Source organism: Oncorhynchus masou, unplaced genomic scaffold, assembly GCF_036934945.1.
Source record: "Oncorhynchus masou masou isolate Uvic2021 unplaced genomic scaffold, UVic_Omas_1.1 unplaced_scaffold_575, whole genome shotgun sequence".
Classification (NCBI taxonomy): Eukaryota; Metazoa; Chordata; class Actinopteri; order Salmoniformes; family Salmonidae; genus Oncorhynchus; species Oncorhynchus masou.
Window position 1 is genome coordinate 327,107 of NW_027012168.1, and position 72,089 is coordinate 399,195.

General features: G+C 48.7%; 2 protein-coding genes across 4 annotated transcripts in view; one reads left to right on the forward strand and one right to left on the reverse strand.

The window, feature by feature from the left end:
* Positions 1–242: 242 nt before the first annotated feature.
* LOC135536211 (adipocyte plasma membrane-associated protein-like) lies at positions 243–37,216 on the reverse strand. 3 transcript variants are annotated; one of them, XM_064962585.1, is made up of 9 exons: positions 36,846–37,216; positions 33,844–33,933; positions 31,256–31,326; positions 30,829–30,927; positions 17,606–17,758; positions 6,291–6,406; positions 6,059–6,219; positions 5,613–5,808; positions 243–587 (listed from the first exon to the last, which is right to left on the reverse strand). In XM_064962585.1, the coding sequence occupies exons 1-9, from the start codon at positions 36,926–36,928 to the stop codon at positions 381–383; spliced, it is 1,176 nt and encodes a 391-aa protein (XP_064818657.1). In that variant the 5' UTR covers positions 36,929–37,216; the 3' UTR covers positions 243–380. The 3 variants fall into 3 exon arrangements, with proteins under 3 accessions (XP_064818657.1, XP_064818656.1, XP_064818659.1); XM_064962584.1 differs by having other exon boundaries at positions 244–587; positions 31,256–31,377; positions 36,846–37,215; XM_064962587.1 differs by lacking the exon at positions 243–587 and adding an exon at positions 4,697–4,893 and having other exon boundaries at positions 31,256–31,377; positions 36,846–37,213.
* Positions 37,217–53,466: 16,250 nt separating this feature from the next.
* Positions 53,467–72,089, forward strand: part of LOC135536213 (receptor-type tyrosine-protein phosphatase O-like) — a 139,475-nt gene continuing 120,852 nt past the window's right edge. Inside the window, exon 1 of the mRNA XM_064962588.1 lies at positions 53,467–53,899. Coding sequence (XP_064818660.1) covers positions 53,831–53,899 — 69 coding nt within the window. The 5' untranslated portion in view covers positions 53,467–53,830. The remainder of the gene's footprint in view (positions 53,900–72,089) is intronic.

The window sequence follows — 72,089 nt, forward strand, 5'->3', positions numbered from 1 at the left end:
TATGGAGTGAAAAGGATACCTGGTTGTGATTGGCAGTAGAGCCAGAACCAGAGTGTCTCTGCTCCAGTCTCTGGACACCTCACAGTCTCTGGACACCTCAGTCAGTTAACTTCCCCCTCCCCCAGCCCCCCAGGCCTAGTATGAGAGGCCTGCTACAGTCTCTGGACACCTCAGTCAGTTAACTTCCCCCTCCCCCCAGCCCCCCAGGCCTAGTATGAGAGGCCTGCTACAGTCTCTGGACACGTCACAGTCAGTTAACTCCCCCCCCCAACCTTTCCATTACTAGTCCAACGCTCTAACCACTAGGCTACCCTGCCCCCTCTACGCTCTAACCACTAGGCTACCCTGCTGTATGAGAGGCCTGCAGCAGAAGTTAGTGGTTAGCTCCAGTCCTCCAGGACAGGAAGGAAGGGCAGGTCGCTGCTACCCAGGTAGATTCTCCCCTGGTGGGAGAACACGTCGCTGACGGCCCAGGTCAGGCTGCCTGTAGGGTCATGGAGACTCCCCAGCACCTCCCCTTCCCCGTCCAACTCCAACACTAGGCCGTATCTAGGCAACAGCATGTTGTACCAGCTCAGAGGAACCACCTGGAAGAAAACAGAACACAGGCTCCAGGCTTTAATATGTCATTTTATCATAGAAAGACACTGGACAAAACATTAAGAACACCTTCCTAATATTGAGTTGCTCCTCCCCTTTAGCCCTCAGAACAGCCTCAATTCATTGGGTCGTGGACTCCACAAGGTGTCAAGAGTTCCACAGGGATGCTGGCCCATGTTGACTCCAATGCTTCCCACAGTTGTGTCAAGTTGGCTGGACGTCCTTTGGGTGGTGGACCATTCTTGATACACACAGGAAACTGTTGAGTGTAAAACCCAGCAGCGTTGCAGTTCCTGACACAAACCGGTGCGCCTGGCACCTACTATCATAACCCGTTCAGAGGCACTTAAATCTCTTGCCTCTGCCATTCACCCTCTGAATGGCACACATACACAATCCATGTCTCAAGGCTTAAAAATCCTTCTTCAACCCGTCTCCTCCCCTTCATCTACACTGATTGAAGTGGATTTAACAGGTGACATCATTAACTACTTTGCAGACAGAGTTCAGTGTGTCAAATCGGAGGGCATGCTGTCCGGTCCTCAGGCAGTCTCTATGGGGGTGCCACAGGGTTCAATTCTTGGACCGACTCTCTTCTCTGTATATATCAATGATGTTGCTCTTGCTGTGGGCGATTCCCTGATCCACCTCTACGCAGACGACACCATTCTGTATACTTCTGGCCCTTCTTTGGACACTGTGCTATCTAACCTCCAAACAAGCTTCAATGCCATACAACACTCCTTCCGTGGCCTCCAACTGCTCTTAAACGCTAGTAAAACCAAATGCATGCTTTTCAACCGTTCGCTGCCTGCACCCGCACGCCCGACTAGCATCACCACCCTGGATGGTTCCGACCTAGAATATGTGGACATCTATAAGTACCTAGGTGTCTGGCTAGACTGTAAACTCTCCTTCCAGACTCCTATCAAACATCTCCAATCTAAAATCAAATCTAGAGTCGGCTTTCTATTCCGCAACAAAGCCTCCTTCACTCACGCCGCCAAACTTACACTAGTAAAACTGACTATCCTACCGATCCTCGACTTCGGCGATATCATCTACAAAATAGCTTCCAACAATCTACTCAGCAAACTGGATGCAGTTTATCACAGTGCCATCCGTTTTGTCACTAAAGCACCTTATACAAGTCCATGCTAGGTAAAGCTCCGCCTTATCTCAGTTCACTGGTCACGATGGCAACACCCACCCGTAGCACGCGCTCCAGCAGGTGTATCTCACTGATCATCCCTAAAGCCAATACCTAATTTGGCCGCCTTTCGTTCCAGTTCTCTGCTGCCTGTGACTGGAACGAATTGCAAAAATCGCTGAAGTTGGAGACTTTTATCTCCCTCACCAACTTCAAACATCTGCTATCTGAGCAGCTAACTGATCGCTGCAGCTGTACATAGTATATCGGTAAATAACCCACCCATTTTCACCTACCTCATCCCCACACTGTTTTTATTTATTTACTTTTCTGCTCTTTTGCACACCAATATCTCTACCTGTACATGACCATCTGATCATTTATCACTCCAGTGTTAATCTGCTAAATTGTAATTATCCGCCTACCTCCTCATGCCTTTTGCACACAATGTATATAGACTCTCTTTTTTTCCTACTGTGTTATTGACGTGTTAATTGTTTGCTCCATGTGTAACTCTGTGTTGTCTGTTCACACTGCTATGCTTTATCTTGGCCAGGTCGCAGTTGCAAATGAGAACTTGTTTTCAACTAGCCTACCTGGTTAAATAAAGGTGAAATAAATAAAAAGGGATCATAGCTTTCACCTGGATTCACCTGGTCAGTCTATGTCATGGAAAGAGCAGGTGTTCTTAATGTTTTGTCCACTAAGTGTATATTCCTGGAAACATCCACCAGAACACAAAGTGTACAGACTTTACTATTAGTATTATACCACTGTACTATAATATTACTATAGCATCGTACATTCCAGAACAGTACTGTTTACATACATTATCTCCTCTAGAACACCATGTTGCTGTCTGAATTATCTATTGTATTTATCTCCTCTAGAACACCATGTTGCTGTCTGAATTATCTCTTGTATTTTTCTCCTCTAGAACACAATGTTGCTGTCTGAATTATGTCTTGTATTTATCTCTACTAGAACACCATGTTGCTGTCTGAATTCTCTCTTGTATTTATCTCCTCTAGAACACCATGTTGCTGTCTGAATTCTCTCTTGTATTTATCTCCTCTAGAACACCATGTTGCTGTCTGAATTATCTATTGTATTTATCTCCTCTAGAACACCATGTTGCTGTCTGAATTATCTCTTGTATTTATCTCTACTAGAACACCATGTTGCTGTCTGAATTATCTATTGTATTTTCTCTACTAGAACACCATGTTGCTGTCTGAATTATGTCTTGTATTTATCTCCTCTAGAACACCATGTTGCTGTCTGAATTATGTCTTGTATTTATCTCCTCTAGAACACCATGTTGCTGTCTGAATTATGTCTTGTATTTATCTCCTCGAGAACACCATGTTGCTGTCTGAATTATCTCTTGTATTTTTCTCCTCGAGAACACCATGTTGCTGTCTGAATTATGTCTTGTATTTATCTCCTCTAGAACACCATGTTGCTGTCTGAATTATCTCTTGTATTTTTCTCCTCGAGAACACCATGTTGCTGTCTGAATTATCTCTTGTATTTATCTCCTCTAGAACATAGGAAAAACGCCAAGGGGGTGAATACTTTAACAAGGCACTGTATCATGTTGCTGTCTGAATTATCTCTTGTATTTACCTCCTCTAGAACACTGTGTTGCTGTCTGAATTATGTCTTGTATTTATCTCTACTAGAACACCATGTTGCTGTCTGAATTATCTCTTGTATTTATCTCTACTAGAACACCATGTTGCTGTCTGAATTCTCTCTTGTATTTATCTCCTCTAGAACACCATGTTGCTGTCTGAATTATCTCTTGTATTTATCTCTACTAGAACACCATGTTGCTGTCTGAATTATCTCTTGTATTTATCTCTACTAGAACACCATGTTGCTGTCTGAATTATCTATTGTATTTTCTCTACTAGAACACCATGTTGCTGTCTGAATTATGTCTTGTATTTATCTCCTCTAGAACACCATGTTGCTGTCTGAATTATCTCTTGTATTTTTCTCTACTAGAACACCATGTTGCTGTCTGAATTATCTCTTGTATTTTTCTCTACTAGAACACCATGTTGCTGTCTGAATTATGTCTTGTATTTATCTCCTCTAGAACACCATGTTGCTGTCTGAATTATGTATTGTATTTATCTCCTCTAGAACACCATGTTGCTGTCTGAATTATGTCTTGTATTTATCTCCTCTAGAACACCATGTTGCTGTCTGAATTATGTCTTGTATTTATCTCCTCTAGAACACCATGTTGCTGTCTGAATTATCTCTTGTATTTATTTCCTCTAGAACACCATGTTGCTGTCTGAATTATCTATTGTATTTATCTTGGGATTGGGATTGCGCCAGGCATAGCGTTTTCCTTGATGGCCAAAAAGCTACATTTTAGTCTCATCTAACCAGAGTACCTTCTTCCATATGTTTGGGGAGTCTCCCACATGCCCTTTGGCGAACACCAAACATATTTGCTTATTTTTTCTTGAAGCAATGGCTTTTTTTCTGGCCACTCTTCTGTAAATCCCAGCTCTGTGGAGTGTATGGCTTAAAGTTTTCCTATGGACAGATACTCCCATCTCTGCTGTAGAGCTTTGCAGCTCCTTCAGGGTTATCTTTGGTCTGCCCTCTCTTGGCAGGTTTGTTGTGTTGCCATATTCTTTCCATTTTTTATAATGGATTTAATGGAGCTCTGTGGGATGTTAAAAGTTTCTGATATTTTTTTATAATCCAACCCTGATCTGTATATACGTAGATCATGTGACACTTCGATTGCACACAGGTGGACTTTATTGAACTAATGATGTGACTTCTGAAGGTAATTGGTTGCACCAGATCTTATGTAGGGGCTTCATAGCGAAGGGGCTGAATACATATGCACACACCACTTTTCCTTTTGAATTTCTTTTGAATTTATTGAAGTTATTTAAATTTCACTTCACCGATTTGAACTAATTTGTGTAGGTCCATTACATGCAATCCAAATCCAAATCTATTTAAATTACAGGTTGTATGTAACAACATAGGAAAAACGCCAAGGGGGTGAATACTTTAACAAGGCACTGTATCATGTTGCTGTCTGAATCATCTCTTGATGGAGGCTCTCTGTCCTCTCAGATTACTCTCTCTAGTCTCACTGCAGCCTGGAACAAAGAACACAGAGGCCTGGGAGAGAGGTCTACCACACAGGGGCCTGGGAGAGAGGTCTACCACACAGGGGCCTGGGAGAGAGGTCTACAACACAGAGGCCTGGGAGAGAGGTCTACCACACAGGGACATGGGAGAGAGGTCAACAACACAGGGGCCTGGGAGAGAGGTCTACAACACAGGGGCCTGGGAGAGAGGTCTACCACACAGGGGCCTGGGAGTGAGGTCTACCACACAGGGGCCTGGGAGAGAGGTCTACCACACAGGGGCCTGGGAGAGAGGTCTACCACACAGGGGCCTGGGAGAGAGGTCTACCACACAGGGGCCTGGGAGAGAGGTCTACCACACAGGGGCCTGGGGAGAGGTCTACCACACAGGGGCCTGGGAGAGAGGTCTACCACACAGGGGCCTGGGAGAGAGATCTACCACACAGGGGCCTGGGAGAGAGGTCTACCACACAGGGGCCTGGGAGAGAGGTCTACCACACAGGGGCCTGGGAGAGAGGTCTACCACACAGGGAGGGGCCTGGGAGAGAGGTCTACCACACAGGGAGGGGCCTGGGAGAGAGGTCTACCACACAGGGAGGGGCCTGGGAGAGAGGTCTACAACACAGGGAGGGGCCTGGGAGAGAGGTCTACCACACAGAGGCCTGGGAGAGAGGTCTACAACACAAAGGCCTGGTCTACAACACATTGATGATGATGGTGAAACTAACCTTAGCCAGAAAGCGTTTGACCGCTGGGTACGGACCAATCAGGTCGAGGAATGGAGGCATGAGCTTCCTGAAGCGTGTGGTCGTTAGGCCAACCAGGAAGGTTCCACGGTCGCTAAGGCGGATGTTGTCAGGGTAACCGGGCATATTGTTTATGATGACCTCCTTGGTGCCAGCCTTGGGGCCTTTCAGCCAGTACCTACAGAGGTAGAGAGAGAAAAGGAACCATGAGTCATTCAAACAAAAGGCCTTTCAGCCAGTATCTGGAGGGAGGGAGGGAGGGAGGACAATGATTGTTCTATGACAAAAAGGCCTTTCTGTACTGTGAGGGTTCCTCTGTCCTGCTGATCAGCCACCTCTGATAACACAATGATATTTACATGTTAAAAGGAAAACACAGGAAGGACAGTTACTATGGAAAACATTGTCCTCCGTTTGTGTGTGTGTACCTGAGGATACACCCGATGCTGGTCTCGGCTAGCAGCAGGAAGCTCTCGTCAGGTGACAGGGCGATGCCATTGGGCATGTAGAGACCATCCAGTAGGACACCCACACGTCCTGACAAGGGGTCAAAGGTCAGGAGACGACCCAGAGCGTTGGTCTCTATCACCTAGACGTTAGAAGTCAGGGGTTATAGAGCGTATAAAGAAGGGTGATTTGTAGGAGTACAGAGCAACAGACCTCTAGTTTGACGTGTCGTCGTCCCCAGCGAGAGGAGGAGTCCGTAAAGTAAATGATCCCAGTCTGAGAGGAGATCTCCAAGCCGTTCAGGAACGCAAACGGAACCCCGTCAGCTCCTAGAGCACAAAGATATTACATTAGTTAACTGGATGTACATTAGCCTCACAAGACTTTTACCACATTTTGTTGCTTTATAGCCTTATTATAAAATATATATGTATTTTTTAAATCCACTCAATCAACACACAATGCCCCATAATGACACCACAACAACCCATAATGACATCACAATAACCCATAATGACAAAGCAAAAACATTTTTGATAATTTACTACAAATAAAATATGGAAATATCACATTTAGGATCTCCCATTCTTCTCTGCAGATCCTCTCCAGCGCTGTCAGGTTGGATGGGGAGTGTCGCTGCACAGCTATTTTCAGGTCTCTCCAGAGATATGCTCCATTCTGTACTTTCCCTCGATCCTGACTAGTCTTCATGTCCCTGCCACTGAAAACCATCCCCACAAGCATGACACTGCCACCACCACGCTTCACCGTAGGGATTGTGCCAGGTTTCCTCCAGATGTGACGCTTGGCATTCAGGCCAAAGAGTTCAATCTTGGTTTCATCTTGTTTCTCATGGTCTGAGAGTCCTTTAGGTGCCTTTTTGCAAACTCCATAAGGCCTGATTGGTTTAGTGCTGCAGGAATGGTTGTCCTTCTGGAAGGTTATCCCATCTCCTCAAAGGAGCTCTGGAGCTCTGTCAGAGTGACCAGTGGGTTCTCAGTCACCTCTCTGACCAAGGCCCTTGTCCCGATTGCTCAGTTTGGCCGGGCGGCCAGCTCTAGGAGGAGTCTTGGCGGTTCCAAACTTCTTCCATTTAAGAATGATGGAGGCCACTGTGTTCTTGGAGACATTACTTAAAAATCATACAATGTGATTTTCTGGATTTTTGATTCCGTCTCTCACAGTTGAAGTGTACCTATGATAAAAATTACAGACCTCTACATGCTTTGTAAGTAGGAAAACCTGCAACATCGGCATGGTGTCAAATGCTTGTTCTCCCCAGTGTATGTTTATATGTATATATTTATACCTTAAAGGTCCTAAAATTACATTTCAAATAGCTAAATAATCCCTGTTATGACCATCTTAAAACAAACCTGCTGTCTAGTCAGAGTTAAGGTTAGACTGTCAGACCTGCTGTCCAATCAGAGTTAAGGTTTGGGGTTAGACTGTCAGACCTGCTATCCAGTCAGAGTTAAGGTTAGGGGTTAGACTGTCAGACCTGCTGTCTAGTCAGAGTTTAGGTTAGACTGTCAGACCTGCTGTCCAATCAGAGTTAAGGTTCGGGGTTAGACTGTCAGACCTGCTGTCTAGTCAGAGTTAAGGTTAGGGGTTAGACTGTCAGACCTGCTGTCCAGTCAGAGTTAAGGTTAGACTGTCAGACCTGCTGTCTAGTCAGAGTTAAGGTTAGGGGTTAGACTGTCAGACCTGCTGTCCAGTCAGAGTTAAGGTTAGACTGTCAGACCTGCTATCCAGTCAGAGTTAAGGTTAGACTGTCAGACCTGCTGTCCAGTCAGAGTTAAGGTTAGGGGTTAGACTGTCAGACCTGCTGTCCAGTCAGAGTTAAGGTTAGACTGTCAGACCTGCTGTCCAGTCAGAGTTAAGGTTAGGGTTAGACTGTCAGACCTGCTGTCCAGTCAGAGTTAAGGTTCGGGGTTAGACTGTCAGACCTGCTGTCCAGTCAGAGTTAAGGTTAGACTGTCAGACCTGCTGTCTAGTCAGAGTTAAGGTTAGGGGTTAGACTGTCAGACCTGCTGTCCAGTCAGAGTTAAGGTTAGACTGTCAGACCTGTTGTCCAGTCAGAGTTAAGGTTAGGGGTTAGACTGTCAGACCTGCTGTCTAGTCAGAGTTAAGGTTCAGGGTTAGACTGTCAGACCTGCTGTCCAGTCAGAGTTAAGGTTAGACTGTCAGACCTGTTGTCCAGTCAGAGTTAAGGTTTGGGGTTAGACTGTCAGACCTGCTGTCCAGTCAGAGTTAAGGTTAGGGGTTAGACTGTCAGACCTGCTGTCTCGTCAGTTAAAGTTAGGAGTTAGACTGTCAGACCTGCTGTCCAGTCAGAGTTAAGGTTAGACTGTCAGACCTGCTGTCCAGTCAGAGTTAAGGTTAGGGGTTAGACTGTCAGACCTGCTGTCCAGTCAGAGTTAAGGTTAGACTGTCAGACCTGCTGTCTCGTCAGTTAAAGTTAGGAGTTAGACTGTCAGACCGTGCTGTCCAGTCAGAGTTAAGGTTAGACTGTCAGACCTGCTGTCCAGTCAGAGTTAAGGTTAGGGTTAGACTGTCAGACCTGCTGTCCAGTCAGAGTTAAGGTTAGACTGTCAGACCTGCTGTCTCGTCAGTTAAAGTTAGGAGTTAGACTGTCAGACCTGCTGTCCAGTCAGAGTTAAGGTTAGACTGTCAGACCTGCTGTCCAGTCAGAGTTAAGGTTAGGGGTTAGACTGTCAGACCTGCTGTCCAGTCAGAGTTAAGGTTCGGGGTTAGACTGTCAGACCTGCTGTCTAGTCAGAGTTAAGGTTAGACTGTCAGACCTGCTGTCCAGTCAGAGTTAAGGTTAGGGGTTAGACTGTCAGACCTGCTGTCCAGTCAGAGTTAAGGTTAGACTGTCAGACCTGTTGTCCAATCCGAGTTAAGGTTCGGGGTTAGACTGTCAGACCTGCTGTCTAGTCAGAGTTAAGGTTCAGGGTTAGACTGTCAGACCTGCTGTCCAGTCAGAGTTAAGGTTAGGGGTTAGACTGTCAGACCTGCTGTCCAGTCAGAGTTAAGGTTCAGGGTTAGACTGTCAGACCTGCTGTCCAGTCAGAGTTAAGGTTAGACTGTCAGACCTGCTGTCCAATCCGAGTTAAGGTTCGGGGTTAGACTGTCAGACCTGCTGTCTAGTCAGAGTTAATGTTAGACTGTCAGACATGCTGTCTAGTCAGAGTTAATGTTAGACTGTCAGACCTGCTGTCCAGTCAGAGTTAAGGTTAGACTGTCAGACCTGCTGTCTAGTCAGAGTTAAGGTTCAGGGTTAGACTGTCAGACCTGCTGTCCAGTCAGAGTTAAGGTTAGGGGTTAGACTGTCAGACCTGCTGTCCAGTCAGAGTTAAGGTTCAGGGTTAGACTGTCAGACCTGCTGTCCAGTCAGAGTTAAGGTTAGACTGTCAGACCTGTTGTCCAATCCGAGTTAAGGTTCGGGGTTAGACTGTCAGACCTGCTGTCTAGTCAGAGTTAATGTTAGACTGTCAGACATGCTGTCTAGTCAGAGTTAATGTTAGACTGTCAGACCTGCTGTCCAGTCAGAGTTAAGGTTAGACTGTCAGACCTGCTGTCCAGTCAGAGTTAAGGTTAGGGGTTAGACTGTCAGACCTGCTGTCTAGTCAGAGTTTAGGTTAGACTGTCAGACCTGCTGTCCAATCAGAGTTAAGGTTCGGGGTTAGACTGTCAGACCTGCTGTCTAGTCAGAGTTAAGGTTAGGGGTTAGACTGTCAGACCTGCTGTCCAGTCAGAGTTAAGGTTAGACTGTCAGACCTGCTGTCTAGTCAGAGTTAAGGTTAGGGGTTAGACTGTCAGACCTGCTGTCCAGTCAGAGTTAAGGTTAGACTGTCAGACCTGCTATCCAGTCAGAGTTAAGGTTAGACTGTCAGACCTGCTGTCCAGTCAGAGTTAAGGTTAGGGGTTAGACTGTCAGACCTGCTGTCCAGTCAGAGTTAAGGTTAGACTGTCAGACCTGCTGTCCAGTCAGAGTTAAGGTTAGGGGTTAGACTGTCAGACCTGCTGTCCAGTCAGAGTTAAGGTTCGGGGTTAGACTGTCAGACCTGCTGTCCAGTCAGAGTTAAGGTTAGACTGTCAGACCTGCTGTCTAGTCAGAGTTAAGGTTAGGGGTTAGACTGTCAGACCTGCTGTCCAGTCAGAGTTAAGGTTAGACTGTCAGACCTGTTGTCCAGTCAGAGTTAAGGTTAGGGGTTAGACTGTCAGACCTGCTGTCTAGTCAGAGTTAAGGTTCAGGGTTAGACTGTCAGACCTGCTGTCCAGTCAGAGTTAAGGTTAGACTGTCAGACCTGTTGTCCAGTCAGAGTTAAGGTTCAGGGTTAGACTGTCAGACCTGCTGTCCAGTCAGAGTTAAGGTTAGACTGTCAGACCTGCTGTCTAGTCAGAGTTAAGGTTCAGGGTTAGACTGTCAGACCTGCTGTCCAGTCAGAGTTAAGGTTAGACTGTCAGACCTGTTGTCCAGTCAGAGTTAAGGTTAGGGGTTAGACTGTCAGACCTGCTGTCTCGTCAGTTAAAGTTAGGAGTTAGACTGTCAGACCTGCTGTCCAGTCAGAGTTAAGGTTAGGGGTTAGACTGTCAGACCTGCTGTCCAGTCAGAGTTAAGGTTAGACTGTCAGACCTGCTGTCTCGTCAGTTAAAGTTAGGAGTTAGACTGTCAGACCGTGCTGTCCAGTCAGAGTTAAGGTTAGACTGTCAGACCTGCTGTCCAGTCAGAGTTAAGGTTAGGGGTTAGACTGTCAGACCTGCTGTCCAGTCAGAGTTAAGGTTAGACTGTCAGACCTGCTGTCTCGTCAGTTAAAGTTAGGAGTTAGACTGTCAGACCTGCTGTCCAGTCAGAGTTAAGGTTAGACTGTCAGACCTGCTGTCCAGTCAGAGTTAAGGTTAGGGGTTAGACTGTCAGACCTGCTGTCCAGTCAGAGTTAAGGTTCGGGGTTAGACTGTCAGACCTGCTGTCTAGTCAGAGTTAAGGTTAGACTGTCAGACCTGCTGTCCAGTCAGAGTTAAGGTTAGGGGTTAGACTGTCAGACCTGCTGTCCAGTCAGAGTTAAGGTTAGACTGTCAGACCTGTTGTACAATCCGAGTTAAGGTTCGGGGTTAGACTGTCAGACCTGCTGTCTAGTCAGAGTTAAGGTTCAGGGTTAGACTGTCAGACCTGCTGTCCAGTCAGAGTTAAGGTTAGGGGTTAGACTGTCAGACCTGCTGTCCAGTCAGAGTTAAGGTTCAGGGTTAGACTGTCAGACCTGCTGTCCAGTCAGAGTTAAGGTTAGACTGTCAGACCTGCTGTCCAATCCGAGTTAAGGTTCGGGGTTAGACTGTCAGACCTGCTGTCTAGTCAGAGTTAATGTTAGACTGTCAGACATGCTGTCTAGTCAGAGTTAATGTTAGACTGTCAGACCTGCTGTCCAGTCAGAGTTAAGGTTAGACTGTCAGACCTGCTGTCTAGTCAGAGTTAAGGTTCAGGGTTAGACTGTCAGACCTGCTGTCCAGTCAGAGTTAAGGTTAGGGGTTAGACTGTCAGACCTGCTGTCCAGTCAGAGTTAAGGTTCAGGGTTAGACTGTCAGACCTGCTGTCCAGTCAGAGTTAAGGTTAGACTGTCAGACCTGTTGTCCAATCCGAGTTAAGGTTCGGGGTTAGACTGTCAGACCTGCTGTCTAGTCAGAGTTAATGTTAGACTGTCAGACATGCTGTCTAGTCAGAGTTAATGTTAGACTGTCAGACCTGCTGTCCAGTCAGAGTTAAGGTTAGACTGTCAGACCTGCTGTCCAGTCAGAGTTAAGGTTAGGGGTTAGACTGTCAGACCTGCTATCCAGTCAGAGTTAAGGTTAGACTGTCAGACATGCTGTCTAGTCAGAGTTAATGTTAGACTGTCAGACCTGCTGTCCAGTCAGAGTTAAGGTTAGACTGTCAGACCTGCTGTCCAGTCAGAGTTAAGGTTTGGGGTTAGACTGTCAGACCTGCTATCCAGTCAGAGTTAAGGTTAGACTGTCAGACCTGTTGTCCAGTCAGAGTTAAGGTTTGGGGTTAGACTGTCAGACCTGCTGTCCAGTCAGAGTTAAGGTTAGGGGTTAGACTGTCAGACCTGCTGTCTCGTCAGTTAAAGTTAGGAGTTAGACTGTCAGACCTGCTGTCCAGTCAGAGTTAAGGTTAGACTGTCAGACCTGCTGTCCCGTCAGAGTTAAGGTTAGGGGTTAGACTGTCAGACCTGCTGTCCAGTCAGAGTTAAGGTTAGACTGTCAGACCTGTTGTCCAATCCGAGTTAAGGTTCGGGGTTAGACTGTCAGACCTGCTGTCTAGTCAGAGTTAAGGTTAGACTGTCAGACCTGCTGTCCAGTCAGAGTTAAGGTTAGGGGTTAGACTGTCAGACCTGCTGTCCAGTCAGAGTTAAGGTTAGACTGTCAGACCTGTTGTCCAATCCGAGTTAAGGTTCGGGGTTAGACTGTCAGACCTGCTGTCTAGTCAGAGTTAAGGTTCAGGGTTAGACTGTCAGACCTGCTGTCCAGTCAGAGTTAAGGTTAGGGGTTAGACTGTCAGACCTGCTGTCCAGTCAGAGTTAAGGTTCAGGGTTAGACTGTCAGACCTGCTGTCCAGTCAGAGTTAAGGTTAGACTGTCAGACCTGTTGTCCAATCCGAGTTAAGGTTAGACTGTCAGACCTGCTGTCTAGTCAGAGTTAAGGTTCAGGGTTAGACTGTCAGACCTGCTGTCCAGTCAGAGTTAAGGTTAGGGGGTTAGACTGTCAGACCTGCTGTCTAGTCAGAGTTAAGGTTAGACTGTCAGACCTGCTGTCCAGTCAGAGTTAAGGTTAGGGGTTAGACTGTCAGACCTGCTGTCCAGTCAGAGTTAAGGTTCGGGGTTAGACTGTCAGACCTGCTGTCTAGTCAGAGTTAAGGTTCAGGGTTAGACTGTCAGACCTGCTGTCCAGTCAGAGTAAAGGTTAGGGGTTAGACTGTCAGACCTGCTGTCCAGTCAGAGTTAAGGTTCAGGGTTAGACTGTCAGACCTGCTGTCCAGTCAGAGTTAAGGTTAGACTGTCAGACCTGCTGTCCAATCCGAGTTAAGGTTCGGGGTTAGACTGTCAGACCTGCTGTCTAGTCAGAGTTAATGTTAGACTGTCAGACATGCTGTCTAGTCAGAGTTAATGTTAGACTGTCAGACCTGCTGTCTAGTCAGAGTTAAGGTTCAGGGTTAGACTGTCAGACCTGCTGTCCAGTCAGAGTTAAGGTTAGGGGTTAGACTGTCAGACCTGCTGTCCAGTCAGAGTTAAGGTTCAGGGTTAGACTGTCAGACCTGCTGTCCAGTCAGAGTTAATGTTAGACTGTCAGACATGCTGTCTAGTCAGAGTTAATGTTAGACTGTCAGACCTGCTGTCTAGTCAGAGTTAAGGTTCAGGGTTAGACTGTCAGACCTGTTGTCCAGTCAGAGTTAAGGTTTGGGGTTAGACTGTCAGACCTGCTGTCCAGTCAGAGTTAAGGTTAGGGGTTAGACTGTCAGACCTGCTGTCTCGTCAGTTAAAGTTAGGAGTTAGACTGTCAGACCTGCTGTCCAGTCAGAGTTAAGGTTAGACTGTCAGACCTGTTGTCCAATCCGAGTTAAGGTTAGACTGTCAGACCTGCTGTCTAGTCAGAGTTAAGGTTCAGGGTTAGACTGTCAGACCTGCTGTCCAGTCAGAGTTAAGGTTAGGGGTTAGACTGTCAGACCTGCTGTCTAGTCAGAGTTAAGGTTAGACTGTCAGACCTGCTGTCCAGTCAGAGTTAAGGTTAGACTGTCAGACCTGTTGTCCAATCCGAGTTAAGGTTAGGGGTTAGACTGTCAGACCTGCTGTCCAGTCAGAGTTAAGGTTAGGGGTTAGACTGTCAGACCTGCTGTCCAGTCAGAGTTAAGGTTAGACTGTCAGACCTGTTGTCCAATCCGAGTTAAGGTTCGGGGTTAGACTGTCAGACCTGCTGTCTAGTCAGAGTTAAGGTTAGACTGTCAGACCTGCTGTCCAGTCAGAGTTAAGGTTAGGGGTTAGACTGTCAGACCTGCTGTCCAGTCAGAGTTAAGGTTAGACTGTCAGACCTGTTGTCCAATCCGAGTTAAGGTTCGGGGTTAGACTGTCAGACCTGCTGTCTAGTCAGAGTTAAGGTTCAGGGTTAGACTGTCAGACCTGCTGTCCAGTCAGAGTTAAGGTTAGGGGTTAGACTGTCAGACCTGCTGTCCAGTCAGAGTTAAGGTTAGACTGTCAGACCTGCTGTCCAATCCGAGTTAAGGTTTGGGGTTAGACTGTCAGACCTGCTGTCTAGTCAGAGTTAATGTTAGACTGTCAGACATGCTGTCTAGTCAGAGTTAATGTTAGACTGTCAGACCTGCTGTCCAGTCAGAGTTAAGGTTAGACTGTCAGACCTGCTGTCTAGTCAGAGTTAAGGTTCAGGGTTAGACTGTCAGACCTGCTGTCCAGTCAGAGTTAAGGTTAGGGGTTAGACTGTCAGACCTGCTGTCCAGTCAGAGTTAAGGTTCAGGGTTAGACTGTCAGACCTGCTGTCCAGTCAGAGTTAAGGTTAGACTGTCAGACCTGTTGTCCAATCCGAGTTAAGGTTAGACTGTCAGACCTGCTGTCCAGTCAGAGTTAAGGTTTGGGGTTAGACTGTCAGACCTGCTATCCAGTCAGAGTTAAGGTTAGACTGTCAGACATGCTGTCTAGTCAGAGTTAATGTTAGACTGTCAGACCTGCTGTCCAGTCAGAGTTAAGGTTAGACTGTCAGACCTGCTGTCCAGTCAGAGTTAAGGTTTGGGGTTAGACTGTCAGACCTGCTATCCAGTCAGAGTTAAGGTTAGACTGTCAGACCTGCTGTCCAGTCAGAGTTAAGGTTTGGGGTTAGACTGTCAGACCTGCTATCCAGTCAGAGTTAAGGTTAGACTGTCAGACCTGTTGTCCAGTCAGAGTTAAGGTTTGGGGTTAGACTGTCAGACCTGCTGTCCAGTCAGAGTTAAGGTTAGGGGTTAGACTGTCAGACCTGCTGTCTCGTCAGTTAAAGTTAGGAGTTAGACTGTCAGACCTGCTGTCCAGTCAGAGTTAAGGTTAGACTGTCAGACCTGCTGTCCAGTCAGAGTTAAGGTTAGGGGTTAGACTGTCAGACCTGCTGTCCAGTCAGAGTTAAGGTTAGACTGTCAGACCTGTTGTCCAATCCGAGTTAAGGTTCGGGGTTAGACTGTCAGACCTGCTGTCTAGTCAGAGTTAAGGTTAGACTGTCAGACCTGCTGTCCAGTCAGAGTTAAGGTTAGGGGTTAGACTGTCAGACCTGCTGTCCAGTCAGAGTTAAGGTTAGACTGTCAGACCTGTTGTCCAATCCGAGTTAAGGTTCGGGGTTAGACTGTCAGACCTGCTGTCTAGTCAGAGTTAAGGTTCAGGGTTAGACTGTCAGACCTGCTGTCCAGTCAGAGTTAAGGTTAGGGGTTAGACTGTCAGACCTGCTGTCTAGTCAGAGTTAAGGTTAGACTGTCAGACCTGCTGTCCAGTCAGAGTTAAGGTTAGGGGTTAGACTGTCAGACCTGCTGTCCAGTCAGAGTTAAGGTTCGGGGTTAGACTGTCAGACCTGCTGTCTAGTCAGAGTTAAGGTTCAGGGTTAGACTGTCAGACCTGCTGTCCAGTCAGAGTTAAGGTTAGGGGTTAGACTGTCAGACCTGCTGTCCAGTCAGAGTTAAGGTTCAGGGTTAGACTGTCAGACCTGCTGTCCAGTCAGAGTTAAGGTTAGACTGTCAGACCTGCTGTCCAGTCAGAGTTAAGGTTTGGGGTTAGACTGTCAGACCTGCTATCCAGTCAGAGTTAAGGTTAGACTGTCAGACATGCTGTCTAGTCAGAGTTAATGTTAGACTGTCAGACCTGCTGTCCAGTCAGAGTTAAGGTTAGACTGTCAGACCTGCTGTCCAGTCAGAGTTAAGGTTTGGGGTTAGACTGTCAGACCTGCTATCCAGTCAGAGTTAAGGTTAGACTGTCAGACCTGCTGTCCAGTCAGAGTTAAGGTTCAGGGTTAGACTGTCAGACCTGCTGTCCAGTCAGAGTTAAGGTTAGACTGTCAGACCTGTTGTCCAGTCAGAGTTAAGGTTAGGGGTTAGACTGTCAGACCTGCTGTCTCGTCAGTTAAAGTTAGGAGTTAGACTGTCAGACCTGCTGTCCAGTCAGAGTTAAGGTTAGACTGTCAGACCTGCTGTCCAGTCAGAGTTAAGGTTAGGGGTTAGACTGTCAGACCTGCTGTCCAGTCAGAGTTAAGGTTAGACTGTCAGACCTGTTGTCCAATCCGAGTTAAGGTTAGACTGTCAGACCTGCTGTCCAGTCAGAGTTAAGGTTAGGGGTTAGACTGTCAGACCTGCTGTCCAGTCAGAGTTAAGGTTAGACTGTCAGACCTGCTGTCCAGTCAGAGTTAAGGTTAGACTGTCAGACCTGTTGTCCAATCCGAGTTAAGGTTCGGGGTTAGACTGTCAGACCTGCTGTCTAGTCAGAGTTAATGTTAGACTGTCAGACATGCTTTCTAGTCAGAGTTAATGTTAGACTGTCAGACCTGCTGTCCAGTCAGAGTTAAGGTTAGACTGTCAGACCTGCTGTCCAGTCAGAGTTAAGGTTTGGGGTTAGACTGTCAGACCTGCTATCCAGTCAGAGTTAAGGTTAGACTGTCAGACCTGCTGTCCAGTCAGAGTTAAGGTTAGGGGTTAGACTGTCAGACCTGCTGTCCAGTCAGAGTTAAGGTTAGACTGTCAGACCTGTTGTCCAGTCAGAGTTAAGGTTAGGGTTAGACTGTCAGACCTGCTGTCCAGTCAGAGTTAAGGTTAGGGGTTAGACTGTCAGACCTGCTGTCCAGTCAGAGTTAAGGTTCAGGGTTAGACTGTCAGACCTGCTGTCCAGTCAGAGTTAATGTTAGACTGTCAGACATGCTGTCTAGTCAGAGTTAATGTTAGATAAGGTTCGGGTTTAGACTGTCAGACCTGCTGTCTAGTCAGAGTTAAGGTTAGACTGTCCGACCTGCTGTCCAGTAAGAGTTAAGGTTAGACTGTCAGACCTGCTGTCCAGTAAGAGTTAAGGTTAGACTGTCAGACCTGCTGTCCAGTCAGAGTTAAGGTTAGACTGTCAGACCTGTTGTCCAATCAGAGTTAAGGTTAGGGGTTAGACTGTCAGACCTGCTGTCCAGTCAGAGTTAAGGTTAGCGGTTAGACTGTCAGGCCTGCTGTCCAGTCAGAGTTTAGGTTAGACTGTCAGACCTGCTGTCCAGTAAGAGTTAAGGTTAGGGTTTAGACTGTCAGACCTGCTGTCCAGTCAGAGTTAAGGTTAGGGGTTAGACTGTCAGACTTGCTTTCCAGTCAGAGTTAAGGTTAGGGGTTAGACTGTCAGACTTGCTGTCCAGTCAGAGTTAAGGTTAGACTGTCAGACCTGCTGTCCAGTCAGAGTTAAGGTTTGGGGTTAGACTGTGAATGATCAGACCTTGTTTGCTGTCCAGTCGCAGGGTCTTGTGTCCAGTCTGTGGATAGGGGACGTTACCTGTCTTGCTGTCCAGTAGCAGGGTCTTGTGTCCAGTCTGGGGGTCAACAGAAAACAGCCCAAAGTAGGAGTCAGCTACGATCAGCTGACCACCACTGTCCAACCGCACACCATGAGGACGACCACAGACTGGCTCATAGTCTGTCCTGCTACCTAGAGGACCAACAGAGATAACATCACAGTCTGTCCTGCTACCGAGAGGACCAACAGAGATAACATCACAGTCTGTCCTGCTACCGAGAGGACCAACAGAGATAACATCACAGTCTGTCCTGCTACCTAGAGGACCAACAGAGATAACATCACAGTCTGTCCTGCTACCTAGAGGACCAACAGAGATAACATCACAGTCTGTCCTGCTACCTAGAGGACCAACAGAGATAACATCACAGTCTGCCCTGCTACCTAGAGGACCAACAGAGATAACATCACAGTCTGTCCTGCTACCTAGAGGACCAACAGAGATAACATCACAGTCTGCCCTGCTACCTAGAGGACCAACAGAGATAACATCACAGTCTGCCCTGCTACCTAGAGGACCAACAGAGATAACATCACAGTCTGCCCTGCTACCTAGAGGACCAACAGAGATAACATCACAGTCTGCCCTGCTACCTAGAGGACCAACAGAGATAACATCACAGTCTGTCCTGCTACCTAGAGGACCAACAGAGATAACAACACAGTCTGTCCTGCTACCTAGAGGACCAACAGAGATAACAACACAGTCTGTCCTGCTACCTAGAGGACCAACAGAGATAACATCACAGTCTGTCCTGCTACCTAGAGGACCAACAGAGATAACATCACAGTCTGTCCTGCTACCTAGAGGACCAACAGAGATAACATCACAGTCTGTCCTGCTACCTAGAGGACCAACAGAGATAACATCACAGTCTGTCCTGCTACCTAGAGGACCAACAGAGATAACATCACAGTCTGTCCTGCTACCTAGAGGACCAACAGAGATAACATCACAGTCTGTCCTGCTACCTAGAGGACCAACAGAGATAACATCACAGTCTGTCCTGCTACCTAGAGGACCAACAGAGATAACATCACAGTCTGCCCTGCTACCTAGAGGACCAACAGAGATAACATCACAGTCTGCCCTGCTACCTAGAGGACCAACAGAGATAACATCACAGTCTGTCCTGCTACCTAGAGGACCAACAGAGATAACATCACAGTCTGTCCTGCTACCAAGAGGACCAACAGAGATAACATCACAGTCTGTCCTACTACCGAGAGGACCAACAGAGATAACATCACAGTCTGTCCTGCTACCTAGAGGACCAACAGAGATAACATCACAGTCTGCCCTGCTACCTAGAGGACCAACAGAGATAACATCACAGTCTGTCCTGCTACCTAGAGGACCAACAGAGATAACATCACAGTCTGTCCTGCTACCTAGAGGACCAACAGAGATAACATCACAGTCTGTCCTGCTACCTAGAGGACCAACAGAGATAACATCACAGTCTGTCCTGCTACCTAGAGGACCAACAGAGATAACATCACAGTCTGTCCTGCTACCTAGAGGACCAACAGAGATAACATCACAGTCTGTCCTGCCACCGAGAGGACCAACAGAGATAACATCACAGTCTGTCCTGCTACCTAGAGGACCAACAGAGATAACATCACAGTCTGTCCTGCTACCTAGAGGACCAACAGAGATAACATCACAGTCTGTCCTGCTACCTAGAGGACCAACAGAGATAACATCACAGTCTGTCCTGCTACCTAGAGGACCAACAGAGATAACATCACAGTCTGTCCTGCTACCTAGAGGACCAACAGAGATAACATCACAGTCTGTCCTGCTACCTAGAGGACCAACAGAGATAACATCACAGTCTGTCCTGCTACCTAGAGGACCAACAGAGATAACATCACAGTCTGTCCTGCTACCGAGAGGACCAACAGAGATGACATCACAGTCTGTCCTGCTACCGAGAGGACCAACAGAGGTAACATCAGAGTCTGTCCTGCTACCTAGAGGACCAACAGAGATAACATCACAGTCTGTCCTGCTACCGAGAGGACCAACAGAGATAACATCACAGTCTGTCCTGCTACCTAGAGGACCAACAGAGATAACATCACAGTCTGTCCTGCCCTCTTTCGGTCTCTCCAGTCTGGAACAACATCAGAGGATTTCTAGAGATTTACTAGACGGTCTCTAACACAACCTGACACACACACAACCTGACACACACAACCTGACACACACACACACAACCTGGAACACACACAACCTGGCACACACACACACACAACCTGGCACACACACACACAACCTGGCACACACACACACAACCTGGCACACACACACAACCTGGCACACACACACACAACCTGGCACACACACAAACATCTTTTTGGCCAGAGCTCAGAGGAAGACAATCGGCTGCCGGCCACATCAACAGAGATCTGAACAGAACACGTTCACACATCTAAACACTTCCCAACAGAAGAGTCAGTGTTCCACACCACGGGTCCAGTAGAACATCTGAAATATTCAGGTCCTCCCCTTTTCTAAATGTTTTCTCACCTGTTCCATACCTACTGAACTGAACACAGCCCTGTAGATCCCAGACAGATTCAATCATACATCAATAAGCCTGCTATAATTACTGACCACACTCCTACTGCTGTCAGCTAGCCAGATAGACACGAAGAATTGTTAGCAAGCCAGATAGCCTGGAAGAACTGTGAGCTAGCCAGATAGACATGAAGAACTGTGAGCTAGCCATATAGCCACGAAGAACTGTTAGCTAGTCAGGTATCCATGAAGAACTGTGAGCTAGCCAGAAAGCCATGAAGAACTGTTAGCTAGGGGAAGTGCAGCGTGAGGTAATACAGTAGGGGGAGTGCTGCTCAGCGTGAGGTAATACAGTAGGGGGAGTGCTGCTCAGCGTGAGGTAATACAGTAGGGGGAGTGCTGCTCAGCGTGAGGTAATACAGTAGGGGGAGTGCTGCTCAGCGTGAGGTAATACAGTAGGGGGAGTGCTGCTCAGCGTGAGGTAATACAGTAGGGGGAGTGCTGCTCAGCGTGAGGTAATACAGTAGAGGGAGTGCTGCTCAGCGTGAGGTAATACAGTAGAGGGAGGTAATACAGTAGGGGGAGTGCTGCTCAGCGTGAGGTAATACAGTAGAGGGAGGTAATACAGTAGGGGGAGTGCTGCTCAGCGTGAGGTAATACAGTAGGGGGAGTGCTGCTCAGCGTGAGGTAATACAGTAGGGGAGTGCTGCTCAGCGTGAGGTAATACAGTAGAGGAGTGCTGCTCAGCGTGAGGTAATACAGTAGTGGGAGTGCTGCTCAGCGTGAGGTAATACAGTAGGGGGAGTGCTGCTCAGCGTGAGGTAATACAGTAGGGGGAGTGCTGCTCAGCGTGAGGTAATACAGTAGAGGGAGGAGCTGCTCAGCGTGAGGTAATACAGTAGGGGGAGTGCTGCTCAGCGTGAGGTAATACAGTAGGGGGAGTGCTGCTCAGCGTGAGGTAATACAGTAGGGGGACTGGTGCTCAGCGTGAGGTAATACAGTAGGGGGAGGTGCAGCGAGAGGTAATACAGTAGGGGAGTGCTGCTCAGCGTGAGGTAATACAGTAGGGGGAGGTGCAGCGAGAGGTAATACAGTAGGGGGAGTGCTGCTCAGCGTGAGGTAATACAGTAGGGGGACTGGTGCTCAGCGTGAGGTAATACAGTAGGGGAGTGCTGCTCAGCGTGAGGTAATACAGTAGGGGGAGTGCTGCTCAGCGTGAGGTAATACAGTAGGGGGAGTGCTGCTCAGCGTGAGGTAATACAGTAGGGGGAGTGCTGCTCAGCGTGAGGTAATACAGTAGGGGGAGTGCTGCTCAGCGTGAGGTAATACAGTAGGGGGACTGGTGCTCAGCGTGAGGTAATACAGTAGGGGAAGTGCAGCGTGAGGTAATACAGTAGGGGAGTGCTGCGTGAGGTAATACAGTAGAGGGACTGGTGCTCAGCGTGAGGTAATACAGTAGGGGGAGGTGCAGCGTGAGGTAATACAGTAGGGGGAGTGCTGCTCAGCGTGAGGTAATACAGTAGGGGGAGTGCTGCTCAGCGTGAGGTAATACAGTAGGGGGAGTGCTGCTCAGCGTGAGGTAATACAGTAGGGGGAGTGCTGCTCAGCGTGAGGTAATACAGTAGGGGGAGTGCTGCTCAGCGTGAGGTAATACAGTAGGGGGAGTGCTGCTCAGCGTGAGGTAATACAGTAGGGGGAGTGCTGCTCAGCGTGAGGTAATACAGTAGGGGGAGTGCTGCTCAGCGTGAGGTAATACAGTAGAGGGAGTGCTGCTCAGCGTGAGGTAATACAGTAGGGGGAGTGCTGCTCAGCGTGAGGTAATACAGTAGGGGGAGTGCTGCTCAGCGTGAGGTAATACAGTAGGGGGACTGGTGCTCAGCGTGAGGTAATACAGTAGGGGGAGTGCTGCGTGAGGTAATACAGTAGAGGGACTGGTGCTCAGCGTGAGGTAATACAGTAGGGGAGGTGCAGCGTGAGGTAATACAGTAGGGGGAGTGCTGCTCAGCGTGAGGTAATACAGTAGGGGGAGTGCTGCTCAGCGTGAGGTAATACAGTAGGGGGAGTGCTGCTCAGCGTGAGGTAATACAGTAGGGGGAGTGCTGCTCATCGTGAGGTAATACAGTAGGGGGAGTGCTGCTCAGCGTGAGGTAATACAGTAGGGGGAGTGCTGCTCAGCGTGAGGTAATACAGTAGGGGGAGTGCTGCTCAGCGTGAGGTAATACAGTAGGGGGAGTGCTGCTCAGCGTGAGGTAATACAGTAGAGGGAGTGCTGCTCAGCGTGAGGTAATACAGTAGGGGGAGTGCTGCTCAGCGTGAGGTAATACAGTAGGGGGAGTGCTGCTCAGCGTGAGGTAATACAGTAGGGGGAGTGCTGCTCAGCGTGAGGTAATACAGTAGGGGGAGTGCTGCTCAGCGTGAGGTAATACAGTAGGGGGAGTGCTGCTCAGCGTGAGGTAATACAGTAGGGGGAGTGCTGCTCAGCGTGAGGTAATACAGTAGGGGGAGTGCTGCTCAGCGTGAGGTAATACAGTAGGGGGACTGGTGCTCAGCGTGAGGTAATACAGTAGGGGGAGGTGCAGCGAGAGGTAATACAGTAGGGGGAGTGCTGCTCAGCGTGAGGTAATACAGTAGGGGGAGGTGCAGCGAGAGGTAATACAGTAGGGGGAGTGCTGCTCAGCGTGAGGTAATACAGTAGGGGGACTGGTGCTCAGCGTGAGGTAATACAGTAGGGGGACTGGTGCTCAGCGTGAGGTAATACAGTAGGGGGACTGGTGCTCAGCGTGAGGTAATACAGTAGGGGGACTGGTGCTCAGCGTGAGGTAATACAGTAGGGGGACTGGTGCTCAGCGTGAGGTAATACAGTAGGGGGGACTGGTGCTCAGCGTGAGGTAATACAGTAGGGGGACTGGTGCTCAGCGTGAGGTAATACAGTAGGGGGACTGGTGCTCAGCGTGAGGTAATACAGTAGGGGGACTGGTGCTCAGCGTGAGGTAATACAGTAGGGGGACTGGTGCTCAGCGTGAGGTAATACAGTAGGGGGACTGGTGCTCAGCGTGAGGTAATACAGTAGGGGGACTGGTGCTCAGCGTGAGGTAATACAGTAGGGGGACTGGTGCTCAGCGTGAGGTAATACAGTAGGGGGACTGGTGCTCAGCGTGAGGTAATACAGTAGGGGGAGTGCTGCTCAGCGTGAGGTAATACAGTAGGGGGGAGTGCTGCTCAGCGTGAGGTAATACAGTAGGGGGAGTGCTGCTCAGCATGAGGTAATACAGTAGGGGGAGTGCTGCTCAGCGTGAGGTAATACAGTAGGGGAGTGCTGCTCAGCGTGAGGTAATACAGTAGGGGAGTGCTGCTCAGCGTGAGGTAATACAGTAGGGGGAGTGCTGCTCAGCGTGAGGTAATACAGTAGGGGAGTGCTGCTCAGCGTGAGGTAATACAGTAGGGGAGTGCTGCTCAGCGTGAGGTAATACAGTAGGGGGAGTGCTGCTCAGCGTGAGGTAATACAGTAGGGGGAGTGCTGCTCAGCGTGAGGTAATACAGTAGGGGGAGTGCTGCTCAGCGTGAGGTAATACAGTAGGGGGAGTGCTGCTCAGCGTGAGGTAATACAGTAGGGGGAGTGCTGCTCAGCGTGAGGTAATACAGTAGAGGGAGTGCTGCTCAGCGTGAGGTAATACAGTAGGGGGAGTGCTGCTCAGCGTGAGGTAATACAGTAGGGGGAGTGCTGCTCAGCGTGAGGTAATACAGTAGGGGGACTGGTGCTCAGCGTGAGGTAATACAGTAGGGGGAGGTGCAGCGAGAGGTAATACAGTAGGGGGAGTGCTGCTCAGCGTGAGGTAATACAGTAGGGGGAGGTGCAGCGAGAGGTAATACAGTAGGGGGAGTGCTGCTCAGCGTGAGGTAATACAGTAGGGGGACTGGTGCTCAGCGTGAGGTAATACAGTAGGGGGAGTGCTGCTCAGCGTGAGGTAATACAGTAGGGGAGTGCTGCTCAGCGTGAGGTAATACAGTAGGGGGAGTGCTGCTCAGCGTGAGGTAATACAGTAGGGGGAGTGCTGCTCAGCGTGAGGTAATACAGTAGGGGGAGTGCTGCTCAGCGTGAGGTAATACAGTAGGGGGAGTGCTGCTCAGCGTGAGGTAATACAGTAGGGGGACTGGTGCTCAGCGTGAGGTAATACAGTAGGGGAAGTGCAGCGTGAGGTAATACAGTAGGGGGAGTGCTGCGTGAGGTAATACAGTAGAGGGACTGGTGCTCAGCGTGAGGTAATACAGTAGGGGGAGGTGCAGCGTGAGGTAATACAGTAGGGGGAGTGCTGCTCAGCGTGAGGTAATACAGTAGGGGGAGTGCTGCTCAGCGTGAGGTAATACAGTAGGGGAGTGCTGCTCAGCGTGAGGTAATACAGTAGGGGGAGTGCTGCTCAGCGTGAGGTAATACAGTAGGGGGAGTGCTGCTCAGCGTGAGGTAATACAGTAGGGGGAGTGCTGCTCAGCGTGAGGTAATACAGTAGGGGGAGTGCTGCTCAGCGTGAGGTAATACAGTAGGGGGAGTGCTGCTCAGCGTGAGGTAATACAGTAGAGGGAGTGCTGCTCAGCGTGAGGTAATACAGTAGGGGAGTGCTGCTCAGCGTGAGGTAATACAGTAGGGGGACTGGTGCTCAGCGTGAGGTAATACAGTAGGGGGAGTGCTGCGTGAGGTAATACAGTAGAGGGACTGGTGCTCAGCGTGAGGTAATACAGTAGGGGAGGTGCAGCGTGAGGTAATACAGTAGGGGGAGTGCTGCTCAGCGTGAGGTAATACAGTAGGGGAGTGCTGCTCAGCGTGAGGTAATACAGTAGGGGGAGTGCTGCTCAGCGTGAGGTAATACAGTAGGGGGAGTGCTGCTCAGCGTGAGGTAATACAGTAGGGGGAGTGCTGCTCAGCGTGAGGTAATACAGTAGGGGGAGTGCTGCTCAGCGTGAGGTAATACAGTAGGGGGAGTGCTGCTCAGCGTGAGGTAATACAGTAGGGGAGTGCTGCTCAGCGTGAGGTAATACAGTAGAGGAGTGCTGCTCAGCGTGAGGTAATACAGTAGGGGGAGTGCTGCTCAGCGTGAGGTAATACAGTAGGGGGAGTGCTGCTCAGCGTGAGGTAATACAGTAGGGGAGTGCTGCTCAGCGTGAGGTAATACAGTAGGGGGAGTGCTGCTCAGCGTGAGGTAATACAGTAGGGGGAGTGCTGCTCAGCGTGAGGTAATACAGTAGGGGGAGTGCTGCTCAGCGTGAGGTAATACAGTAGGGGGAGTGCTGCTCAGCGTGAGGTAATACAGTAGGGGGAGTGCTGCTCAGCGTGAGGTAATACAGTAGGGGGAGGTGCAGCGAGAGGTAATACAGTAGGGGGAGTGCTGCTCAGCGTGAGGTAATACAGTAGGGGGACTGGTGCTCAGCGTGAGGTAATACAGTAGGGGGACTGGTGCTCAGCGTGAGGTAATACAGTAGGGGGACTGGTGCTCAGCGTGAGGTAATACAGTAGGGGGACTGGTGCTCAGCGTGAGGTAATACAGTAGGGGGACTGGTGCTCAGCGTGAGGTAATACAGTAGGGGGACTGGTGCTCAGCGTGAGGTAATACAGTAGGGGGACTGGTGCTCAGCGTGAGGTAATACAGTAGGGGGACTGGTGCTCAGCGTGAGGTAATACAGTAGGGGGACTGGTGCTCAGCGTGAGGTAATACAGTAGGGGGACTGGTGCTCAGCGTGAGGTAATACAGTAGGGGGACTGGTGCTCAGCGTGAGGTAATACAGTAGGGGGACTGGTGCTCAGCGTGAGGTAATACAGTAGGGGGACTGGTGCTCAGCGTGAGGTAATACAGTAGGGGGAGTGCTGCTCAGCGTGAGGTAATACAGTAGGGGGAGTGCTGCTCAGCGTGAGGTAATACAGTAGGGGGAGTGCTGCTCAGCGTGAGGTAATACAGTAGGGGGAGTGCTGCTCAGCGTGAGGTAATACAGTAGGGGGAGTGCTGCTCAGCGTGAGGTAATACAGTAGGGGGAGTGCTGCTCAGCGTGAGGTAATACAGTAGGGGGAGTGCTGCTCAGCGTGAGGTAATACAGTAGGGGGAGTGCTGCTCAGCGTGAGGTAATACAGTAGGGGGACTGGTGCTCAGCGTGAGTTAATACAGTAGGGGGAGTGCTGCTCAGCGTGAGGTAATACAGTAGGGGGAGTGCTGCTCAGCGTGAGGTAATACAGTAGGGGAGTGCTGCTCAGCGTGAGGTAATACAGTAGGGGGAGTGCTGCTCAGCGTGAGGTAATACAGTAGGGGGAGTGCTGCTCAGCGTGAGGTAATACAGTAGGGGAGTGCTGCTCAGCGTGAGGTAATACAGTAGGGGGAGTGCTGCTCAGCGTGAGGTAATACAGTAGAGGGAGTGCTGCTCAGCGTGAGGTAATACAGTAGGGGGAGTGCTGCTCAGCGTGAGGTAATACAGTAGGGGGAGTGCTGCTCAGCGTGAGGTAATACAGTAGGGGAGTGCTGCTCAGCGTGAGGTAATACAGTAGGGGGAGTGCTGCTCAGCGTGAGGTAATACAGTAGGGGGAGTGCTGCTCAGCGTGAGGTAATACAGTAGGGGGAGTGCTGCTCAGCGTGAGGTAATACAGTAGGGGGAGTGCTGCTCAGCGTGAGGTAATACAGTAGGGGGAGTGCTGCTCAGCGTGAGGTAATACAGTAGGGGGACTGGTGCTCAGCGTGAGGTAATACAGTAGGGGGAGGTGCAGCGAGAGGTAATACAGTAGGGGGAGTGCTGCTCAGCGTGAGGTAATACAGTAGGGGGACTGGTGCTCAGCGTGAGGTAATACAGTAGGGGGACTGGTGCTCAGCGTGAGGTAATACAGTAGGGGGACTGGTGCTCAGCGTGAGGTAATACAGTAGGGGGACTGGTGCTCAGCGTGAGGTAATACAGTAGGGGGACTGGTGCTCAGCGTGAGGTAATACAGTAGGGGGACTGGTGCTCAGCGTGAGGTAATACAGTAGGGGGACTGGTGCTCAGCGTGAGGTAATACAGTAGGGGGACTGGTGCTCAGCGTGAGGTAATACAGTAGGGGGACTGGTGCTCAGCGTGAGGTAATACAGTAGGGGGACTGGTGCTCAGCGTGAGGTAATACAGTAGGGGGACTGGTGCTCAGCGTGAGGTAATACAGTAGGGGGACTGGTGCTCAGCGTGAGGTAATACAGTAGGGGGACTGGTGCTCAGCGTGAGGTAATACAGTAGGGGGACTGGTGCTCAGCGTGAGGTAATACAGTAGGGGGAGTGCTGCTCAGCGTGAGGTAATACAGTAGGGGGAGTGCTGCTCAGCGTGAGGTAATACAGTAGGGGGAGTGCTGCTCAGCGTGAGGTAATACAGTAGGGGGAGTGCTGCTCAGCGTGAGGTAATACAGTAGGGGGAGTGCTGCTCAGCGTGAGGTAATACAGTAGGGGGAGTGCTGCTCAGCGTGAGGTAATACAGTAGGGGGAGTGCTGCTCAGCGTGAGGTAATACAGTAGGGGGAGTGCTGCTCAGCGTGAGGTAATACAGTAGGGGGACTGGTGCTCAGCGTGAGTTAATACAGTAGGGGGAGTGCTGCTCAGCGTGAGGTAATACAGTAGGGGGAGTGCTGCTCAGCGTGAGGTAATACAGTAGGGGGAGTGCTGCTCAGCGTGAGGTAATACAGTAGGGGGAGTGCTGCTCAGCGTGAGGTAATACAGTAGGGGAGTGCTGCTCAGCGTGAGGTAATACAGTAGGGGAGTGCTGCTCAGCGTGAGGTAATACAGTAGGGGAGTGCTGCTCAGCGTGAGGTAATACAGTAGAGGGAGTGCTGCTCAGCGTGAGGTAATACAGTAGGGGGAGTGCTGCTCAGCGTGAGGTAATACAGTAGGGGAGTGCTGCTCAGCGTGAGGTAATACAGTAGGGGAGTGCTGCTCAGCGTGAGGTAATACAGTAGGGGAGTGCTGCTCAGCGTGAGGTAATACAGTAGGGGAGTGCTGCTCAGCGTGAGGTAATACAGTAGGGGGAGTGCTGCTCAGCGTGAGGTAATACAGTAGGGGGAGTGCTGCTCAGCGTGAGGTAATACAGTAGGGGAGTGCTGCTCAGCGTGAGCTAATACAGTAGGGGGAGGTGCAGCGTGAGGTAATACAGTAGGGGGAGGTGCAGCGTGAGGTAATACAGTAGGGGAGTGCTGCTCAGCGTGAGGTAATACAGTAGGGGGAGGTGCAGCGTGAGGTAATACAGTAGGGGGAGTGCTGCTCAGCGTGAGGTAATACAGTAGGGGGACTGGTGCTCAGCGTGAGGTAATACAGTAGGGGGACTGGTGCTCAGCGTGAGGTAATACAGTAGGGGGACTGGTGCTCAGCGTGAGGTAATACAGTAGGGGGACTGGTGCTCAGCGTGAGGTAATACAGTAGGGGGACTGGTGCTCAGCGTGAGGTAATACAGTAGGGGGACTGGTGCTCAGCGTGAGGTAATACAGTAGGGGGACTGGTGCTCAGCGTGAGGTAATACAGTAGGGGGACTGGTGCTCAGCGTGAGGTAATACAGTAGGGGGACTGGTGCTCAGCGTGAGGTAATACATTAGGGGGACTGGTGCTCAGCGTGAGGTAATACAGTAGGGGGACTGGTGCTCAGCGTGAGGTAATACAGTAGGGGGACTGGTGCTCAGCGTGAGGTAATACAGTAGGGGGGAGTGCTGCTCAGCGTGAGGTAATACAGTAGGGGGAGTGCTGCTCAGCGTGAGGTAATACAGTAGGGGGAGTGCTGCTCAGCGTGAGGTAATACAGTAGGGGAGTGCTGCTCAGCGTGAGGTAATACAGTAGGGGAGTGCTGCTCAGCGTGAGGTAATACAGTAGGGGGAGTGCTGCTCAGCGTGAGGTAATACAGTAGAGGGAGTGCTGCTCAGCGTGAGGTAATACAGTAGGGGAGTGCTGCTCAGCGTGAGGTAATACAGTAGGGGGAGTGCTGCTCAGCGTGAGGTAATACAGTAGGGGGAGTGCTGCTCAGCGTGAGGTAATACAGTAGGGGGAGTGCTGCTCAGCGTGAGGTAATACAGTAGGGGGAGTGCTGCTCAGTGTGAGGTAATACAGCAGGGGAGTGCTGCTCAGCGTGAGGTAATACAGTAGGGGGAGTGCTGCTCAGCGTGAGGTAATACAGTAGGGGGAGTGCTGCTCAGCGTGAGGTAATACAGTAGGGGGACTGGTGCTCAGCGTGAGGTAATACAGTAGGGGAGGTGCAGCGAGAGGTAATACAGTAGGGGAGTGCTGCTCAGCGTGAGGTAATACAGTAGGGGGAGGTGCAGCGAGAGGTAATACAGTAGGGGAGTGCTGCTCAGCGTGAGGTAATACAGTAGGGGGACTGGTGCTCAGCGTGAGGTAATACAGTAGGGGGACTGGTGCTCAGCGTGAGGTAATACAGTAGGGGGACTGGTGCTCAGCGTGAGGTAATACAGTAGGGGGACTGGTGCTCAGCGTGAGGTAATACAGTAGGGGGACTGGTGCTCAGCGTGAGGTAATACAGTAGGGGGACTGGTGCTCAGCGTGAGGTAATACAGTAGGGGGACTGGTGCTCAGCGTGAGGTAATACAGTAGGGGGAGTGCTGCTCAGCGTGAGGTAATACAGTAGGGGGAGTGCTGCTCAGCGTGAGGTAATACAGTAGGGGGAGTGCTGCTCAGCGTGAGGTAATACAGTAGGGGGAGTGCTGCTCAGCGTGAGGTAATACAGTAGGGGAGTGCTGCTCAGCGTGAGGTAATACAGTAGGGGGAGTGCTGCTCAGCGTGAGGTAATACAGTAGGGGGAGTGCTGCTCAGCGTGAGGTAATACAGTAGGGGAGTGCTGCTCAGCGTGAGGTAATACAGTAGGGGGACTGGTGCTCAGCGTGAGTTAATACAGTAGGGGGAGTGCTGCTCAGCGTGAGATAATACAGTAGGGGGAGTGCTGCTCAGCGTGAGGTAATACAGTAGGGGGAGTGCTGCTCAGCGTGAGGTAATACAGTAGGGGGAGTGCTGCTCAGTTAGTTAGTTATTGACCACACTCCTGTAAGTCCTGTCCCATGTGGTGGATGAGTTAGGGTTAGTTAGCGTTAGGGTTGGTTAGTTAGCGTTAGGGTTGGGTAGTTAGTTAGCGTTAGGGTTGGTTAGTTAGCGTTAGGGTTGGGTAGTTAGTTAGCGTTAGGGTTGGTTAGTTAGTTAGTTACTGACCACACTCCTGTAAGTCCTGTCCCATGTGGTGGATGAGTTAGGGTTAGTTAGCGTTAGTGTTGGTTAGTTAGCGTTAGGGTTGGTTAGTTAGCATTAGGGTTGGTTAGTTAGCGTTAGGGTTGGTTAGTTAGTTATCGTTAGGGTTTGTTAGTTAGTTAGTTACTGACCACACTCCTGTAAGTCCTGTCCCATGTGGTGGATGAGTTAGGGTTAGTTAGCGTTAGGGTTGGTTAGTTAGCGTTAGGGTTGGTTAGTTAGCATTAGGGTTGGTTAGTTAGCGTTAGGGTTGGGTAGTTAGTTAGCGTTAGGGTTGGTTAGTTAGTTAGTTAGTTAGTTAGCGTTAGGGTTGGTTAGTTAGTTAGTTACTGACCACACTCCTGCAAGTCCTGTCCCACGTGGGTGATGAGTTAGGGTTAGTTAGTTAGTTAGTTAGTTAGTTAGTTAGTTAGTTAGTTAGTTAGTTAGTTAGTTAGTTAGTTACTGACCACACTCCTGTAAGTCCTGTCCCATGTGGGTGATGAGGGTTAGAGTCTCCTGATGGATCCTCCACAGCTTCCCATCCACCGTCCCTGTGTACACGTTACCTAGGAGACACCAGGGGTTAGAGGTCAGGGGTCAGACAGGCCACAGTGTTCTGAAAAGGTATTTCCAGTCAAATGTCATATAAACACTGAGGAGGTGGATGAAAGACCAACAGACAGGATTCAATTAAAACATGCTGGATGAAAGACCAACAGACAGGATTCAATTAAAACATGCTGGATGAAAGACCAACAGACAGGATTCAATTAAAACATGCTGAATGAAAGACCAACAGACAGGATTCAATTAAAACATGCTGGATGAAAGACCAACAGACAGGATTCAATTAAAACATGCTGAATGAAAAACAACTCAGACAAGAGTTCTTACCCTCCTGGTCCGCAGTGAAGGATTCTGGTCCATGCAGTTGTCCAGTGAACAGCCTACGTCCGTTCTGTAGTCTGGTGTTGACAGCCAGTGGGCCCTCCAGGAGCGGAGGGGGTCCCTTGAATCTGACAGACAATAATTCTTTAACCCTTTACCCCCTAAACTGACAGACAATAACCTTTAACCCCTAAACTGACAGACAATAACCTTTAACCCCTAAACTGACAGACAATAACCTTTAACCCCTAAACTGACAGACAATAACCTTTAACCCCTAAACTGACAGACAATAATCTTTAACCCCTAAACTGACAGACAATAACCTTTAACCCTTAACCCCTAAACTGTTTCCCTCTGTAAACACCAACCTGTCTCAAAACACAACCCTTCAACTCCAATAACCCTTAACCCCCTACACAATAAAATAACAATAACGAGGCTATATACAGGTGGTACCTGTACCGAGTCAATGTGTGGGGATACAGGTTAGTAATGTGGTACCTATACCGAGTCAATGTGTGGGGGTACAGGTTAGTAATGAGGCTATATACAGGGGGTACCTGTACTGAGTCAATGTGTGGGGATACAGGTTAGCAATGTGGCTATATACAGGTGGTACCTGTACTGAGTCAATGTGTGGGGGTACAGGTTAGTAATGAGGCTATATACAGGTGGTACCTGTACTGAGTCAATGTGTGGGGGTACAGGTTAGTGGAGGTAATATGTACATGTGACTATGCATAGATAATAAACAGCAAGTAGCAACAGCGTAAACATAAAGGGCATCAATGTAAATAGTCCAGTTTGATTAACTGTTTAGAAGCTGTTCAGCAGTCTGATGGCTTGGGGGTAGAAGCTGTTCGGCAGTCTGATGGCTTGGGGGTAGAAGCTGTTCGGCAGTCTGATGGCTTGGGGGTAGAAGCTGTTTGGCAGTCTGATGGCTTGGGGGTAGAAGCTGTTCAGCAGTCTGATGGCTTGGGGGTAGAAGCTGTTCAGCAGTCTGATGGCTTGGAGGTAGAAGCTGTTCAGCAGTCTGATGGCTTGGGGGTAGAAGCTGTTCAGCAGTCTGATGGCTTGGGGGTAGAAGCTGTTCAGCAGTCTGATGGCTTGGGGGTAGAAGCTGTTCAGCAGTCTGATGGCTTGGAGGTAGAAGCTGTTCAGCAGTCTGATGGCTTGGGGGTAGAAGCTGTTCAGCAGTCTGATGGCTTGGAGGTAGAAGCTGTTCAGCAGCCTGATGGCTTGGGGGTAGAAGCTGTTCAGCAGTCTGATGGCTTGGAGGTAGAAGCTGTTCAGCAGCCTGATGGCTTGGGGGTAGAAGCTGTTCAGCAATCTGATGGCTTGGGGGTAGAAGCTGTTCAGCAATCTGATGGCTTGGGGATAGAAGCTGTTAAGGAGCCTGATTGGATCCAGACTTGCTATTCTGGTACTGCTTGCCGTGCGGTAGCAAAGGGAACAGTCTGTGGGTCTAGGGTGGCTGGGGCCTTTGACCATTTTTAGGGCCTTCCTCTGGCTCCGCATGGTCTAGAGGTCCTGGAAAGCAGGAAGCTTGGCCCCAGTGATGTACTAGGTCGTACGCACTACCCTCTGAAGTGCCTTGTGGTCGGAAGTCGAGCAGTTGCATTACCAGGCGGTGTTGCAACCAGTCACCCTAGTCACAGACTGTTCTCTCTGCTACCGCACGGCAAGCAGTACCAGAATAGCAAGTCTGGCGGTGATGCAACTCTCGCAGCTGTAGAGCTTTTGAGGATCTCAGGACCCATGCAAAATCTTTTCAGTCTCCTGAGGGGGAATAGCCTTTGTTGTGCCCGCTTCACGACTGTCTTGGTGTGTTTGGACCATGTTAATTTGTTGTTGATGTGGACATCAAGGAACTTGAAGCTCTCAACCTAATCCACTACAGCCCCGTTGATGAGAATGGGGGTGTGCTCAGTCCTCCTTTTTCTGTAGTCCACAATCATCTCCTTAGTCTTGATCACGTTGAGAGAGAGGTTATTGTCCTGGCACCACACGGCCAGGTCTCTGATCTCCTCCCTATAGGCTGTCTCATCGTTGTCGGTGATCAGGCCTACCACTGTTGTGTCATCTGCAAACTTAATGATGGTGTAGGAGTCATGCCTGGCAGTGAGTGAACAGGGAGTACAGGAGGGGACTGAGCACGCACCCCTGAGGGGCCCCCGTGTTGAGGATCAGCGTGGCGGATGTGTTGTTACCTACCCTTATCACCTAGGGGCGGCCCGTCAGGAAGTCCAGGATCCAGTTGCAGAGGGAGGTGTTTAGTCCCAGGTTACTTAGCTTAGTGATGAGCTTTGAGGGCACTATGGTGTTGAACGCTGAGCTGTAGTCAGTGAATAGCATTCTCACGTAGGTGTTCCTTTTGTCCAGGTGGGAAAGGGCAGGGTGGAGTGCAATAGAGATTGCATCATCTGTGGATTTGTCGGGCAGTATGCAAATGAGGGTGGCTCTAGTGTTTCTGGGATGATGGTGTTGATGTGAGCCATGACCAGCCTTTCAAAGCACTTCATGGCTACGGACGTGAGTATTAGTTTGCAAGCCGACGAGCATCAGAGCCGGTGTGGTGCGTCTGTACTTACATGTAAGGCTGAGGGTTTATGGGTGAGGGGAGGAGGTAGACCCCTACAGCCACCGATAGCAGGACCACTAATATCCCTCTCTTCCCTAGCCTGAAGACAAGAGACAACACAACAGATATCAGGACCACTAATATCCCTCTCTTCCCTAGCCTGAAGACAAGAGATACAACACAACAGATGTCAGGACCACTAATATCCCTCTCTTCCCTAGCCTGAAGACAAGAGACAACACAACAGATATCACATGTACACTGACTGGACAAAACATTAAGAACACCGTCCTAACATTGAGTTGCAACACCCCCCCAACCACCACCCTGCTCCCCCACCACCCCCCACTCCACCACCCTGCTCCCCCAATGGTACAGTATGTTATCCCTTATCTGACTGGCTACAGGCCAATGGTACAGTATGTTATCCCTTATCTGACTGGCTACAGGACAATGGTACAGTATGTTATCCCTTATCTGTCTGGCTACAGGACAATGGTACAGTATGTTATCCCTTATCTGTCTGGCTACAGGACAATGGTACAGTATGTTATCCCTTATCTGACTGGCTAAAGGGCAATGGTACAGTATGTTATCCCTTATCTGACTGGCTACAGGCCAATGGTACAGTATGTTATCCCTTATCTGACTGGCTACAGGACAATGGTACAGTATGTTATCCCTTATCTGTCTGGCTACAGGCCAATGGTACAGTATGTTATCCCTTATCTGACTGGCTACAGGACAATGGTACAGTATGTTATCCCTTATCTGACTGGCTACAGGACAATGGTACAGTATGTTATCCCTTATCTGTCTGGCTACAGGGCAATGGTACAGTATGTTTTCCCTTGTCTGTCTGGCTACAGGACAATGGTACAGTATGTTATCCCTTATCTGACTGGCTACATGACAATGGTACATTATGTTATCCCTTATATGACTGGCTCCAGGACAATGGTACAGTATGTTATCCCTTATCTGACTGGCTACATGACAATGGTACATTATGTTATCCCTTATCTGACTGGCTACAGGACAATGGTACAGTATGTTATCCCTTATCTGACTGGCTACAGGACAATGGTGCATTATGTTATCCCTTATCTGTCTGGCTACAGGACAATGGTACAGTATGTTATCCCTTATCTGTCTGGCTACAGGCCAATGGTACAGTATGTTATCTTCATCCCTTATCTGACTGGCTACAGGACAATGGTACAGTATGTTATCCCTTATCTGACTGGCTACAGGCCAATGGTACAGTATGTTATCCCTTATCTGTCTGGCTACAGGACAATGGTACAGTATGTTATCCCTTATCTGTCTGGCTACAGGCCAATGGTACAGTATGTTATCTTCATCCCTTATCTGACTGGCTACAGGACAATGGTACAGTATGTTATCCCTTATCTGTCTGGCTACAGGACAATGGTACAGTATGTTATCCCTTATCTGTCTGGCTACAGGACAATGGTACATTATGTTATCCCTTATCTGTCTGGCTACAGGACAATGGTACAGTATGTTATCCCCTATCTGACTGGCTACAGGACAATGGTACAGTATGTTATCTGTCTGGCTACAGGACAATGGTACATTATGTTATCCCTTATCTGACTGGCTACAGGACAATGGTACAGTATGTTATCCCTTATCTGTCTGGCTACAGGACAATGGTACATTATGTTATCCCTTATCTGACTGGCTACAGGCCAATGGTACATTATGTTATCCCTTATCTGTCTGGCTACAGGACAATGGTACAGTATGTTATCCCTTATCTGTCTGGCTACAGGACAATGGTACAGTATGTTATCCCTTATCTGTCTGGCTACAGGACAATGGTACAGTATGTTATCCCTTATCTGTCTGGCTACAGGACAATGGTACAGTATGTTATCTTCATCCCTTATCTGTCTGGCTACAGGACAATGGTACAGTATGTTATCCCTTATCTGTCTGGCTACAGGACAATGGTACAGTATGTTATCCCTTATCTGACTGGCTACAGGGCAATGGTACAGTATGTTATCCCTTATCTGACTGGCTACAGGACAATGGTACAGTATGTTATCTGTCTGGCTACAGGACAATGGTACAGTATGTTATCCCTTATCTGACTGGCTACAGGACAATGGTACAGTATGTTATCCCTTATCTGACTGGCTACAGGACAATGGTACACTATGTTATCCCTTATCTGTCTGGCTACAGGACAATGGTACACTATGTTATCCCTTATCTGTCTGGCTACAGGACAATGGTACACTATGTTATCCCTTATCTGTCTGGCTACAGGACAATGGTACATTATGTTATCCCTTATCTGTCTGGCTACAGGACAATGGTACATTATGTTATCCCTTATCTGTCTGGCTACAGGACAATGGTACAGTATGTTATCCCTTATCTGACTGGCTACAGGACAATGGTACAGTATGTTATCTGTCTGGCTACAGGACAATGGTACAGTATGTTATCCCTTATCTGACTGGCTATGGAATTACAGATGACTGATGGTAAACTATTCCACACGTTGTTTAATCTCATCTGAGCTGCAGTTATTGGGTAATATTCTAATAGGATACATTCACAGATTCATTTCAATAGTTTCATAACATGTATTTTCCCCACGTGAGTTGCACTTGTGCGACAATCATAATCATAATCAATTACAACTTGGACAAAAACTGTCAACAACTCAACAACTCTTCTACCAGAACATGACTGCGGTCTTTCAACCAGCAGTAGCCTGTCTACCAAAACATGACCGTGGTCATTCATCCAACAGTAGCCTATCTACCAAAACATGACCGTGGTCATTCATCCAACAGTAGCCTGTCTACCAAAACATGACCGTGGTCTTTCAACCAGCAGTAGCCTGTCTACCAAAAAGACAGTTACTCTATGAACTTGTTTTTGAGGGACAAGTAGACTCATGCTTAAAATCGTTCACGTAACTACATTATTGTTTTATCACAAAGCATAACAACTCCGGTAAAAACGTACATAGTGAATCCCTCTGCAGCTCGCGCCCGTCCGGTTAGATCACAGTCCGGTTGGATCCTGTCTCCGGTGAGCCTCGCCGCCATGAAGCAAAGTTGTTGTCTGTTCTGGTGAGCGCCGCGGGAGAGAGAGAGTGTGTGTGTGTGTGCTGAGAGAGAGTGAGTGTGTGTGGGGGCTGAGAGAGAGTGAGTGTGTGTGGGGGCTGAGAGAGAGTGTGTGTGTGTGTGTGCTGAGAGAGAGTGAGTGTGTGTGTGTGTGTGCTGAGAGAGACTGAGAGTGTGTGTGTGTGTGTGCTGAGAGAGAGTGAGTGTGTGTGGGGGCTGAGAGAGACTGAGAGTGAGTGTGTGTGTGTGCTGAGAGAGACTGAGAGTGTGTGTGTGTGTGTGCTGAGAGAGAGTGAGTGTGTGTGTGTGTGTGCTGAGAGAGACTGAGAGTGAGTGAGTGTGTGTGTGCTGGAAGGGGAGGTGTGAGACGGACTGGGGGAGGTTTATTTACAATATCTTCTTCTGCCTCAACTATCATGATATTGTATAGCCACAAGGGGGAGCCACCTGACAGGCCCTGACACTGAACAGTCTGTTTCCAAGTCAACTTTTATTTGTCACATGCTTCGTAAACAACAGGTTGATGTGAAACCCCCACACCAGCACGACCAGGACACACAGGTTGATGTGAAACCCCCACACCAGCACGACCAGGACACACAGGTTGATGTTATACCCCCACACCAGCACGACCAGGACACACAGGTTGATGTTATACCCCCACACCAGCACGACCAGGACACACAGGTTGATGTTATACCCCCACACCAGCATGACCAGGACACACAGGTTGATGTTATACCCCCACACCAGCACGACCAGGACAAACAGGTTGATGTTATACCCCCACACCAGCACAACCAGGACACACAGGTTGATGTTATACCCCCACACCAGCACGACCAGGACAAACAGGTTGATGTTATACCCCCACACCAGCATGACCAGGACAAACAGGTTAATGTTATACCAGCACGACCAGGACACACAGGTTAATATTATACCCCCACACCAGCACGACCAGGACACACAGGTTGATGTTATACCCCCACACAAGCACGACCAGGACAAACAGGTTGATGTTATACCAGCACGACCAGGACACACAGGTTGATGTTATACCGCCACACCAGCACGACCAGGACACACAGGTTGATGTTATACCCCCACACCAGCACGACCAGGACACACAGGTTGATGTTATCCCCCACACCAGCACGACCAGGACACACAGGCTGATGTTATACCCCACACCAGCACGACCAGGACACACAGGTTAATATTATACCCCCACACCAGCACGACCAGGACACACAGGTTGATGTTATACCCCCACACCAGCACGACCAGGACAAGCAGGTTGATGTTATACCAGCACGACCAGGACACACAGGTTGATGTTATACCCCCACACCAGCATGACCAGGACACACAGGTTGATGTTATACCCCCACACCAGCACGACCAGGACAAACAGGTTGATGTTATACCCCCACACCAGCATGACCAGGACACACAGGTTGATGTTATACCCCCACACCAGCACGACCAGGACAAACAGGTTGATGTTATAGCCCCACACCAGCACAACCAGGACACACAGGTTGATGTTATACCCCCACACCAGCACGACCAGGACAAACAGGTTGATGTTATACCCCCACACCAGCATGACCAGGACAAACAGGTTAATGTTATACCAGCACGACCAGGACACACAGGTTTATTTTATACCCCCACACCAGCACGACCAGGACACACAGGTTGATGTTATAACCCCACACAAGCACGACCAGGACAAACAGGTTGATGTTATACCAGCACGACCAGGACACACAGGTTGATGTTATACCGCCACACCAGCACGACCAGGACACACAGGTTGATGTTATACCCCCACACCAGCACGACCAGGACAGACAGGTTGATGTTATACCCCCACACCAGCACGACCAGGACACACAGGCTGATGTTATACCCCCACACCAGCACGACCAGGACACACAGGTTGATGTTATACCCCCACACCAGCACGACCAGGACAAGCAGGTTGATGTTATACCAGCACGACCAGGACACACAGGTTGATGTTATACCCCCACACCAGCATGACCAGGACACACAGGTTGATGTTATACCCCCACATCAGCACGACCAGGACAAACAGGTTGATGTTATACCCCCACACCAGCACGACCAGGACACACAGGTTGATGTTATACCCCCACACCAGCACGACCAGGACACACAGGTTGATGTTATACCCCCACATCACCACAACCAGGACACACAGGTTGATGTTATACCCCCACACCAGCACGACCAGGACACACAGGTTGATGTTATACCCCCACACAAGCACGACCAGGACAAGCAGGTTGATGTTATACCAGCACGACCAGGACACACAGGTTGATATTATACCCCCACACCAGCACGACCAGGACACACAGGTTGATGTTATACCCCCACACAAGCATGACCAGGACAAACAGGTTGATGTTATACCAGCACGACCAGGACACACAGGTTGATGTTATACCGCCACACCAGCACGACCAGGACACACAGGTTGATGTTATACCCCCACACCAGCACGACCAGGACACACAGGTTGATGTTATACCCCACACCAGCACGACCAGGACACACAGGTTGATATTATACCCCCACACCAGCACGACCAGGACACACAGGTTGATGTGAAACCCCCACACCAGCACGACCAGGACACACAGGTTGATGTTATACCCCCACACCAGCACGACCAGGACACACAGGTTGATGTTATACCCCCACACCAGCACGACCAGGACACACAGGCTGATGTTATACCCCCACACCAGCACGACCAGGACAAACAGGTTGATGTTATACTCCCACACCAGCACCACCAGGACACACAGGTTGATATTATACCCCCACACCAGCACGACCAGGACAAACAGGTTGATGTTATACCAGCACGACCAGGCCACACAGGTTGATATTATACCCCCACACCAGCACGACGAGGACACACAGGTTGATGTTATACCCCCACACCAGCACGACCAGGACACACAGGTTGATGTTATACCCCCACACCAGCACGACCAGGACACACAGGTTGATGTTATACCCCCACACCAGCACGACCAGGACACACAGGTTAATATTATACCCCCACACCAGCACGACCAGGACACACAGGTTGATGTTATACCCCCACACAAGCACGACCAGGACAAGCAGGTTGATGTTATACCAGCACGACCAGGACACACAGGTTGATATTATACCCCCACACCAGCACGACCAGGACACACAGGTTGATGTTATACCCCCACACCAGCACGACCAGGACAAACAGGTTGATGTTATACCAGCACGACCAGGACACACAGGTTGATGTTATACCCCACACCAGCACGACCAGGACACACGGGTTGATGTTATACCCCCACACCAGCACCACCAGGACACACGGGTTGATGTTATACCCCACACCAGCACGACCAGGACACACAGGTTGATGTTATACCCCACACCAGCACGACCAGGACACACAGGTTGATGTTATACCCCCACACCAGCACGACCAGGACACACAGGTTGATGTTATACCCCACACCAGCACAACCAGGACACACAGGTTGATGTTATACCCCCACACCAGCACAACCAGGACACACAGGTTGATATTATACCAGCACGACCAGGACACACAGGTTGATGTTATACCCCCACACCAGCACGACCAGGACACACAGGTTGGTATTATACCCCACACCAGCACAACCAGGACACAGGTTGATGTTATACCCCCACACCAGCATGACCAGGACACACAGGTTGATGTTATACGCCCACACCAGCACGACCAGGACACACAGGTTGGTATTATACCCCACACCAGCACAACCAGGACACAGGTTGATGTTATACCCCCAAACCAGCATGACCAGGACACACAGGTTGATGTTATACCCCCACACCAGCACGACCAGGACACACAGGTTGGTATTATACCCCACACCAGCACAACCAGGACACAGGTTGATGTTATACCCCCACACCAGCACGACCAGGACACACAGGTTGATGTTATACCCCCACACCAGCACGACCAGGACACATAGGTTGATGTTATACCCCCACACCAGCACGACCAGGACACACAGGTTGTTATTATACCCCACACCAGCACAACCAGGACACAGGTTGATGTTATACCCCCACAACAGCACGACCAGGACACACAGGTTGATGTTATACCCCCCATTCCAGCACGACCAGGACACACAGGTTGATGTTATACCGCCACACCAGCACGACCAGGACACACAGGTTGATATTATACCAGCACGACCAGGACATACAGGTTGATATTATACACCCACACCAGCACGACCAGGACACACAGGTTGATGTTATACCCCCACACCAGCACGACCAGGACACACAGGTTGATGTTATACCCCCACACCAGCACGACGAGGACACACAGGTTGATATTATACCCCCACACCAGCACGACCAGGACACACAGGTTGATGTTATACCCCCACACCAGCACGACCAGGACACACAGGTTGATATTATACCAGCACGATTTAGGACATACAGGTTGATGTTATACCCCCACACCAGCACGACCAGGACACACAGGTTGATATTATACCAGCACGATTTAGGACATACAGGTTGATGTTATACCCCCACACCAGCACCACCAGGACACACGGGTTGATGTTATACCCCACACCAGCACGACCAGGACACACAGGTTGATGTTATACCCCACACCAGCACGACCAGGACACACAGGTTGATGTTATACCCCCACACCAGCACGACCAGGACACACAGGTTGATGTTATACCCCCACACCAGCACAACCAGGACACACAGGTTGATGTTATACCCCCACACCAGCACAACCAGGACACACAGGTTGATATTATACCAGCACGACCAGGACACACAGGTTGATGTTATACCCCCACACCAGCACGACCAGGACAAACAGGTTGATGTTATAGCCCCACACCAGCACAACCAGGACACACAGGTTGATGTTATACCCCCACACCAGCACGACCAGGACAAACAGGTTGATGTTATACCCCCACACCAGCATGACCAGGACAAACAGGTTAATGTTATACCAGCACGACCAGGACACACAGGTTAATATTATACCCCCACACCAGCACGACCAGGACACACAGGTTGATGTTATAACCCCACACAAGCACGACCAGGACAAACAGGTTGATGTTATACCAGCACGACCAGGACACACAGGTTGATGTTATACCGCCACACCAGCACGACCAGGACACACAGGTTGATGTTATACCCCCACACCAGCACGACCAGGACAGACAGGTTGATGTTATACCCCCACACCAGCACGACCAGGACACACAGGCTGATGTTATACCCCCACACCAGCACGACCAGGACACACAGGTTGATGTTATACCCCCACACCAGCACGACCAGGACAAGCAGGTTGATGTTATACCAGCACGACCAGGACACACAGGTTGATGTTATACCCCCACACCAGCATGACCAGGACACACAGGTTGATGTTATACCCCCACATCAGCACGACCAGGACAAACAGGTTGATGTTATACCCCCACACCAGCACGACCAGGACACACAGGTTGATGTTATACCCCCACACCAGCACGACCAGGACACACAGGTTGATGTTATACCCCCACATCACCACAACCAGGACACACAGGTTGATGTTATACCCCCACACCAGCACGACCAGGACACACAGGTTGATGTTATACCCCCACACAAGCACGACCAGGACAAGCAGGTTGATGTTATACCAGCACGACCAGGACACACAGGTTGATATTATACCCCCACACCAGCACGACCAGGACACACAGGTTGATGTTATACCCCCACACAAGCATGACCAGGACAAACAGGTTGATGTTATACCAGCACGACCAGGACACACAGGTTGATGTTATACCGCCACACCAGCACGACCAGGACACACAGGTTGATGTTATACCCCCACACCAGCACGACCAGGACACACAGGTTGATGTTATACCCCCACACCAGCACGACCAGGACACACAGGTTGATATTATACCCCCACACCAGCACGACCAGGACACACAGGTTGATGTGAAACCCCCACACCAGCACGACCAGGACACACAGGTTGATGTTATACCCCCACACCAGCACGACCAGGACACACAGGTTGATGTTATACCCCCACACCAGCACGACCAGGACACACAGGCTGATGTTATACCCCCACACCAGCACGACCAGGACAAACAGGTTGATGTTATACTCCCACACCAGCACCACCAGGACACACAGGTTGATATTATACCCCCACACCAGCACGACCAGGACAAACAGGTTGATGTTATACCAGCACGACCAGGCCACACAGGTTGATATTATACCCCCACACCAGCACGACGAGGACACACAGGTTGATGTTATACCCCCACACCAGCACGACCAGGACACACAGGTTGATGTTATACCCCCACACCAGCACGACCAGGACACACAGGTTGATGTTATACCCCCACACCAGCACGACCAGGACACACAGGTTAATATTATACCCCCACACCAGCACGACCAGGACACACAGGTTGATGTTATACCCCCACACAAGCACGACCAGGACAAGCAGGTTGATGTTATACCAGCACGACCAGGACACACAGGTTGATATTATACCCCCACACCAGCACGACCAGGACACACAGGTTGATGTTATACCCCCACACCAGCACGACCAGGACAAACAGGTTGATGTTATACCAGCACGACCAGGACACACAGGTTGATGTTATACCCCACACCAGCACGACCAGGACACACGGGTTGATGTTATACCCCCACACCAGCACCACCAGGACACACGGGTTGATGTTATACCCCACACCAGCACGACCAGGACACACAGGTTGATGTTATACCCCACACCAGCACGACCAGGACACACAGGTTGATGTTATACCCCCACACCAGCACGACCAGGACACACAGGTTGATGTTATACCCCCACACCAGCACAACCAGGACACACAGGTTGATGTTATACCCCCACACCAGCACAACCAGGACACACAGGTTGATATTATACCAGCACGACCAGGACACACAGGTTGATGTTATACCCCCACACCAGCACGACCAGGACACACAGGTTGGTATTATACCCCACACCAGCACAACCAGGACACAGGTTGATGTTATACCCCCACACCAGCATGACCAGGACACACAGGTTGATGTTATACGCCCACACCAGCACGACCAGGACACACAGGTTGGTATTATACCCCACACCAGCACAACCAGGACACAGGTTGATGTTATACCCCCAAACCAGCATGACCAGGACACACAGGTTGATGTTATACCCCCACACCAGCACGACCAGGACACACAGGTTGGTATTATACCCCACACCAGCACAACCAGGACACAGGTTGATGTTATACCCCCACACCAGCACGACCAGGACACACAGGTTGATGTTATACCCCCACACCAGCACGACCAGGACACATAGGTTGATGTTATACCCCCACACCAGCACGACCAGGACACACAGGTTGGTATTATACCCCACACCAGCACAACCAGGACACAGGTTGATGTTATACCCCCACAACAGCACGACCAGGACACACAGGTTGATGTTATACCCCCATACCAGCACGACCAGGACACACAGGTTGATGTTATACCGCCACACCAGCACGACCAGGACACACAGGTTGATATTATACCAGCACGACCAGGACATACAGGTTGATATTATACACCCACACCAGCACGACCAGGACACACAGGTTGATGTTATACCCCCACACCAGCACGACCAGGACACACAGGTTGATGTTATACCCCCACACCAGCACGACGAGGACACACAGGTTGATATTATACCCCCACACCAGCACGACCAGGACACACAGGTTGATGTTATACCCCCACACCAGCACGACCAGGACACACAGGTTGATATTATACCAGCACGATTTAGGACATACAGGTTGATGTTATACCCCCACACCAGCACGACCAGGACACACAGGTTGATATTATACCAGCACGATTTAGGACATACAGGTTGATGTTATACCCCCACACCAGCACCACCAGGACACACGGGTTGATGTTATACCCCACACCAGCACGACCAGGACACACAGGTTGATGTTATACCCCACACCAGCACGACCAGGACACACAGGTTGATGTTATACCCCCACACCAGCACGACCAGGACACACAGGTTGATGTTATACCCCCACACCAGCACAACCAGGACACACAGGTTGATGTTATACCCCCACACCAGCACAACCAGGACACACAGGTTGATATTATACCAGCACGACCAGGACACACAGGTTGATGTTATACCCCCACACCAGCACGACCAGGACACACAGGTTGGTATTATACCCCACACCAGCACAACCAGGACACAGGTTGATGTTATACCCCCACACCAGCATGACCAGGACACACAGGTTGATGTTATACGCCCACACCAGCACGACCAGGACACACAGGTTGGTATTATACCCCACACCAGCACAACCAGGACACAGGTTGATGTTATACCCCAAACCAGCATGACCAGGACACACAGGTTGATGTTATACCCCCACACCAGCACGACCAGGACACACAGGTTGGTATTATACCCCACACCAGCACAACCAGGACACAGGTTGATGTTATACCCCCACACCAGCACGACCAGGACACACAGGTTGATGTTATACCCCCACACCAGCACGACCAGGACACATAGGTTGATGTTATACCCCCACACCAGCACGACCAGGACACACAGGTTGGTATTATACCCCACACCAGCACAACCAGGACACAGGTTGATGTTATACCCCCACAACAGCACGACCAGGACACACAGGTTGATGTTATACCCCCATTCCAGCACGACCAGGACACACAGGTTGATGTTATACCGCCACACCAGCACGACCAGGACACACAGGTTGATATTATACCAGCACGACCAGGACATACAGGTTGATATTATACACCCACACCAGCACGACCAGGACACACAGGTTGATGTTATACCCCCACACCAGCACGACCAGGACACACAGGTTGATGTTATACCCCCACACCAGCACGACGAGGACACACAGGTTGATATTATACCCCCACACCAGCACGACCAGGACACACAGGTTGATGTTATACCCCCACACCAGCACGACCAGGACACACAGGTTGATATTATACCAGCACGATTTAGGACATACAGGTTGATGTTATACCCCCACACCAGCACGACCAGGACACACAGGTTGATATTATACCAGCACGATTTAGGACATACAGGTTGATGTTATACCCCCACACCAGCACGACCAGGACACACAGGTTGATGCTATACCCCCACACCAGCACGACGAGGACACACGGGTTTATGTTATACCCCCACACCAGCACGACCAGGACACACAGGTTGATGTTATACCCCCACACCAGCACGACCAGGACACACAGGTTGATATTATACCAGCACGATTTAGGACATACAGGTTGATGCTATACCCCCACACCAGCACGACGAGGACACACGGGTTGATGTTATACCCCCACACCAGCACGACCAGGACACACAGGTTGATGTTATACCCCCACACCAGCACGACCAGGACACACAGGTTGATATTATACCAGCACGATTTAGGACATACAGGTTGATGTTATACCCCCACACCAGCACGACCAGGACACACAGGTTGATATTATACCAGCACGATTTAGGACATACAGGTTGATGTTATACCCCCACACCAGCACGACCAGGACACACAGGTTGATATTATACCCCCATTCCAGCACGACCAGGACACACATGTTGATGTTATACCCCCACACCAGCACGACCAGGACACACAAGTTGATGTTATACCCCCACACCAGCACGACCAGGACAAACAGGTTGATGTTATACCAGCACGACCAGGACACACAGGTTGATGTTATACCAGCACGACCAGGACACACAGGTTGATATTATACCCCCATTCCAGCACGACCAGGACACAGAGGTTGATGTTATACCCCCACACCAGCACGACCAGGACACACAGGTTGATATTATACCAGCACGACCAGGACACACAGGTTGATGTTATACCCCCACACCAGCACGACCAGGACACACAGGTTGATGTTATACCCCCACACCAGCACGACCAGGACACATAGGTTGATGTTATACCCCCACACCAGCACGACCAGGACACACAGGTTGATGTTATACCCCCACACCAGCACGACCAGGACACACAGGTTGATGCTATACCCCCACACCAGCACGACCAGGACACACAGGTTGATGTCATACCCCCACACCAGCACGACCAGGACACACAGGTTGATATTATACCAGCACGACCAGGACACACAGGTTGATGTTATACCCCCACACCAGCACGACCAGGACACATAGGTTGAAGTTATACCCCCACACCAGCACGACCAGGACACACAGGTTGATGTTATACCCCCACACCAGCACGACCAGGACACACAGGTTGATGTTATACCCCCACACCAGCACGACCAGGACACACAGGTTGATGTCATACCCCCACACCAGAACGACCAGGACACACAGGTTGAAATATAAGAACAAACTCTGAACCAATTATTTTCATTTGGGGACAGGTCAAAAAGCCATAAACATTTATGGCACTTTAGCGAGCTAGCTCTCTGTTGCTAGCTCAGTTGTCCTGGGATATAAACATTGTTATTTTACTTGAAATGCACAAGGTCCTCGACACCGACAATTCATACACAGATAAAACGGTGGACCAGATTGGTTTCTAATGATCTCACCTCCTTCCTTCAGGCTTCTTCTTCTTATTTTGGACTTAATATGGCGGCAACCAACTTTACAGCATTACCACAACCGGCCAGAGTGTGGACCTAAGTTCATCTTTCAATCACCCACGTGGGTATATACTCCTATATACCAATGAGGAGATGGCACGTGGGTATATACTCCTATAAACCTATGAGGAGATGGCACGTGGGTATATACTCCTATAAACCAATGAGGTGATGGGACGTGGGTATATACTCCTATAAACCAATGAGGAGATTGCACGTGGGTATATACTCCTATAAACCAATGAGGAGATTGCACGTGGGTATATACTCCTATAAACCTATGAGGAGATGGCACGTGGGTATATACTCCTATAAACCAATGAGGAGATTGCACGTGGGTATATACTCCTATAAACCAATGAGGAGATGGCACGTGGGTATATACTCCTATAAACCTATGAGGAGATGGCACGTGGGTATATGCTCCTATAAACCTATGAGGAGATGGCACGTGGGTATATGCTCCTATAAACCTATGAGGAGATGGCACGTGGGTATATACTCCTATAAACCAATGAGGAGATGGGACGTGGGTATATACTCCTATAAACCAATGAGGAGATGGGACGTGGGTATATGGTCCTATAAACCTATGAGGAGATGGCACGTGGGTATATGCTCCTATAAACCTATGAGGAGATGGCACGTGGGTATATGCTCCTATAAACCTATGAGGAGATGGCACGTGGGTATATGCTCCTATAAACCTATGAGGAGATGGCACGTGGGTATATGCTCCTATAAACCAATGAGGAGATGGCACGTGGGTATATGCTCCTATAAACCAATGACTGGTCAGGAGCTGGAGAACTGGCTGAGAGCGGTTGACCGGTCAGGAGCTGGAGAACTGGCTGAGAGCGATTGACCTGTCAGGAGCTGGAGAACTGGCTGAGAGCGAAGCTGGAGAACTGGCTGAGAGCGATTGACCTGTCAGGAGCTGGAGAACTGGCTGAGAGCGAAGCTGGAGAACTGGCTGAGAGTGGTTGACCTGTCAGGAGCTGGAGAACTGGCTGAGAGCGATTGACCTGTCAGGAGCTGGAGAACTGGCTGAGAGCGGAGCTGGAGAACTGGCTGAGAGCGGAGCTGGAGAACTGGCTGAGAGCGGAGCTGGAGAACTGGCTGAGAGCGAAGCTGGAGAACTGGCTGAGAGCGGAGCTGGAGAACTGGCTGAGAGCGAAGCTGGAGAACTGGCTGAGAGCGGAGCTGGAGAACTGGCTGAGAGCGAAGCTGGAGAACTGTCTGAGAGTGGTTGACCGGTCAGGAGCTGGGGATCTGACTGAGAGCGGTTGATCGGTCAGGACTGCCCGCCAAGTCAAAGGCGTGGATGTATCCACAAGGCATCCTCACGAGGATACTCTGACCTCTGCTCATCTACGAAGTCCGCTTCTCCACTGTGGAGAATTTGGAGGGGAAGGTCAGCAGCCATCTCTGAAGGTGGCTGGGGTTGGTCATTAGCCTGAGCAGGATCGTCCTCTATGGAAACAGCAAAGAGCTGAGGCTGCCCCTGAAGTCCCTGGAAGAGGAGATCATGGTGCCTCGGGTGGAATTTATTACTGGGAGAGGAGTGACCCAAAGGTGGCCCAAGGGGGAATAGTGGTCATTACAGGTAGTGGAGCAACCCAAAGGTGGCCCAAGGGGGGATAGTGGTCATTACAGGGGGTGGAGCAACCCAAAGGTGGCCCAAGGGGGGATAGTGGTCATTACAGGTGGTGGAGCAACCCAAAGGTGGCCCAAGGGGGGATAGTGGTCATTACAGGTAGTGGAGCAACCCAAAGGTGGCCCAAGGGGGGATAGTGGTCATTACAGGGGGTGGAGCAACCAAAATGAGCAGTGGGAATGAGACCACAAGGTGCCTGGACAAGGTGAGAGCACGCAAAGGACAGGAAAGTCTTGTGGACTGACCTCTGGCAGGCTGAACCACACTGCATAAGTTCCTGGTCCAGGGAGTGTATCATGTCCTACCCAGCTCACCAAACCTATTCTGCTGCGGGCAAAGTGGAAACTCCTGCATGCCCACTATGCTCCAAGACAGGGACACTGGAGCACATTCTAAACTGCTGTCCTTAAGCTCTGGGAGGGGGCCTTTATCGTTGGCGCCATGACCAGGTTCTCAAGATCATTCAGAAGTAATCTGACAACCATGAGACCAGACATCACCCTGGTCTCAGAGTCCACAAAGACCATCATTATTCTGGAGCTGACAGTCCCTTCAGAAGATCGTCTTGAGGAGGCGTACGGGAGGAAGAGGGTCAAGTACGAGGGACTGGTCATCGACTGCCGGAAGCAGGGTTGGAAGGCTAGGTGTATGCCAATCGAGGTAGGCTGCAGGGGTTTTGCTGAGCGATCCCTCTACAGAGCCTACAGTACACTCGGCATCAATGGAGCGAAGAGGAGAGCCATCAGCAGCACCATCGAGGCAGCTGAAAAAGCCTCTAGATACCCCTGGATCAAGTTCAGAGATCCATGGGAAGCAGCATAATGCCTCCTGGACACAAGTCGGTGTCTGATCAACCCCTGGTGGATCACCTGGGCGTCTGATGTTGTAAGATCCACAACAACCTATGACTCCGGGTCACATTACTCACCATGTGTCCAGGAGCATCAAGAGATGTATTCATTCAGCCAGTCCGGTACGCAGACGACCTGTTCACAGAGCTTCCTACTCAGGTCATCTATTTTGGTAAGGTGTTGAGGCCAGCAATTAAGGAGAATGAGAGGCTCAACTATGTTGCAGAACTACTGCATTTCAAGCACCACTCCCTTCTTCCCAGTTTCCCTGATGTTGCTATGGCAATCAAACTGTTTTTACCATCCCTGTAACTGTTGCTTCTGCATAGTTCATTAGGAGTTTTAGTTTAGAAAACAATCTCTATCTGAAGCATTAGGCTCTCGGTCTGATTCGCGCTTTTGAACACCTGAGTTAAGCCCTTCTCGTTGCGCTAGCGCGGTTGTTGCCTTGACAACAGTATTTGTTCACGGATGTCCCCTTATACGTTCAATCGGTTACAGCTGTTCTTTTTCTGTCACATTTCTGAAGCCCAACAAACAAACATTTATCTTCCAAATAGATATGGAAATGAAAACAGTTTATGAATGACTTTTTGGAGGGTTACTCTCAAAATGATTGTGTCCTTTTTAAACACTATGATAGACATCAAGATGGGGTTTTAACGGGAAGTTCCAGCGACAGGGTGGATTTTATGACAGGAAATCCCTCTTTTTTTTAACCTTTTATTTAACTAGCCAAGTCAGTTATCAATGACGGCCTAGGAACAGTGGGTTAACTGCCTGTTCAGGGGCAGAACGACAGAATTTTAACTTGTCAGCTCGGGGGTTTGAACTTGCAACCTTTCAGTTCCTAGTCCAACACTCTAACCACTAGGCTACCCTGCCGTCCCTTTAGAATCTAATCTAGAACATAACGGCAAACTACTGAAATGAACAAACCACTATGATAGACAGAGAAACTCTGTAGAAGATTCCTTCAAGTGAGATTATGGAGGATTCTATCTTCAAAAACCCATTTCCATTCATTCCCAGGGATGTTCTGTGAAATAAAGAAATCAATATGATTTATTTTTCCTCAACATCCCTTTCTCAAAAGACGAGCACAGACTACTGTATTGTAGGCGATTCATGTTATATAATATAGGCTTATCATTGCCGAGAAGGGGGGCATTCAATTAAATAAACACAAAATTTATAAATTTAAACTGTTAATGTTGGAGGATTCAATTAGGGCCAATAGTCCAATAGCCTACAACCAAACCCTGTTGTAACCCTGTTATAGTGCTAAACATATTGATCTGAGCGCGGATAGTGATGATGGTGATAGTAGACTAGCTGGTGCTGTTCCTCCCTCTCTCCATTCATCCTTCTATCTGATGGTGATAGTAGCTAGCTGGTGCTGTTCCTCCCTCCCTCCATTCATCCTTCTATCTGATGGTGATAGTAGACTAGCTGGTACTGTTCCTCCCTCTCTCCATTCATCCTTCTATCTGATGGTGATAGTAGCTAGCTGGTGCTGTTCCTCCCTCCCTCTCCATTCATCATTCTATCTGATGGTGATAGTAGCTAGCTGGTGCTGTTCCTCCCTCCCTCTCTCCATTCATCATTCTATCTGATGGTGATAGTAGCTAGCTGGTACTGTTCCTCCCTCCCTCTCTCCATTCATCATTCTATCTGATGGTGATAGTAGCTAGCTGGTGCTGTTCCTCCCTCCCTCTCCATTCATCATTCTATCTGATGGTGATAGTAGCTAGCTGGTGCTGTTCCTCCCTCTCTCCATTCATCATTCTATCTGATGGAGATAGTAGCTAGCTGGTGCTGTTCCTCCCTCCCTCTCCATTCATCCTTCTATCTGATGGTGATAGTAGCTAGCTGGTGCTGTTCCTCCCTCCCTCTCCATTCATCATTCTATCTGATGGTGATAGTAGCTAGCTGGTGCTGTTCCTCCCTCCCTCTCTCCATTCATCATTCTATCTGATGGTGATAGTAGCTAGCTGGTGCTGTTCCTCCCTCCCTCTCCATTCATCATTCTATCTGATGGTGATAGTAGACTAGCTGGTGCTGTTCCTCCCTCTACATTCATCCTTCTATCTGATGTTGATAGTAGACTTGCTGGTGCTGTTCCTCCCTCCCTCTCCATTCATCATTCTATCTGATGGTGATAGTAGACTAGCTGGTGCTGTTCCTCCCTCCCACTCTCCATCTGATGGTGATAATAGCTAGCTGGTGCTGTTCCTCCCTCCCTCTCTCCATTCATCATTCTATCTGATGGTGATAGTAGCTAGCTGGTGCTGTTCCTCCCTCTCCATTCATCCTTCTATCTGATGGTGATAGTAGACTAGCTGGTACTGTTCCTCCCTCCCTCTCTCCATTCATCATTCTATCTGATGGAGATAGTAGCTAACTGGTGCTGTTCCTCCCTCTCTCCATTCATCCTTCTATCTGATGGTGATAGTAGACTAGCTGGTACTGTTCCTCCCTCCCTCTCTCCATTCATCATTCTATCTGATGGAGATAGTAGCTAGCTGGTGCTGTTCCTCCCTCTCTCCATTCATCCTTCTATCTGATGGTGATAGTAGCTAGCTGGTGCTGTTCCTCCCTCTCCATTCATCATTCTATCTGATGGTGATAGTAGACTAGCTGGTACTGTTCCTCCCTCCCTCTCTCCATTCATCATTCTATCTGATGGAGATAGTAGCTAGCTGGTGCTGTTCCTCCCTCTCTCCATTCATCCTTCTATCTGATGGTGATAGTAGCTAGCTGGTGCTGTTCCTCCCTCCCTCTCCATTCATCCTTCTATCTGATGGTGATAGTAGCTAGCTGGTGCTGTTCCTCCCTCTCTCCATTCATCCTTCTATCTGATGGTGATAGTAGCTAGCTGGTGCTGTTCCTCCCTCCCTCTCTCCATTCATCATTCTATCTGATGGTGATAGTAGCTAGCTGGTGCTGTTCCTTCCTCCCTCTCTCCATTCATCCTTCTATCTGATGTTGGTAGTAGACTAGCTGGTGCTGTTCCAGCCTCCCTCTGTACAGATTTGGGCGGGGCGTTGGAGAAAGAGAGAGAGAAAGAGAGAGAGAGGGGAGAATGCAGCCTCTGTCTCTGCTCTCCTTCCGTTTGTAAGATCAGGCTGCCTCTGCTCGTTTCTTCCCTTAAATGATGGCCACTGCCGCGTTACTCCCTCCATCCATTTCGCCGACCCATCGCGGATGTTAGGACGGCTGTTGAAAAATCGACACCCTACGTTTCAGATATGGCCCATATCGGGGCGTTCTGACACAGGAACGGCACCAAGTGGATGATCTAAACGCACGTTTAGGAGGACCGAGAGGGGAGAGAGCGGAGACTATTGTGCACCCAGGGTCTGCGGAGAGAGAGAGGATAGCTCGATGGTCTGTTGGTGCAGAAAATTCGCCATTGTCTGGATGTGCAAATCTCCGGCGAGCCCCTGAGAACAGACGCCCGATCGACTCCTTTCCATGAACAACAGTAGAGATACCATGATCTCATCGGTGCCTCGCGTTTTATATCTGCTGTGCTCTATCCAGGTAAGAACCCGTTTCTATTCAATAATTACTGATCAATAGAGAGAGAGATGGTCCGCATGTCTGACGGCACATGAAGCATGACTGTCTGGGCTGTAGCGGAACAGCCTCTGCTCTAATGTCCCGAGGATAACCTTTCAACGTATATTTACGGATAAAACGCCACTGTTCTAATACTTGTATTCCTATTATCGTGCTAAATGTGGTCCACGTCTGGAGATAACACGTTATGGCATGCTGGGTCTGGGTTCTGTAATGTTTCTCCAGGTTAAATTGGGTCATTCGACTGTGAGGCAGTGTGTGTGTGTGTGGGGGGGGGGCTCGCTCTGTGATTCCACTTTATGTCAGCATCACTGGACTGACATCATCCTCGAGCAGAGGTAGAACGGAAGGATACAGCTCCTGGTATCATATATATCACAACTATAGGCTTACGATACAGTGTATCCAGCCCTGGAACAGGTTCCATTCCGATCCCACCTGTCTGACTAGAATGAGATTCCCGTTCCGTCCAGACTGTATAGGGCCTCGACTCGGGCACTACATCATTTCCAAACAGACAACAGGATGGGTACATGATGCTGCAGGCCCGAGGCTACGGCATAACAGCAGTGGTTCTCACACAGAACACATTGATACAATGTAACATCCTGGGGTCTTTTAAACCATGTAGACTTGATACAATGAAACATCCTGGGGTCTTTTTAAACCATGTAGACTTGATACAATGTAACATCCTGGGGTCTTTTAAACCATGTAGACTTGATACAATGTAACATCCTGGGGTCTTTTTAAACCATGTAGACTTGATACAATGTAACATCCTGGAGGCTTTTAAACCATGTAGACTTGATACAATGTAACATCATGGGGTCTTTTTAAACCATGTAGACTTGATACAATGTAACATCCTGGGGTCTTTTTAAACCATGTAGATCTGATACAATGTAACATCCTGGGGTCTTTTTAAACCATGTAGACTTGATACAATGTAACATCCTGGGGTCTTTTAAACCATGTAGACTTGATACAATGTAACATCCTGGGGTCTTTTAAACCATGTAGACTTGATACAATGTAACATCCTGGGGTCTTTTAAACCATGTAGACTTGATACAATGTAACATCCTGGGGTCTTTTTAAACCATGTAGACTTGATACAATGTAACATCCTGGGGTCTTTTTAAACCATGTAGACTTGATACAATGTAACATCCTGGGGTCTTTTTAAACCATGTAGACTTGATACAATGTAACATCCTGGGGTCTTTTTAAACCATGTAGACTTAGCAGATGTTATTGGTCACATACACATGGTTAGCAGATGTTATTGGTCACATGGTTAGCAGATGTTATTGGTCACATACACATGGTTAGCAGATGTTATTGGTCACATACTCATGGTTAGCAGATGTTATTGGTCACATACATATGGTTAGCAGATGTTATTGGTCACATACTCATGGTTAGCAGATGTTATTGGTCACATACATATGGTTAGCAGATGTTATTGGTCACATACACATGGTTAGCAGATGTTACTGGTCACATGGTTAGCAGATGTTATTGGTCACATACACATGGTTAGTAGATGTTATTGGTCACATACACATGGTTAGCAGATGTTATTGGTCACATACACATGGTTAGCAGATGTTATTGGTCACATACACATGGTTAGCAGGTGTTATTGGTCACATACACATGGTTAGCAGGTGTTATTGGTCACATACACATGGTTAGCAGGTGTTATTGGTCACATACACATGGTTAGCAGATGTTATTGGTCACATACACATGGTTAGCAGATGTTATTGTGAGTGTAGAGAAATCCTTGTGCTTCTAGTTCCGACAGTGCAGTAACATCTAACAAGTCATCTAACAATTCCCCAACAACTACCTAATAAACACACATCTAAAGAGATGGAATAGGAATATGTACATATAACTATATGGATGAGAGACGGCCGAGTGACATGGGCAAGATGCAGTATATGGTATAAAATGCAGTATATACATGTGAGATGAGTAATGTAGGGTATGAAAAAATTATTTAAAGTGACTAATGTTCCATTTATTAAAGTGGCCAATGATTTAATATCAGTGTGTTGGCAGCAGCTGTTTAACAGTGGTTAGTGGTTGCTGTTTAACAGTCTGATGGCCTTGAGATAGAAGCTGTTTTTCAGTCTCTCGGTCCCAGCTTTGATGCACCTGTACTGACCTCGCCTTCTGGATGATAGCGGGGTGAACAGGCAGTGGTTTGGGTGGTTGTTGTCCTTGATGATCTTTTTGGCCTTCCTGTGACATCGGGTGGTGTAGGTGTCCTGGAGGGCAGGTAGTTTGTCCCCGGTGATGTTGTGATGTTAGTATTTGATACGTTAACAAACTTCTCCATCCTGTTCCTGTTGTGATGTTGGTGTTTGATAGGTTAAAGGAAGAATCCACCCAAGGCCATTCATTCCTTTAATTTACAGTGTTAAATAACACTAATGTGTGAGAACAATATTTTTTGTGAACAAGTGTTACATTTTGGCGTTATAAATCGTCCTCCTCTCCTCTCCTCTCCAGTAGATAAATAATTGCTGTAAAACAGAAATAATCTGTTGTCCCAGGGATTGACCTAGTAGTCAGCGGGAACGTGAAAGACACCCCACACTAACCAAGACCCTCCTCCCCTTCTACCCTCCCCCCCGCCTCCTCTCATCTCCTCTCCCCTCCTCTCCTCTCCCCTCCTCCTCTCCCCTCCTCTCCCCTCCCCTCCTCTCCCCTCCTCTCCCCTCCTCCTCCTCCTCCCTCTCTTCTCACATGGTCTCTTCTTCTGCTCTGCATATGACATGGTTGGTTTGGCTCCTGAGAAAAATAATTTGGTGTGTGTTGTGTGTGTGTGTGTTGTGTGTGTGTGTGTGAAAGGGAAAGAACAAAATGTGTTTTTCTCCACATCCCTAATTCACCCTGATTAAACGTTGGCTCTGAGGCTGCCGCGCCACACGCACACACACACACACACACACACACACACACACACACACACACACACACACACACACACACACACACACACACACACACACACACACACACGAGCTCGCCGTCATGCCACGCCACACAGGGCATACCATCAACCAGTAATGAGGTGTTGTATTGGTCCAGCCATCAGTAATGAGGTGTTGTATTGGTCCAGCCATCAGTAATGAGGTGTTGTATTGGTCCAGCCATCAGTAATGAGGTGTTGTATTGGTCCAGTAATGAGGTGTTGTATTGGTCCAGTCATCAGTAATGAGGTGTTGTATTGGTCCAGCCATCAGTAATGAGGTGTTGTATTGGTCCAGTAATGAGGTGTTGTATTGGTCCAGTCATCAGTAATGAGGTGTTGTATTGGTCCAGCCATCAGTAATGAGGTGTTGTATTGGTCCAGCCATCAGTAATGAGGTGTTGTATTGGTCCAGTCATCAGTAATGAGGTGTTGTATTGGTCCAGTAATGAGGTGTTGTATTGGTCCAGTCACCAGTAATGAGGTGTTGTATTGGTCCAGTCATCAGTAATGAGGTGTTGTATTGGTCCAGTCACCAGTAATGAGGTGTTGTATTGGTCCAGTAATGAGGTGTTGTATTGGTCCAGTAATGAGGTGTTGTATTGGTCCAGCCATCAGTAATGAGGTGTTGTATTGGTCCAGCCATCAGTAATGAGGTGTTGTATTGGTCCAGTCATCAGTAATGAGGTGTTGTATTGGTCCAGTCATCAGTAATGAGGTGTTGTATTGGTCCAGCCATCAGTAATGAGGTGTTGTATTGGTCCAGCCATCAGTAATGAGGTGTTGTATTGGTCCAGTCATCAGTAATGAGGTGTTGTATTGGTCCAGTCATCAGTAATGAGGTGTTGTATTGGTCCAGTCATCAGTAATGAGGTGTTGTATTGGTCCAGTCATCAGTAATGAGGTGTTGTATTGGTCCAGCCATCAGTAATGAGGTGTTGTATTGGTCCAGCCATCAGTAATGAGGTGTTGTATTGGTCCAGTCATCAGTAATGAGGTGTTGTATTGGTCCAGTCATCAGTAATGAGGTGTTGTATTGGTCCAGTCATCAGTAATGAGGTGTTGTATTGGTCCAGTCATCAGTAATGAGGTGTTGTATTGGTAGCCATCAGTAATGAGGTGTTGTATTGGTCCAGTAATGAGGTGTTGTATTGGTCCAGTAATGAGGTGTTGTATTGGTCCAGTCATCAGTAATGAGGTGTTGTATTGGTCCAGCCATCAGTAATGAGGTGTTGTATTGGTCCAGTAATGAGGTGTTGTATTGGTCCAGTAATGAGGTGTTGTATTGGTCCAGTCATCAGTAATGAGGTGTTGTATTGGTCCAGTCATCAGTAATGAGGTGTTGTATTGGTCCAGTAATGAGGTGTTGTATTGGTCCAGTCATCAGTAATGAGGTGTTGTATTGGTCCAGCCATCAGTAATAATGTGTTGTATTGGTCCAGTCATCAGTAATGAGGTGTTGTATTGGTCCAGTAATAAGGTGTTGTATTGGTCCAGTCATCAGTAATGAGGCGTTGTATTGGTCCAGTCACCAGTAATGAGGTGTTGTATTGGTCCAGTCATCAGTAATGAGGTGTTGTATTGGTCCAGCCATCAGTAATGAGGTGTTGTATTGGTCCAGTAATGAGGTGTTGTATTGGTCCAGTCATCAGTAACGAGGTGTTGTATTGGTCCAGTCATGAGGTGTTGTATTGGTCCAGTCCAGTAATGAGGTGTTGTATTGGTCCAGCCATCAGTAATGAGGTGTTGTATTGGTCCAGCCATCAGTAATGAGGTGTTGTATTGGTCCAGTCATCAGTAATGAGGTGTTGTATTGGTCCAGTCATCAGTAATGAGGTGTTGTATTGGTCCAGTCAGTAATGAGGTGTTGTATTGGTCCAGTAATGAGGTGTTGTATTGGTCCAGTCAGTAATGAGGTGTTGTATTGGTCCAGTCATCAGTAATGAGGTGTTGTATTGGTCCAGTCATCAGTAATGAGGTGTTGTATTGGTCCAGTCATCAGTAATGAGGTGTTGTATTGGTCCAGCCATCAGTAATGAGGTGTTGTATTGGTCCAGTCATCAGTAATGAGGTGTTGTATTGGTCCAGCCATCAGTAATGAGGTGTTGTATTGGTCCAGTCATCAGTAATGAGGTGTTGTATTGGTCCAGTCATCAGTAATGAGGTGTTGTATTGGTCCAGTCATCAGTAATGAGGTGTTGTATTGGTCCAGTCATCAGTAATGAGGTGTTGTATTGGTCCAGCCATCAGTAATGAGGTGTTGTATTGGTCCAGTAATGAGGTGTTGTATTGGTCCAGTCATCAGTAACGAGGTGTTGTATTGGTCCAGTCATCAGTAATGAGGTGTTGTATTGGTCCAGTCATCAGTAACGAGGCGTTGTATTGGTCCAGTCATCAGTAATGAGGTGTTGTATTGGTCCAGTAACATCAGTAATGAGGTGTTGTATTGGTCCAGTAATGAGGTGTTGTATTGGTCCAGTCATCAGTAATGAGGTGTTGTATTGGTCCAGTAATAAGGTGTTGTATTGGTCCAGTCATCAGTAATGAGGCGTTGTATTGGTCCAGTCACCAGTAATGAGGTGTTGTATTGGTCCAGTCATCAGTAATGAGGTGTTGTATTGGTCCAGTCATCAGTAATGAGGTGTAACCAGTCATCAGTAATAATGTGTGAGGTGTATTGGTCCACTTGGTCATCAGTAATGAGGTGTTGTATTGGTCCAGTCATCAGTAATGAGGTGTTGTATTGGTCCAGTCATCAGTAATGAGGTGTTGTATTGGTCCAGTCATCAGTAACTCTAAGGTGTTGTATTGGTCCAGTCATCAGTAATGAGGTGTTGTATTGGTCCAGCCATCAGTAATGAGGTGTTGTATTGGTCCAGCCATCAGTAATGAGGTGTTGTATTGGTCCAGTCATCAGTAATGAGGTGTTGTATTGGTCCAGTCATCAGTAATGAGGTGTTGTATTGGTCCAGTCATCAGTAATGAGGTGTTGTATTGGTCCAGTCATCAGTAATGAGGTGTTGTATTGGTCCAGCCATCAGTAATGAGGTGTTGTATTGGTCCAGTCATCAGTAATGAGGTGTTGTATTGGTCCAGTCATCAGTAATGAGGTGTTGTATTGGTCCAGTCATCAGTAATGAGGTGTTGTATTGGTCCAGTCATCAGTAATGAGGTGTTGTATTGGTCCAGTCATCAGTAATGAGGTGTTGTATTGGTCCAGTCATCAGTAATGAGGTGTTGTATTGGTCCAGTCATCAGTAATGAGGTGTTGTATTGGTCCAGTCATCAGTAATGAGGTGTTGTATTGGTCCAGTAATGAGGTGTTGTATTGGTCCAGTCATCAGTAATGAGGTGTTGTATTGGTCCAGTAATGAGGTGTTGTATTGGTCCAGTAATGAGGTGTTGTATTGGTCCAGTAATGAGGTGTTGTATTGGTCCAGTAATGAGGTGTTGTATTGGTCCAGTAATGAGGTGTTGTATTGGTCCAGTAATGAGGTGTTGTATTGGTCCAGTGAGGTGTTGTAATAATGAGGTGTTGTATTGGTCCAGTCACCAGTAATGATGTGTTGTATTGGTCCAGTCATCAGTAATGAGGTGTTGTATTGGTCCAGTCATCAGTAATGAGGTGTTGTATTGGTCCAGTAATGAGGTGTTGTATTGTTCCAGCCATCAGTAATGAGGTGTTGTATTGGTCCAGTAATGAGGTGTTGTATTGGTCCAGTAATGAGGTGTTGTATTGGTCCAGTCATCAGTAATGAGGTGTTGTATTGGTCCAGTCATCAGTAATGAGGTGTTGTATTGGTCCACTAATGAGGTGTTGTATTGGTCCAGTAATGAGGTGTTGTATTGGTCCAGTCATCAGTAATGAGGTGTTGTATTGGTCCAGTCATCAGTAATGAGGTATTGGTCCAGTCATCAGTAATGAGGTGTTGTATTGGTCCAGTAATGAGGTGTTGTATTGGTCCAGTAATGAGGTGTTGTATTGGTCCAGCCATCAGTAATGAGGTGTTGTATTGGTCCAGTAATGAGGTGTTGTATTGGTCCAGTCATCAGTAATGAGGTGTTGTATTGGTCCAGTCATCAGTAATGAGGTGTTGTATTGGTCCAGTAATGAGGTGTTGTATTGGTCCAGTAATGAGGTGTTGTATTGGTCCAGTAATGAGGTGTTGTATTGGTCCAGTCATCAGTAATGAGGTGTTGTATTGGTCCAGTCATCAGTAATGAGGTGTTGTATTGGTCCAGTCATCAGTAACGAGGTGTTGTATTGGTCCAGTCATCAGTAATGAGGTGTTGTATTGGTCCAGTAATGAGGTGTTGTTTTGGTCCAGTCATCATTAATGAGGTGTTGTATTGGTCCAGTCATCAGTAATGAGGTGTTGTATTGGTTCAGTCATCAGTAACGAGGTGTTGTATTGGTCCAGTCATCAGTAATGAGGTGTTGTATTGGTCCAGTAATGAGGTGTTGTTTTGGTCCAGTCATCATTAATGAGGTGTTGTATTGGTCCAGTCATCAGTAATGAGGTGTTGTATTGGTCCAGTCATCAGTAACGAGGTGTTGTATTGGTCCAGTCATCAGTAATGAGGTGTTGTATTGGTCCAGTAATGAGGTGTTGTATTGGTCCAGTAATGAGGTGTTGTATTGGTCCAGTCATCAGTAATGAGGTGTTGTATTGGTCCAGTCATCAGCAATGAGGTGTTGTATTGGTCCAGCCATCAGTAATGAGGTGTTGTATTGGTCCAGTCATCAGTAATGAGGTGTTGTATTTGTCCAGTCATCAGTAATGAGGTGTTGTATTGGTCCAGCCATCAGTAACGAGGTGTTGTATTGGTCCAGTCATCAGTAATGAGGTGTTGTATTGGTCCAGTAATGAGGTGTTGTATTGGTCCAGTCATCAGTAATGAGGTGTTGTATTGGTCCAGTCATCAGTAATGAGGTGTTGTATTGGTCCAGTAATGAGGTGTTGTATTGGTCCAGTCATCAGTAATGAGGTGTTGTATTGGTCCAATCATCAGTAATGAGGTGTTGTATTGGTCCAGCCATCAGTAATGAGGTGTTGTATTGGTCCAGTCATCAGTAACGAGGTGTTGTATTGGTCCAGTCATCAACTCTAACCCCTAACTCTAACCCTTAACTCCAACTCCAACTCTAACCCCTAACTCCAACTCTAACCCTAACCCCTAACTCCAACTCTAACCCTTAACTCCAACTCTAACCCCTAACTCTAACCCTTAACTCCAACTCCAACTCTAACCCCTAACTCCAACTCTAACCCTAACCCCTAACTCCAACTCTAACCCTTAACTCCAACTCTAACCCTAACTCTAACCCTTAACTCCAACTCTAACCCTAACTCTAACTCTAACCCTTAACTCCAACTCTAACCCTTAACTCCAACTCTAACCCCTAACCCTAAATCTAACCCTTAACTCTAACCCTAACTCTAACCCTTAACTCCAACTCTAACCCCTAACTCCAACTCTAACCCTAACCCCTAACTCCAACTCTAACCCTTAACTCCAACTCTAACCCCTAACTCTAACCCTTAACTCCAACTCTAACCCTTAACTCCAACTCTAACCCTAACCCCTAACTCCAACTCTAACCCTTAACTCCAACTCTAACCCTTAACTCCAACTCTAACCCTAACTCCAACTCCAACTCTAACCCTTAACTCCAACTCTAACCCTAACCCCTAACTCTAACCCTAACCCCTAACTCCAACTCTAACCCCTTACCCTAACTCTAACCCTTAACTCCAACTCTAACCCTAACCCCTAACTCCAACACTAACCCTTAACTCCAACTCTAACCCTTAACTCCAACTCTAACCCCTAACCCTAACTCTAACCCTTAACTCCAACTCTAACCCTAACTCCAACTCCAACTCTAACCCTTAACTCCAACTCTAACCCTAACCCCTAACTCTAACCCTAACCCCTAACTCCAACTCTAACCCCTTACCCTAACTCTAACCCTTAACTCCAACTCTAACCCTAACCCCTAACTCCAACACTAACCCTTAACTCCAACTCTAACTCCAACACTAACCCTTAACTCCAACTCTAACCCCTAACCCTAACCCTTAACTCCAACTCTAACCCTAACCCCTAACTCCAACACTAACCCTTAACTCCAACTCTAACCCCTAACCCTAACTCTAACCCTTAACTCCAACCCTAACCCTAACTCTAATCCTGGGGTACGAGGTAGTTGAGGTGATTGGTTGAGGTAATATGTACATGTAGGTTTGGTTACGTGATTGATTGAGGTAATATGTACATGTAGGTTTGGTCAGGTGATTGAGGTAATATGTACATGTAGGTTTGGTTACGTGATTGATTGAGGTAATATGTACATGTAGGTTTGGTTAGGTGATTGAGGTAATATGTACATGTAGGTTTAGTTAAACAAACTGTCTTCATCAGGGTATAATGACAGACACTGCAGGATGACCCATTTATACATTTATATAGTGTTAAAAGACACACAGGTGTCTGTAATCATGGTGTGGCCTGATATCATTGGTTAATTCTCAGATATTAAAATAGCATACAAAAACATGAGTGATAGCATACGATCATAGATACAATGTGGCTACATAAGCCTACAAACATTTACAATGAATAGCACAAGAATGGCTTCAGATTGAGCAAAGGTCTTTAAATTAAAGATCCAGGCAGCCTCTCGTTTTAACAAAAAATTGTTGAGGTCACACTCCTTCCCTAGGGAGGGTGAGATGTTCGATCCCGATATAACGTAGGGTACGAAATCGAAGGGTTTTCTTCCAAAAAGTGGGCCGCAATTGGGTAAGTCCAGGTTTTGCACCTAATGGTGCTACGATGCTCCGAGATTAATACTTTTAATTCACACTGTTTTACCCTACTGTTTATCATTTATACCACGAGGACAAGTTAAAAGATAAATAACTGCCTTAGTGGAGCACGTAATAACACCTTTAATTGGGATCTGTTTCCCTGTTTGTTGGTGTTTGAAGGATCTACATTTATAAGTGCCATTGCATTGATCACAGCCATTACATTTGTAGTTTCCATCCAGGAGGGGAGCAAATAGACGTTGTTCAGGGATATCTTGGGGTGGTAAATCAGAGTTTACCAGCTGATCTCTGAGGCTTCTGCCCTGTGAGAATACGACCAAGCGAAGGTCTGAAAACGCATTACCGAGACGATCGGATCTTAGAATGTGCCAATGTTTGTGAACGATTCCCTTCATCTGTTCAGAGCACTTTGAATAGAGGGTAGTTAGAATGCAAGAATGTTTATCTTTGTGAGACTGACCTTGAAAAAGGTCATGTTTGTTTTGAATTTTCTCAATGGCAGTATTCATCTGACTATTTTTATACCCCATCTCCTTGAATTTTCTCAATGGCAGTATTCATCTGACTATTTTTATACCCCTCTCCTTTAATTTTCTCAATGGCAGTATTCATCTGACTATTTTTATACCCCTCTCCTTTAATTTTCTCAATGGCAGTATTCATCTGACTATTTTTATACCCCTCTCCTTTAATTTTCTCAATGGCAGTATTCATCTGACTATTTTTATACCCCTCTCCTTTAATTTTCTCAATGGCAGTATTCATCTGACTATTTTTATACCCCATCTCCTTTAATTTTCTCAATGGCAGTATTCATCTGACTATTTTTATACCCCTCTCCTTTAATTTTCTCAATGGCAGTATTCATCTGACTATTTTTATACCCCATCTCCTTTAATTTTCTCAATGGCAGTATTCATCTGACTATTTTTATACCCCTCTCCTTGAATTTTCTTGCGTTTCAGCCCCAAAAATATTTTGTTTTACAAATGATCTGAAAGGGCAAACTGTTTTTCAAGAGAAGTGGGTGACAACTATCAGCCCTCAACAAACTGTTCCGATCAGTAGGTTTCCTGTAAAGATCAGTGTCTAGAACATTATCTTCACACAAGATCAGAAGATCAAGGACACTGATTTGGCGTGTGTCAGACTGCATAGTACATCTCAGATGCTCAGAACAGGAGTTAAGAAAAGCATGGAACGCCTGGAGCTGTTTGGCATCACCCCTCCATAGAACACAAATATCATCAATATACCGTTTCCACATAATGATGAAAGGTAAGAAAACATTTTTGAGAGGATTTTAAAATAGACTGTTTCCCCATGTAACCCACATTACACATCAGTATAGTTAGGAGCCTTGGGGCTCCCATAGCAGTACCCATAGTTAGGAGCCATGGGGATCCCATAGCAGTACCCATAGTTAGGAGCCATGGGGGATCCCATAGCAGTACCCTTAGTTAGGAGCCATGGGGGATCCCATAGTTAGGAGCCATGGGGGATCCCATAGTAGTAACCTTAGTTAGGAGCCATGGGGGATCCCATAGCAGTACCCTTAGTTAGGAGCCATGGGGGATCCCATAGCAGTACCCATAGTTAGGAGCCATGGGGGATCCCATAGCAGTACCCTTAGTTAGGAGCCATGGGGGATCCCATAGCAGTACCCTTAGTTAGGAGCCATGGGGATCCCATAGCAGTACCCTTCGTCTGAATAAAGAAATTATTTAGAAACATGAACTAGTTGTGTGTGAGTACTCTTTCAGACAATGATATAATGCAGCACTGGAAGGTAGTTCCTTCGTGTCACGTTGCAGAAGAAAATGTTCCATAGCTTCAATACCGCCCTCGTGTGGAATATTAGTGTATAACGACTCAACATCAAAAGTAACTTACAAGGTATTCTCAGGGAGAGGATCAACAGATTCAATGATAGAGACCATACTGCTGGTGTCCTTTAGTAGGGGAGTTGTTCTGAGACCATACTGCTGGTGTCCTTTATAAAGGAGGGGAGCTGGTCTGAGACCATACTGCTGGTGTCCTTTAGGAGGGGAGCTGTTCTGAGACCATACTGCTGGTGTCCTTTATAAAGGAGGGGAGCTGGTCTGAGACCATACTGCTGGTGTCCTTTAGGAGGGGAGCTGTTCTGAGACCATACTGCTGGTGTCCTTTAGGAGGGGAGCTGTTCTGAAACCATACTGCTGGTGTCCTTTAGGAGGGGAGCTGTTCTGAGACCATACTGCTGGTGTCCTTTACAAAGGAGGGGAGTTGTTCTGAAACCATACTGCTGGTGTCCTTTAGGAGGGGAGCTGTTCTGAGACCATACTGCTGGTGTCCTTTAGGAGGTGGAGCTGTTCTGAGACCATACTGCTGGTGTCCTTTAGGAGGGGAGCTGTTCTGAGACCATACTGCTGGTGTCCTTTAGGAGGGGAGCTGTTCTGAGACCATACTGCTGGTGTCCTTTAGGAGGGGAGCTGTTCTGAGACCATACTGCTGGTGTCCTTTAGGAGGGGAGCTGTTCTGAGACCATACTGCTGGTGTCCTTTACAAAGGAGGGGAGCTGTTCTGAAACCAGACTGCTGGTGTCCTTTATAAAGGAGGGGAGCTGTTCTGATACCATACTGCTGGTGTCCTTTAGGAGGGGAGCTGTTCTGATACCATACTGCTGGTGTCCTTTAGGAGGGGAGCTGTTCTGAAACCAGACTGCTGGTGTCCTTTATAAAGGAGGGGAGCTGTTCTGAGACCATACTGCTGGTGTCCTTTAGGAGGGGAGCTGTTCTGATACCATACTGCTGGTGTCCTTTAGGAGGAGAGCTGTTCTGAGACCAGACTGCTGGTGTCCTTTACAAAGGAGGGGAGTTGTTCTGAGACCATACTGCTGGTGTCCTTTAGGAGGGGAGCTGTTCTGAGACCATACTGCTGGTGTCCTTTAGGAGGAGAGCTGTTCTGAGACCAGACTGCTGGTGTCCTTAGGAGGGGAGCTGTTCTGATACCATACTGCTGGTGTCCTTTAGGAGGAGAGCTGTTCTGAGACCAGACTGCTGGTGTCCTTTACAAAGGAGGGGAGTTGTTCTGAGACCATACTGCTGGTGTCCTTTAGGAGGGGAGCTGTTCTGAGACCATACTGCTGGTGTCCTTTAGGAGGGGAGCTGTTCTGAGACCATACTGCTGGTGTCCTTTAGGAGGGGAGCTGTTCTGAGACCATACTGCTGGTGTCCTTTACAAAGGAGGGGAGCTGTTCTGAGACCATACTGCTGGTGTCCTTTAGGAGGGGAGCTGTTCTGAGACCATACTGCTGGTGTCCTTTAGGAGGGGAGCTGTTCTGAGACCATACTGCTGGTGTCCTTTAGGAGGGGAGCTGTTCTGAGACCATACTGCTGGTGTCCGTTAGGAGGGGAGCTGTTCTGAGACCATACTGCTGGTGTCCTTTAGGAGGGGAGCTGTTCTGAGACCATACTGCTGGTGTCCTTTAGGAGGGGAGCTGTTCTGAGACCATACTGCTGGTGTCCTTTAGGAGGGGAGCTGTTCTGAGACCATACTGCTGGTGTCCTTTACAAAGGAGGGGAGCTGTTCTGAGACCATACTGCTGGTGTCCTTTATAAAGGAGGGGAGCTGTTCTGAGACCATACTACTGGTGTCCTTTAGGAGGGGAGCTGTTCTGAGACCATACTGCTGGTGTCCTTTACAAAGGAGGGGAGCTGTTCTGAGACCATACTGCTGGTGTCCTTTAGGAGGGGAGCTGTTCTGAGACCATACTGCTGGTGTCCTTTAGGAGGGGAGCTGTTCTGAGACCAGACTGCTGGTGTCCTTTAGGAGGGGAGCTGTTCTGAGACCATACTGCTGGTGTCCTTTACAAAGGAGGGGAGCTGTTCTGAGACCATACTGCTGGTGTCCTTTAGGAGGGGAGTTGTTCTGAGACCATACTGCTGGTGTCCTTTAGGAGGGGAGTTGTTCTGAGACCATACTGCTGGTGTCCTTTAGGAGGGGAGCTGTTCTGAGACCAGACTGCTGGTGTCCTTTAGGAGGGGAGCTGTTCTGAGACCATACTGCTGGTGTCCTTTAGGAGGGGAGTTGTTCTGAGACCATACTACTGGTGTCCTTTAGGAGGGGAGCTGTTCTGAGACCATACTGCTGGTGTCCTTTAGGAGGGGAGCTGTTCTGAGACCATACTGCTGGTGTCCTTTACAAAGGAGGGGAGCTGTTCTGAGACCATACTGCTGGTGTCCTTTAGGAGGGGAGCTGTTCTGAGACCAGACTGCTGGTGTCCTTTAGGAGGGGAGCTGTTCTGAGACCATACTGCTGGTGTCCTTTACAAAGGAGGGGAGCTGTTCTGAGACCAGACTGCTGGTGTCCTTTACAAAGGAGGGGAGCTGTTCTGAGACCAGACTGCTGGTGTCCTTTACAAAGGAGGAGAGCTGTTCTGAGACCAGACTGCTGGTGTCCTTTAGGAGGGGAGCTGTTCTGAGACCATACTGCTGGTGTCCTTTAGGAGGGGAGCTGTTCTGAGACCAGACTGCTGGTGTCCTTTAGGAGGGGAGCTGTTCTGAGACCATACTGCTGGTGTCCTTTAGGAGGGGAGCTGTTCTGAGATCATACTGCTGGTGTCCTTTACAAAGGAGGGGAGCTGTTCTGAGACCAGACTGCTGGTGTCCTTTAGGAGGAGAGCTGTTCTGAGACCATACTGCTGGTGTCCTTTAGGAGGGGAGCTGTTCTGAGACCATACTGCTGGTGTCCTTTAGGAGGGGAGCTGTTCTGAGACCATACTGCTGGTGTCCTTTAGGAGGGGAGCTGTTCTGAGACCATACTGCTGGTGTCCTTTAGGAGGGGAGTTGTTCTGAGACCATACTGCTGGTGTCCTTTACAAAGGAGGGGAGCTGTTCTGAGACCATACTGCTGGTGTCCTTTAGTAGGGGAGTTGTTCTGAGACCATACTGCTGGTGTCCTTTACAAAGGAGGGGAGCTGTTCTGAGACCATACTGCTGGTGTCCTTTACAAAGGAGGGGAGCTGTTCTGAGACCAGACTGCTGGTGTCCTTTACAAAGGAGGAGAGCTGTTCTGAGACCAGACTGCTGGTGTCCTTTAGGAGGGGAGCTGTTCTGAGACCATACTGCTGGTGTCCTTTAGGAGGGGAGCTGTTCTGAGACCATACTGCTGGTGTCCTTTAGGAGGAGAGCTGTTCTGAGACCATACTGCTGGTGTCCTTTAGGAGGGGAGCTGTTCTGAGACCATACTGCTGATGTCCTTTACAAAGGAGGGGAGCTGTTCTGAGACCATACTGCTGGTGTCCTTTACAAAGGAGGAGAGCTGTTCTGAGACCATACTGCTGGTGTCCTTTAGGAGGGGAGCTGTTCTGATACCAGACTGCTGGTGTCCTTTAAGAGGGGAGCTGTTCTGAGACCATACTGCTGGTGTCCTTTAGGAGGGGAGCTGTTCTGAGACCAGACTGCTGGTGTCCTTTAGGAGGGGAGCTGTTTTGAGACCAGACTGCTGGTGTCCTTTAGGAGGGGAGCTGTTCTGAGACCATACTGCTGGTGTCCTTTAGGAGGGGAGCTGTTCTGAGACCATACTGCTGGTGTCCTTTAGGAGGGGAGCTGTTCTGAGACCATACTGCTGGTGTCCTTTAGGAGGGGAGCTGTTCTGAGACCAGACTGCTGGTGTCCTTTAGGAGGGGAGCTGTTCTGAGATCATACTGCTGGTGTCCTTTACAAAGGAGGGGAGCTGTTCTGAGACCAGACTGCTGGTGTCCTTTAGGAGGAGAGCTGTTCTGAGACCATACTGCTGGTGTCCTTTAGGAGGGGAGCTGTTCTGAGACCATACTGCTGGTGTCCTTTAGGAGGGGAGCTGTTCTGAGACCATACTGCTGGTGTCCTTTAGGAGGGGAGCTGTTCTGAGACCATACTGCTGGTGTCCTTTAGGAGGGGAGTTGTTCTGAGACCATACTGCTGGTGTCCTTTACAAAGGAGGGGAGCTGTTCTGAGATCATACTGCTGGTGTCCTTTACAAAGGAGGGGAGCTGTTCTGAGACCATACTACTGGTGTCCTTTAGGAGGGGAGCTGTTCTGAGACCATACTGCTGGTGTCCTTTAGGAGGGGAGCTGTTCTGAGACCATACTGCTGGTGTCCTTTAGGAGGGGAGCTGTTCTGAGACCATACTGCTGGTGTCCTTTAGGAGGGGAGCTGTTCTGAGACCATACTGCTGGTGTCCTTTAGGAGGGGAGCTGTTCTGAGACCATACTGCTGGTGTCCTTTAGGAGGGGAGCTGTTCTGAGACCATACTGCTGGTGTCCTTTAGGAGGAGAGCTGTTCTGAGACCATACTGCTGGTGTCCTTTAGGAGGAGAGCTGTTCTGAGACCATACTGCTGGTGTCCTTTAGGAGGGAGCTGTTCTGAGACCATACTGCTGGTGTCCTTTAGGAGGGGAGCTGTTCTGAGACCATACTGCTGGTGTCCTTTACAAAGGAGGGGAGCTGTTCTGAGACCATACTGCTGGTGTCCTTTAGGAGGGGAGCTGTTCTGAGACCATACTGCTGGTGTCCTTTAGGAGGGGAGCTGTTCTGAGACCATACTGCTGGTGTCCTTTAGGAGGGGAGCTGTTCTGAGACCAGACTGCTGGTGTCCTTTAGGAGGGGAGCTGTTCTGAGACCATACTGCTGGTGTCCTTTAGGAGGGGAGCTGTTCTGAGACCATACTGCTGGTGTCCTTTAGGAGGAGAGCTGTTCTGAGACCATACTGCTGGTGTCCTTTAGGAGGGGAGCTGTTCTGAGACCATACTGCTGGTGTCCTTTAGGAGGGGAGCTGTTCTGAGACCATACTGCTGGTGTCCTTTACAAAGGAGGGGAGCTGTTCTGAGACCATACTGCTGGTGTCCTTTAGGAGGGGAGCTGTTCTGAGACCATACTGCTGGTGTCCTTTACAAAGGAGGGGAGCTGGTCTGAGACCAGACTGCTGGTGTCCTTTACAAAGGAGGGGAGCTGTTCTGAGACCATACTGCTGGTGTCCTTTAGGAGGGGAGCTGTTCTGAGACCATACTGCTGGTGTCCTTTACAAAGGAGGGGAGCTGTTCTGAGACCATACTGCTGGTGTCCTTTAGGAGGGGAGCTGTTCTGAGACCATACTGCTGGTGTCCTTTAGGAGGGGAGCTGTTCTGAGACCATACTGCTGGTGTCCTTTAGGAGGGGAGCTGTTCTGAGACCATACTGCTGGTGTCCTTTAGGAGGGGAGCTGTTCTGAGACCATACTGCTGGTGTCCTTTACAAAGGTGGGAAGCTGTTCTGAGACCATACTGCTGGTGTCCTTTAGGAGGGGAGCTGTTCTGAGACCATACTGCTGGTGTCCTTTAGGAGGGGAGCTGTTCTGAGACCATACTGCTGGTGTCCTTTAGGAGGGGAGCTGTTCTGAGACCATACTGCTGGTGTCCTTTAGGAGGGGAGCTGTTCTGAGACCATACTGCTGGTGTCCTTTAGGAGGGGAGCTGTTCTGAGACCATACTGCTGGTGTCCTTCAGGAGGGGAGCTGTTCTGAGACCATACTGCTGGTGTCCTTTAGGAGGGGAGCTGTTCTGAGACCAGACTGCTGGTGTCCTTCAGGAGGGGAGCTGTTCTGAGACCATACTGCTGGTGTCCTTTAGGAGGGGAGCTGTTCTGAGACCATACTGCTGGTGTCCTTTAGGAGGGGAGCTGTTCTGAGACCATACTGCTGGTGTCCTTTAGGAGGGGAGCTGTTCTGAGACCATACTGCTGGTGTCCTTTAGGAGGTGGAGCTGTTCTGAGACTAGACTGCTGGTGTCCTTTAGGAGGGGAGCTGTTCTGAGACCATACTGCTGGTGTCCTTTAGGAGGGGAGCTGTTCTGAGACCAGACTGCTGGTGTCCTTTAGGAGGGGACCTGTTCTGAGACCATACTGCTGGTGTCCTTTAGGAGGGGAGCTGTTCTGAGACCATACTGCTGGTGTCCTTTAGGAGGGGAGCTGTTCTGAGACCATACTGCTGGTGTCCTTTAGGAGGGGAGTTGTTCTGAGACCATACTGCTGGTGTCCTTTACAAAGGAGGGGAGCTGTTCTGAGACCATACTGCTGGTGTCCTTTAGGAGGAGAGCTGTTCTGAGACCATACTGCTGGTGTCCTTTACAAAGGAGGGGAGCTGTTCTGAGACCATACTGCTGGTGTCCTTTAGGAGGGGAGCTGTTCTGAGACCATACTGCTGGTGTCCTTTAGGAGGGGAGCTGTTCTGAGACCATACTGCTGGTGTCCTTTAGGAGGGGAGCTGTTCTGAGACCATACTGCTGGTGTCCTTTAGGAGGGGAGCTGTTCTGAGATCATACTGCTGGTGTCCT

Excerpts from the sequence above, each read along its gene's own strand:
- LOC135536211 (XM_064962584.1), bottom strand. The coding sequence starts at position 36,928 with ATGGCGGCGAGGCTCACCGGAGACAGGATCCAACCGGACTGTGATCTA. Across the intron at positions 33,934-36,845 it reads GCTGCAGAGGGATTCACTAT|GCTAGGGAAGAGAGGGATAT; the intron begins GTACGTTTTTAC and ends TCTTGTCTTCAG. Across the intron at positions 6,220-6,290 it reads GACGACACGTCAAACTAGAG|GTGATAGAGACCAACGCTCT; the intron begins GTCTGTTGCTCT and ends TCTAACGTCTAG.